Source organism: Nipponia nippon, unplaced genomic scaffold, assembly GCF_047370975.1.
Source record: "Nipponia nippon isolate SJK-2023a ecotype South Korea unplaced genomic scaffold, ASM4737097v1 scaffold_9, whole genome shotgun sequence".
NCBI classification, from domain to species: domain Eukaryota; kingdom Metazoa; phylum Chordata; class Aves; order Pelecaniformes; family Threskiornithidae; genus Nipponia; species Nipponia nippon.
Genome location: NW_028262413.1, coordinates 8,117,191 through 8,189,279, shown reverse-complemented (window position 1 = coordinate 8,189,279; position 72,089 = coordinate 8,117,191). Strand labels below are relative to the sequence as shown.

Here is a 72,089-nt window from a genome sequence, read left to right as displayed (position 1 = left end):
TTCTTGAGAGTCTCAGCTATATGAAAAAAAAAGAAATGATTTGGTCCAAGAATACCCCTCCACATGTCCTTAGCTATTAAATTAGTTATTAAATGTCCTTAGTTATTAAATGTCCTCCATTTCAGGGGTTCTGTGTTAGAGCATTTGGGAATTAAATTAGTAGGTCAGGTTGGTGTGCCACTAGTGCCCCTTCTCACACCGCAGTATTATTTTTAGTCAAACTGTTAAATAATAATGCTTTTAAAAGAAACAAAAACCACTTCAGGAGAACATTGAGTCCTGAAGTACCCCAAACAATAACGCTGCTCCAAATTCCTGCTCTGTGTGGGGTGAGGAGACCAGGACAAGCATAGGACTTTCTATTATGAGACCTGAGCCACCGCCACTGATGAGAAATGGAGTAAGAAGGGTGGAAGGGAGTCTATAACAACACAGAGGCAATGCTGTTGTCTAAAACTGGTCCTTTATATAATCTGGGATGTCAGCAATACTTTTGCTGGGGTTTATTTTAATGGCTCTTAGTGGTTACAGCTGATTGGTGACAGCAGGGCTCGCACCCTGCCTTGGAGGGGTAGCCCAGAGCGGGCAGTGGCATTGTGAACCTCCACACTCTGCCACCAGCGCGCCCCGACCCTGAGGGGACCATAGCCCAGCCCTGGCACCTTGTTCACCCGTGCCCTTTTGCTCTTTGCTATCCCTGCTGAGCCTGGCGAAAAGACCTCCAATTACTTCTAATTGCGGTGATGGTTTTGCGTGAGGTTAGGCACCTGTCTGCTGTGATGGGGAGTGAGCCGACCGCCTCATTAGGCCACCAAGCAATGGTGGCTGCTCTCCTTCATGGCTAACCTGGCTCACTTCTGCATAGCTATGGCCACAAGCTGCTGTCTTCCCAAGAGGAGGTCAGAAACCTCCACAAGGCTTTGAATGGCTCCACTGGCACCTGTGTGCTTCTCAATTCTCATGTGTATCTTTGGTTTACAGCGAGCAGTGTTGCATAAAATTGAGTGGTCCAAGGACAGATCCAGTCCTTGGGCAGGTCTAAACCAGGTGAAATTGTAACCTCTGACATGAATGCAGCATAGAGAAGCAATCTCTTTTTGATTTTCATATTGTACCTGCACAAAAGCCTTGTGGACACTATAGTACAGCTTGTGTTTGTTCAAGTTAGAAGACATTTGAAGGCTGGTGGATTGGACGAGGGCTGGATACATATGCAAGCAAACAAGTCTGCAGGGATGTGGAAAGGTGGGAAGTTGGAAGGGTAGGAGTAAAATTACGTTGCGTGGAGGAGAGCTGGAGTGACCTCCCATCCCCAAGAGAAAGAGCAGCTCTCCAGTGCCTACAACTACTCTAACCAAAATCATGGCCAGATAGGTCTTGGAGGAGCTGGGAACAGGAGTCAGAAAAGTCTAAATTGCCACAGCTTCAGAAATCTCCAGTTCTAGAGAGATTAACATGTCCTTCAGAGAATGGCAGTACTCAAACCAGCTCTCTCTTCCCTTTGTGCAGCATATCTACACAGCTATGATTTCGGTGCTGTAGGATTATGTGGTACTCACTGAAATCTGACACCTCCAAAAGTCAATAAGATTTATGCAGCTGATTTCAGAAAGGGCAGGATTTTGCCCTACCTAAGAGCAGACTGTTCACTTCATAAATGGTTACCCAGGGAGAGTATGATTGCACACCCTGTACTTGCAGGAGAAGCTTTTACTTGCATGTCTGTGCCAATTAGAAGTTGCAGAGTGCAAATGCAGCATTGCGGTACCTGGCTATGAGTTCTGTGTGTCACAGCATGGAGATGTTATTCCCATTTGTGATGGCCTCCAAGCAACCGTGTGTCTGCTTGCAACAACTTCCTAAGAGGTAGTCACAGAGACATTTCAGAAGGAGTTGTCCCTATTCTTCTAAGGCATCGGATAGCGCGAATGGCTCTTACAGTGATCTTGCTCTAAATACCCTTGAGCTCACTGGTTTGCAATTCAAAAGCAGGCAGTAATAAAACACCCCTAGAATGTAGTAGCTTTTTTTCCTCCCTGCCAACAAACTCTTGAATTATTTTACACATTGCATTTAATTAGATTTTCTTTTATTGTAACAAAAAAAGTTCAGATGTTGTGCTCATTGAAGCAAGATGTTGGTGTCACCTTTTTTTCGTACTCTGTTGTGCTGCATCCATCCATATTCTCCAGGAATGAGCTTCTCGATGCAGTTTGTGTTGTGTTGTTGGCTGGTTGTTTTTTATGACCTTCCTTCTATTCCAGCAGTTTGGTGCCTGGGGGCAGCAGAAGGCTTCCTGCGGAGATGGGTCTGTGTGAAGTTCTGTCTGTTCCCTTCTTCCTTCTGTCATTGCCTTCTGCCATTGCCTTCTGCTCCCAATTCTGTTTCTTCTTCCTTTGTAATGGCTGTTCAAGGACGATGGGGGAATTGTTGGTTAGGACACACTGGACCTTCAGTCCAGATTGTTGCAGTTCATTTTCTAGATTTGCTGTGTACTGTTGAAAGAATGTGAGCAATATTTATGTTATTGTGTATTACAATAGCAGCTGGAGGCCCAAAGCAAACACAAGGACCTTTGTACTTGCCATCATGCGGCAGAAGTCCTACCCCATGAAACATCAAAATGCACAAGACAGGCATTGAGTTAGGGAATGTCCAGCCAATGGGGGTTTCTCACTTCTTAGGCAGTTGTATTTTGGGACTGGATTTCTCTCTGTAGAGCTGGAATAATAATTTCCTCTGTCAATGTTGTGTTTAAATCTGTCATACATGAAAAGTTTGACTGTTTTGGTGCCGAGCAATGATCGAGAACCTTTCATTTTGCTTTTTCCTTTTACATCCCCTTCTCTCTGAGGCTGTGTGTTTCCATGCATTCGCTTTCTTCTCACGTCCCTCGTTTTTTGTTTAAGCACAGGCTCACAGCAAGCCCATCAATCCCAAACCAGCCATTAAACTTTTTTTTCCTCTTCAGGGATCATTTACGTGTGTAGCAATGTCACCAAGCTTATTAAAGACTGCTTGTTTAAAATCTGTGTGATTGCTCACATTTAGATAACCAGATGGAAAACTGTCTGAAATGCCTTTCAAAACATGGTCAGAAACCTGTGCTTTACCTCCCTATTTTGTTTAGAGGAACCAAACTTAGAGCAGTGTGCCCTCTTCATTTGGAAAGGCTTTGCTCATTATGCTAATCTAGGCTGCGGGGCGCTTCTCTTGAGCATGGGTTAATGCACTGCAGGTCTCAGGGCAGCCTGAAGCTCCAGGGGTCTGGAAAAGCTGACCAAAGAATGGTTTAGACTCATGAATCCTCTACAAAAAGCTGCTTAATGCTCAGCAGACTCAAATAAGAAGTATTTTATACTGCAGAACTTTAGTCCATACAAGCAGAGAGTGAAACACAGTAACTTAAAGGTAGACCAGTCTTTGAGAGGCTGTCCTAAGCAGGCTAAGACAGGATATCATAGAAATTAAAGGACAGCTCTAACTGGGTGCTAGTCAGCCTCTACTGTACACTCTGCATCTTCCGTTGCCAAAAACTCAGGAAGCTGATCATGTTCCCATCCTGAGGAACTGAATTGTAATGTAAAAAAACCCACTATCCTTAACACAGAAATTTCGCAAAGCTTATGTTAATCATTTTCTGTGTCATAATTTAAGGCCTTTACATCGCAAAGCTGTACTGGGGTGACTGTAATGAAATAGTAGTTGTGACTGAAAACTTTATAGTTCATTTGGTAGTTTGGAGACATGTTGTCAGCTTAGCAAAAACTGATAAAGCATAAAAGGTAAGGTATCATCTTCCATTCCTGAAGATATCAGTTTCGTGGTTAAAAAGAAAAAAAGAGTCTTGGGATTAAGATACTTTATCCAAATTTTTTATATATTGAAATTTATATATCAAATACTATGCTATAGAAACATCAATGAATGACAGACTTAATGTTGTCTGATCTTTAGTTACAAGGGCAAGGAAAACAGAGCAGAAAGCTTTCCCCCCATTTTCATTGTCACTAGCTGTGAAGCATTGGTAGTGGCAACAGGTGGCTACAGGCACTGTAGCACTTTCAGGTATCAGCAGAGGTGTCCTGTGCTGTTCTGTGTGAGAGAGGGACCCTCTTGCTCTGAGAGTTGGGCAAAGCCTACAAATAATGTATATTTGACCTGTATCTTTCTGGAGACCAGTGATTACAAGGAATAGTCAGAGTTCCTGTTCCAAGCACAACCTCCTTCAGGACTCCATGGATGAACATGAGCCATAATTGGTGATTTCACCTGTAAAACAGCTCAGCTGAAGAGCAGATTCTTGGCTTAGTTTCTCCTAGCCTGCAGGGTACAGTTCATGTGAGGTAAAGAACATTAGTCATTGTTCTCTGCCAGTGGAGCACTGCTCCTGGGAAAATAGGGTACACCTGGTTACCAGAAGAGCTTTGATGGATCCTTTCCATCAATTAGAGACTACATGAAGAGCTTCATTTTTGAAATCTAGTGCAGAAGGTGTATGGAAAACATTTGAAAAAGGCTATCTGGCAGTTAATGCTGGTAAACTTTATTTTAAAGCCCTTGATAAGGGCTCCAATTTTGCATTAGTTACAGATGTCATGAGGAAAAAGCCAAATGTCAACAGGCTCTTAGAATAATGCAGTAAAGCCTTAGGTATGTTCTGTTACAATAAGATGGATTTTTGTCTTCGTGGCAGTCTTGCACAAACTGGAAAGTCAACGTTTGAATATGATCTGATGCTTCCATTAAAAAAAAAAAAAAGAAAGAAAAAACAGCATCTACAGCAGACCCAACCAAACCAATTAAATTTCTATGTTATCAGAGACATTTCAATCAAATGTGTGTAATTTCAAATGTGGTGTGTGTTCCTCTTCCATGCTTTGAGTAATTTTTTGTTACCTCACAAACATCTCACTTTTACTATGAGAACCAGTATTATGCATATCTCATACACACAAGGAGCTTTGTTGCAAGAGGTGTCAACTCTTGGAGATAGTTCTTCGCTCTGACTGAATCCAGTCACTTGGGTTTTCAGTGGTCAAGTTCAGCCTTTTGTGTGCACACCTCTACTGATGTCAATAGCAATTGCACAAGAATATTTAAGAGTGCAATTAGTCCTGATAAGTAATTTGCCCTTTACATATATTGCTAATATATAGGGGAAGTGAAATGTTTTTGTCTTCTCTGCATTATTGTTGCTGAAACTGTGTGTTTGTTTCTTTTGACAAAACATAGCAAGAGAATGTTTGGCCCAAAACTAAGATGTACCCTTGTACCCAAAACATATATGGTGGGCTCCAAGAAGTTGTAGATGTACTTGCCTGGGAGTAGAGTTGCAGGGTACGCCCCATGTTAAGCAAGTAACCTACTTTGCACCAAGACAGGATTTAGAAATTGAACTTTTCAAGGTCTTTCTGAATTTATAAATCTCTTTTTGTCTCTGAGAGGTATGATGATACGGAATGTGCTTTTGGAGATCTTGCAAGGTGTAACAACATGTACTTTTTGTTAGGGTTTTGTAGAAAAATATTATATTGGTGCCTGACAGTTGGTATGAGAACACTTATTCCTTATGTAGTAACGTTATAAAAAATGACACTTTCAGGAGGTTATGAAAATTACTTCCTACCATGTTGTTCCATGGCTGCTGTTTCATTTCAGATTGGACATAGGAAGAACTGGCAACCATGGTTACCTAATGGTGCCAGAAAAGCACCATCCTCTTTCACCTTTCACTGCATTGTTAATGGTAAAGTATGAATCATAGTTATCGCTTGGTACATTTTCATAATGATGTATGGTGGTTCGGATATGCGTATCTGTAATTAAAGAGAGGGAGTTGCATGGCTAATTCCCTGTGCACTGCTGACATCCTGTCTGCAGCTTTGTCCCTGATCTTTTACTTACGTGTCTCAAACAGCCGGTTATTGCATTACATCCTTGTATTATATAAATAAAGCCTTGACCTTTGTCCTTTGCAATATTGGTTCGGAGCAGTTTTAATTCAATTTAGAGAAGAAGCCTGAGTGTTAAAAACATTTGAATCTCCTTACATACCGTAAACGTTGATGGGACTATTTCTGCTCAAGAGAAAGCACTAAGGCTAGCATTTGTCATTGACAAATGAGTGTGTGTTTCTTCAGATTGAAACTATGCAGGAAGTCCTTTCTGGGCAGGGAGTACGCGTACTCCTCTGCATTGCAAGGCATCACGGGTCTACAGAAATTATTAGCAGTGCAGTATTTTGTTTATTATTTCATCAAACAATTCTGAAACAATAACCCTCCTCAGGCAAGTTCCTTCCCCTGCTGCAGGCAAATCTCCAGTAGTCTTTTTATTTTTCCCCATTACCATGTTTTATAGCTTACTTAAGGCTTGTGTGTGTGAATCCTCCCTGATAAAGCCAGGCTGCCCCTAGAAACATTGCAGTTCATTAAGAGAGAGACTGGCTCATGGGTATATTGGTGTCAGAAGCTCAGGCCCTCTGAAGAGTCTGAAGTCTTTTCTCTGTCACCATCCATGTGGTTGTGTTGCTTTTTTCCCAATGTGTGTGTTAGAAGTGGAGGTAAGCAGGCTGCTTAATGTATCTGAGCATATAAACCGTGTTACTGCTGAGCTTCAGTTCCCCACTGATAGAAAATGGGGATAAAGGCGCTTAATTATCTTCTGTGGATATTGTGAGATAAATTCATTAAAGATTTGGAATATTAGAGCTAGACACAATCTGTTCTTTATTAAAATTGCAGTGATGGTAATGCCATTAGTACCTCTGTGCAAATCCTAGCAAAAGTAATTTTTTTTATAATGATGGAGATACAGATCGTCTAATTATCCAGGACAACACAAATTAGCACCACAAATAACTGTTAAAGTCGAGACTGCAGGATGTGAAACATAATTGATTTTGAATATGTTAGGGCACAACTGCTGTTAAGTGATGTACAATGTTATTTTCTCCTGTTGGACGTTTAACAATGATTTGAAGAGAGAGAGATGTGATTTATACCATTGTTAGAGATTTCTGGGAGCAGAAGCCTGAGAGAAACAAGGAAAGTAAAACTCACAACTTGCTTGAATTTTTCACCCATTGCCACTTCCACCTTGTCTTGTTTAATTACAAGTGGCTTTATATCAATTTTATATTATTTGCAGATTTTAAACTGGATGCAGTTAGAAAATCAGAATGAAGAAATTTTTTTTATTTATTTATTTTTTTCATTTTGAGTTTTGTCCCATTAGTAGAGAAAGAAGGATTCCTAGCAAACCTCCATAGGTTTCCTTTGGGAGAAGTAAAATAAACCTTTATCACTGATAAGCTGACTTACTCCATTTAGATTCCCCCCCCATTACTTTTCGTACAATTATAAGTAAGCAGTGATTGCATGAAGCTGCCTGGATTCCATGTAAATGATACGCCTTTGGCATACAGGAGTTTTTGTAAATCATCTAAAGCAAGGCATTCTTCCATGCTTGGCAGAAGAAGGATACAGAGAGCTTTTGTACCTCAGTTGCATCAAATTGAATATTTCTTTAATCACCCTGGAGAAGAATGCACTTGATTGCATTCTGTGAGTTCTGCTGTTATTGTTCTTGGGTAGACCTGGTGGGTAACGGATGACCTGACTCCACACCACCGCTACCCTGGCCACCCCCTCGAATCCACCAGCTCTTCTCCCTTGGGCAAGACCTGTTCCACTGGAGTAGTAATTGTGCAATAGTCAAAAGAAAAGAATGTAAGGAAATAGCCATTAATAACAAAGTTGGCAACCCCCTGCGCGGAGAGCTATTTTCACATGAAAATCTTCTCCAAAGAAGTGATGAAGCCTTGCTTCATTTGACATCTTATCCGGTAATTGCACAGAAGGTGATTTCTAGGTAAGGATTTTTTTCCGTGAATGTATGGTGAATACCAACTACTTAAAAATGGACAAAAAGCCCTGCACGCTGCCCCAACTGTCAAAGAATTATCACCCAGGGAAGAAGTCTGTTGGTTTGTTGTTTTGGTTTTTTTTTTTTTTTTCCTAATAAGGTGGTGCTAAAAAGACAATAACTCCTATATGAGAGATTATTAATCCTCCAGAAGAGAAGAGAGAAACTGATGAAAGCTTAGGACTGTTTGTGCATATGGCTGCATGGTGATACATTTAGTTTTGAAGAATATTAAACAAATCTGAACCTTTCCCTCCCTTTTTGCATTTACAGAAAATAGTAAATGTAAGGCCATAACTAAAAAAGAAAGGTGGTGCTGTCATCAGTTTAGGCATTTTCCTGGGAAATATTATGAAAAATATTAAGGGGAAAAAACATATTTCTCTATTTTAGTATGCTTAGTTTTCACTTATAAGCTCCAAGTTTAAAGTAGTCGCTTAAATTAATCTAGTCTCAATCCTCACCCAGAAAGAGTGAAAAGGAGTCCTATTCTGCTGGTGTCTTAAATTGGCATTGTCAGGCTGAGTACCAGAAAGCTAAGAGGAATTGCAGTTGTTTGCCTCAGATTATGAGCTAATTACTGATTTGACAAATGTGATTTTTTCGGTGGCGGACTCATTCTGAAACTGTGTTTTCTGGGAGAGGTAAAAACGAGTTAAACTGCTGCTGATGCCTGCCCTCTGAAGAAGGAGTAATGGTGCATCTGGGGTGAGGCTTTCCCCGGTGCTTTGGTGCACGGTGCTCAGCACAGAAGGGATAAGCCTCTCCCAGCAGGCAGAGGAGGTAATGCTATTAGGCAGGAGCAAGAAGTGCTCATCCCATGTTTGGACCAGCTACTAGAAAGCAATGCATGACATCCTGAACCGACAGGATGAACACATCTCATTCCTACTGAGCTCTGCAAGCATGTGGGGGCAGACTTTTGCCCATCCTATTTTTCATTGAATCCGTGTTAGAGGCTTTAGTTTTGACATGGTCAGCAAAATCTCTGAATATATGTCTGCATGAACAGGTGCAAACATTTGCTTTATCATCTCCATCCGGATGTGAGGCAGTCCAGGCAGGGAGCTGTGCAGCCGTGTTTTATACGCCGAGGCAGCTTAACTCAGGCTCAGTGACACAAATAAAAGGGGACTTCCCAGCTGCAAGCACCTTGCATCTGGTGGGACCCAAGTGAGCGCGTGGCTGCCTGTGCCCATACGTGTAGACATATCAAATGTAAACATGAATCCAGTTAATTTTCACACGTTTGTTAGAGCTTCCCCTGCCTCCATGGAGGCCTCCCACAGCCCTCCTCCTTCTTGATCTTGCTGGGAAAGCCTGGATTTATGAAAACGTAGACTGTTCTTTGGCCTCATACCGGGGTGCCAGAAGTGAGGCAGTAGCTTCATCGCAGTATCAAGCAGAGAGGCAAGCCAGCCTGGGAGGAGATTCAGTCTTATCAACCCATGTTATCGTCTTAATTTATCAGCCACTGGGAGCAGGGAGCAAGACAGATGGAAGGGGGAAGGCTCTTTTAAAAAAACACCCAGAAGGTCGTAAAATGTCTCTTAAATTGGGAGGAGGGGCTTACATGTAAATCAGTGCTTTTCTGCTCACAGTGTCCCCTGGCATGGTGTTCTAGATGAGCACATCCCCAAATAAAGTAGCCGGGACGGGAAGTGATTTGTGTTCCCGGTTTGATGCTTGCTCTTTTAACCAGAACCAAGGAAGAGGAAAATATCAATGATTTCTCATACGTGTACTAAGTACACATGTTATGATTATTTATATTTTGTTTCCTGTGAGTATTTGGGGTCCATTTAAAGCAGCAGCACAGCGCTTTGCTAGGGTAGCATGCAGAAGGTCAAACTTCAGGAGAGGAAAGCAAGGTGGGGAAAAGCTACTTTGCTTTGTACTTGCATTTGTAAGTCCTGCCAAGGTTTCGGGTGCCCTGCTCCGTGCTAGGGTGCAGTGGTGTGCCGGGGCGGTGGCTGCCGGGGCGGCTGGGACCAGGCTCTCCTTCCTGTGCGTGGGTGGACCGTGACAATGGCCTCAACCTGGCCAGTGAATCACTGCTTGGACTCGCGCTGCAATCAGCTGCGCGGCGCTCGGGAAACAAGTCACCTGCCCTGCTTCCTCTCATTTAACCGATTTATTTTTAAGTGGAAAAGGCTATGAGCTTTGTTCCTTTTTCTCAGGGACTTCATGTCCTTTAGACATCCCTGAAGGCTGCAGTGCAGTATGAGCAGCCCCAGGGACCCTCCTCTGGGGACCACATCCCATCTTCACTCAGCGCCAGGTGCTAAAGCAGAGGCTATTCGCAAGATACACGTGGACCAAACTACTGAGCAGCGTGGCAGAAACTCCTGATGTTATCTGAGCCGCCTTCTACCATTTTCCCAAGGAGAGCAGTGGAAGTTGTTACTGAACAAAAAAACAGGTCCTGGCTCTGCTGAGCCTGTGTTGTCCACACCTGCATCTAGTGACTGTTGCTTGTGCAGTCCTATTGAGCAGTGAGGCTCTCGGGCTGGGAGGCAGCACAATTGCAGTTAGTTTGATCTGGACTTTTGCTGATATCTACAGTGTTATATACTGTAAGCCTCTTTCACTGCCCATTTGTGACCACGCACTCTGACGTTTCTTCTACTGTACATTTTGTGTAAGAAAAATGTGATTCTAAGGTTCGTCTATGGTCCAGTGGCACTTCCTCCATCGCATTACTCCTCTCATGAGTAGGATTTGAGATGCTCCCAGACTGTGAACCAGTACAAAATAGTCCATCCCAAATACTGCAAATCTGATTTCCAGAAGTCTTCCTTTGTAAATCCGCTCTGGAAACATCAAGGCGGCTTAATGTAATAGATGTTTCTTTTTCTATATTTTGAAGAAATGTGTTGTGCTTGCACTCTTCCATTCAGCTATTACTATGTCTCCATCCCATACCTTGTTGCTCTCTCTGAAGACAGCTGATCTAAGTCCTGGATGGGTGCTGTGGGTCTGAGTCCAGTGCTGTACCCAAATGAGATGTTCCTATGAGGTGATGCTGTTTCTGGGACCTGAACTGATTTGTCTTGTGGCACAGCATCACACTGTGTAGACGTGATAGTTTCCTCATATGTCTGGTTTGGGGATCTCCAGCACACCTCTGATTTACATGGTGTAGGCATGCCTGTATTTTCAAAACACCAGAGGCAATTAATGATTAAGTAGGAAACAAAGAAATGCATGCAAGATCCTTTCTTAGAGCAATTCAAGGTCTATCTATGTTTACAAACCCCTCCTTTTATTCTACTCCTCTCCCTATTTATACTAATTCACTTTAGCACCAATCAATCCATATGTTTCAACCTGCTCACCCATCCTCTTTTTTTTGGGTTAGAATAGCTTCTGGGAGGTGGTTCTTTATCTCTCACTGAACTTTTGCCAGACCAGTGGTTCTCTCAGAGAGGAATGTCGAGTGCTTGACAAAAATTAGTTTTAGTCAGAGACAATAAATAGCACACCACCATGTGTATCAGAACAAAACCTGCCTTTGTGGCATTAGGGTGGATGTTAACCATAGCTCCAGTTAAAGGAAGTGTACACTATACCTCTTTCTGTGGGGAAGGAGGGGGAAAGGGGACTCTCCCAGAGCCACATTTCCCATTGGGTTCTGCTGGAAAAGGTGCACACCATTTCACCTCCGCAAAGGTGTGCGCATAGGTAATTGGAGAGAATGGTCTTACATGTACGTCCCTTGTTTTTGCATGGTTACCACTGTTTGCAAAGCAAAGTTCTGCAGATGCAGAAGTAAAGACAGACTGGACTGAATCTAAAATCCAAAGTCTTACCACTTCTGTGATACTTCATACAGATTTACCCAGCTGCTGTGACTAAAATCTTGGTGGGTTTTTGACATTTAATTCCTTCCACAAGGTCTGAAGTTTTAGCTGATGAACAAGCCAGAGGTCTGTAGACACCCACCTAAACTCAACAGAACTTATTCTGTACTTCTGATCTTTCCTCTCTCAACCTCCTCACACTATTTTTAAATATCCTCCTGAATCCTTTGTTCAGGAAGTAACTAACAATATTAATACAAACCGTGTAAACAAGGCACCGTTACACAAGGCCAGTGTATGACACTATTCACTGATATTTCTAGCTATGATAGTTTCGTTCTCCTTTTTTTTAATACATTTTTTGGACTATACCCTTTCTTTCCTTTCTAACGTTTGTCTTTTCCCAGTTGACAAATGTAGGGTTTTATTCTATTTCTTACAGAATTTGAACCAGCCTGGCTTTTCTCATTAACTTCCTTATTATCATAAGCACCACCACCTGTAACATTCATCATGTTAGCAGCATGGTGCTGGAAGCTGTGTAAATTAGCTAACCCACATTCCCTCTTTGAGCTAGATGGCAGGATGGAAAAATATTGCAAGTTCATGCTTTCAGGGCAAGGGTTTTTTTTTTTCCTCAACTATGTTACAGGAGTGCAATAAAAAATAACTAAAAAAACATCTCTTAAGTGAAACTCTTAAGTGGCTGAAATCCGGAGAAGACTGAACTCTGGCTCATCTTGCACAGGGAAGCAAAGCAGCCGTGCAACCGTGCAGGACTGGAACCATTTTCTTCTTGTTGGTAAGACCAAAGTCATGCAATTTATTACTCCATTGCAGGTTCTTTAGAAGAATACAATACATTGCAGTAATGGCACCCAGAAAAATACCTTGAGATTTTAAAACAGGATGCATGGTTCATGTTGGTTACTGAGCGATGAATGATACAAACTGCACTGAAAAACTATACAAACACATTATTTCAGCTAGCACAGCAAAACAGTTTCGCTATAAATTAAAAATAGCTGCAGTCTTGTGGTCCTGGACAGTTATTTACAAGTGTCTTGAAATATTTCCTTATCTGCCTTTCTCATAAGAAATTTGGCAGTTACGATAAATAAGTCTGAAGCTGGAGAACATCAAATAGTGAATCCTTATGGCATTATTACATGGGAAGTGGTAATGAGGGGAAGGCCAAAAGAAAGCTCAAAGGTTTTTCAGCTTCAGGAAATCTATTTTAAATGAAATTGAAATAAAAGCCTTAAATAAGTTTAACGTAATTCTGTGGAAAAGGCAGTTGCACAATGAAGAGGTATTTGCAGACTGAAATTCAACTTCATGCTATTCAGGATATTTCTAAACAGGAAAGAAATAATTACCACGTCATTGAATTAGTGACAAAACTTTGTACAGGGGAATCTTTCATTAGAGAGAAAGAGAAATGTAGTCTGGAAGTCCACTGATGTAGAAGTTTCTGAAAGATGGGGAAAAGAGGAAATGTTTCATTTAGATATTGTTTGGTAGCATCAATGTACATGCATTCCTTATTAATTTTTGCTTTAATTGCGTAGTATATATATGCTCAATATTTTGTTTATGTGTCTATAATATAGCATGAAAATATACTGCTCTGTAACAACTGCATCACAAGAAAATATTTTGGGACCAGCATAGCTGGGTTTTGGAAGTGTGGAGTTTTGTGAGTTGTGGGGTTTTTTGGTGTTTTTTTTTTTTTTTTCCATTTCTGATATTGACTTGATTTTTTTTTTTTCTTCTGAATCAGCACAAGAGCACATTTCAAGATGCTTAATTCTTTTTTTTTCAGGGTGAAAATTCAGGCTTTGTTAAAAAAGCATTACATTCCTTGCAAATGCAATCAGACATTCAAAATGTGTTCAGCTCCCCTGAACATCAAAAGGAGTGATCATCAAGTCTCGGGCTTGGTCCTGATTTGACAACTTTAAGGTAACGTTTTTTCACATTGCCTATACAAACCTGGTAAGGTCTGCAGAGCATTGCTCCAAAGGGATAGACATCGAGCAGATGCAGATAAAATGAGCCACTGGTCTTCAGGAAAGGAGTTGTTGATGTCCTATTCTGCTTGTGCTCTATAAAAGATGAAATCAGGAAACTGATGCCTGCACTTGCCAAAAATTGCAATCTGATCATGACAGCCAGGACTGATGGCTTTGATTGCTGAACGCTTCACACAGTCCTCTCCTCTGGCTGCACTGCTATTAATCAGAGCAATGGGCCATCATACCTGGGAAATTTTCTGTCATTTAAAAAAAAAAAATTAAAAAATTGTCCAGCCTGCTTTTTAGTTCAAGTATTTCTTCTTTTTAATAAATTGTGTCAAAGCAGGGCAAACTGGGTGGAAAATACACTATTTGAACTGCCTCAGATTTGCTCAAACCTAGTGACTCTTTTAAGGACACTTCTGTTATCATGTGCTTAGTATTGGTAAGTCCTAAGAATGTGATTGTCTTTGAGCACGTATCTGAGTACCAACCTGAGGAATGACCCTTGGCAACCTAAAATCTCTTCCAGACTTTAAATGTGCTGTAAGGCAATGAATGACTAATTTTTCATTTTGTGAAGGATGAGAATACTCTAAGGTAGTCATCGTAGTTCAAGAGATGTCATTCTTGATTTGGGTAAAGACAGGGATGAGAACTCAAAATTTTGGGTAAATGGAGTACCAGGTCACCAGGTCTACATGAAATACAGCTGAAAAATGTATAGGTAATAATAATAGCTGGCAATGGAAGATGACATGCCATTGTTCACAAAAGGACAAGCTATAGTAATTTGAGTCATGAAAAGGCAAACCTTGGTGTTATTATTAAAATCCATTTCAGAATATTCAGCTTGGGTTCAGAGCAAAACATGTAACTTCCAATAAGAAAGTGAACATTTTAACATCAATATTTGAAGTACTCTTTGTATGGAGCCACACTACTTAAAAAAATGTCGAGGAACCTCTCATCATCATATTGAGAGGCAAAGGCAATAGAGATGCTGAGCAAGAGGACCAGTAGTTCGTTTCCCAGGTTAGAAACATCAAACAGCTTCTCAGAGTAGTGGTAGTAATCTCCTTTGTTGTGTTGTGCCTAACTTCGAATCCTTTTCTCTCTATAGATGCATTGGTTTCACTGTGTCTGTTGTATGGAAAGGTCTAAGTCATGAATTTGAGTGGACAATATTAATTTGTACGTTTTTAAGGGCCCAGGAGAGAATGAGGATCCATTATGCAAGGTGCTGTCTAAACATGTAGTCAGTACTTACAGCCTGAGTAAAAAAAACAGGAACAGAAGAGTTCAGTGGCACGCAATGACCCCATGAGAAGAAGCGGCAATCTGGAGTCAGCCCAGCTGCTCTGACTTCTAGTCCATTGCCTTTTCCACTGGATATTGCTATACTGACATCTTTGGTCGTGCAAAAAGTATTGGATGATATATACCAAATGGGACACTTATCACAGTTATCTCTACAAAGTCTGGCACCAGAAGGAATTAAAAAACAGACATCAAATTATAGACGCATAGCTGTATCCTGAACGTATCTGTTTAACGCAGTAATGTATAACTGCTTGGTTATTGACAATGAAATCGTTATGCTGCTACTCATCTCCACCTGTCTCAAAATACATTGAGATCAGTCCCTAGATTTATTTCTTGCTCTCGGTCTCAGGTGTAGCAATTAAAGAAATGTTCTGTATTGCTGAGAGCACCAGATGTGTGCAGTGGAGCATCCTATACTGACAAACATTTTGCTTTTAATAGTTCCTTTGGGTACACATTGGCGTCTGGTTTTATTTTTCTGTTTATACTTTATTTTTCTCTTTTATGGAGCTGTTTCCTTGATGGGGTTTTTCAGTTTCTTGCCTCGGAGGATGGTTTGGGGTAGCATGGATTATGGCACAGCAGCATTAAGAGCTGTCTCCTGTTTCTGTTTTCGGTTTTTAAGGTCGTTCTAAGTTCTTCATTTGAATCCTCCCATATGAAATAAGAGTAATGCAAAATGCTGACTGATTCTGAAACCTGCATTGTGGATCACGCTGATGTCTTCCTGAGTGGACCTTCCTGATGTCTTTTTGACATCTCTCTTGTCTTCCTGGACCTGGAACCAGACTTAACAAACATATGACAGGGTTCCTTCAGGAGCAAGGTCAAGGAGCAAGGTTTTTCAGTCACAGCAGTTAAAAACCTTCTTTCACCCACACCCTGGAGGTGGTGGGCACCTAGAAGGTGGCAGGTGATTTTCTCTCAAGGTCTACGTTTGCAGATTTTCTCCTCCAATCTAACTTTCAGCTGGTTCTTTATTGCCAAGTGGAGCAAGATGCTGTGTTGCGAATCTCGGTGTGAGTCAAATGACAAAAGGCTGGAGTGCAGCAGCAGGCATATTCTAATGATTTAGAGAAATCTAATGTATTTTTCTCTGGGATATTTTGTACCAAATTGAGAGTGCCAGGATGAATATGACTAGCTGAGAAGAGAGAAGAGCCACAAACTATGTTTATTGCTGTAAGTAGAGTAGAAAGTCTTTCCTGCCCCCTGCAAGTGACTATTTTACTGCCTAAAGGGTGGAATTTGACTACTTTGACTATAGTATGATAGATACTTTTAGATGTTGTGGTGGATGCTATTTCTTCAAAATAATACAGGAAGTGAAAAAACAGATCTTCACACGCTTATTATTTATAAGGAGTGTCAGGTGTATCATGATACCATGACCAATAGAATTCTAATATGGGAACTCCTTATCTTGCAAAAACCTCATTTATTCATTTTTTCCAAGAACGGTTCAAGTAAAACCACAATGAGCAAAGATCAAAGCTCTGTCAGATAAAAAGCAATGCTGTACTATTTCAGCTATCCTAGTTTTCAAAAGAGAATGAAATATGCAATAATTCACACAGACAACATAAATATTGAATAACCATTGCAACGGATTGTATTAATAGATATACAAGATGAATAAAAACACATTTGATTTAGTTCTCTGCTGATAGTGCCAGTGGATTACAAGGACTAACCTGTCTACTGCAATGTTACCCATCAAATAGCTATAATTCAAATCTTTCCTTTTTTTTTTTTCTGCTCCCAGAAAAACAAAGTAGTCGTGATAAACTACTGCCCTTACATCGTTTCGTTTCTGTGGAGGCTGATCGTGATCTCACCTATCTAATTTCATGCACATGAATATTCACATTGATTAAGGTAAGAAAGTTTTTTCACATCCATAAATCATTTTGGGATTTGAAGCCATGATGTGTCAAATTAATCCCTGACCTCACTCAACTACCTGTGCATCTACTTGGCCTGATACCACATGACACAACTTGGGCATAAATTTGGTATGAGAACTCTTGAAGCACAAATAGGAGCCAGGCTCCCACTGACTGTCAGTTGACATCAGGTCCCATGCTGCCCTCTCTCCTTCTGTCTTGTAGGGATGAGCATTTTGAGGGCGGACGTTAACAGGCATTCCTATCTATGCATGGCATCCTACTCCTTTATTCTGATGTGAATGGACTGTTTCCTAGGAGATAGCTCTAAATAAAATGAATTATTTGAGAGAGATTCATGTTAAAAAATTCCACGGAGTTTATCTTTACAGAAGACTCCTATTACCAGTTAGCTGGCTAGGGATCAGGGCTCCAAGATGTCGCAGATATGATTCATTTCCCTCTTCACTGTGTGGCAAAAGCTGTGTGTGATTAGACCACCAAACCCCTTTTTCCTGTATTCCGCTGCCAGTTAACTAAGGAGTGCTGCAAAGAGCCCCTGCATCCCTGGCCCTGGCCCTTGGTGGCCCATGGCTCCTCCTTGCTGCTGACCTGACCCCTTACTCCAACAGGCTGAGGACAAGTGGGAGTGATGTTAGTAGGAGGTTTCCTCCTTCTGTCACCATGGATCCAGGGTGGTGCAGTGTGCTTCAGGGCCCAAAACTTGAGGCTACAATTTGATATCCCCCTGTGCATTTGGGAAGTGATAAATCATACCTTCTGTTTTGCTTAGCTTTCCTCCACCTCTAGTGGCTTTTCAGATCACATCTAGTGAAAGAATTGCCCATGAGTTCACAGTAGAGGTGTGCCTCTAGGAAATATATTACCTGAATTAAAATGTGCTAATTCAGAAATACCTTTCCCACCTTTGTGATGCCCTTGTTATGGAAAAATGCTCCACTTTCAACTCCAGCTAACTGATTACCTGCCAATGCTGAAGCTGTGCTCTGAATTAATCTGCTCCAAAAGCCAACAGAGAGGACTTATGTTTGGGCACCTCACAGGAAAGCAGGGAGATGAAAAGCCTTAGGAAAACTTTGACAAACAACTTGGAGTGTTTGACCAACTATGCACAGCTGCTGCGGAATGAAGAATGCAAGTAACGTGCCAAACAGAGACAAGAGGTGATCAACAGGGAAGGCAGCTTTTGTATCTGTGCTGAGCATTTTATTTTCAAGAAAGGAGATGAAGTATGCTGAATTACCTGTAGGAGGTGTCCCTGCTTTTGCTAACAGATGTACCCTGTTTCTGCATTAATTCCTAACCAGTCACATCCTGCACCGATGTACACTGGAATCCCTCTGAGGTCAGTGGAGATACACCCATGCACAGCACCTTAATTGGACTGATTTCATCCCATTTAAACATGCCTTACAGACTTGTTTGCACAGCCAAACCGAAATATCTCTGCTCCTCCCCCAATTCCGGATTTTGGGTGATGATGTCTCCTCGTAAATCCTGGATACGATAGCACCAGCATGACCCATCACTTCATTACATCAATGTGCAGAGCTGTGTATTGTACTGAGGAGGAGTTTATCTGGTCGGAATGGATATGGTCCAGGAACAAATAAAGGAGTTAGGAATCTGATTATTTCTGGGCCAATTCCATATGAATTACAGCTTCTCAATTTTCCTGATGTCAGCTAGTTTTACTTCACTTTGTTTTCCCTCCCCATGCAGGAGGTGAAATATCTAGCTAGCACAGGCATCTTGATTAGCTCCACCATCTAACTGATTTCTTAACGATGCAGTTGTCAGGACAGCCGACCTCAATTTCAGATCAGGTTGGGATGGAACGTACTGTATTCAGTGTCATTTGAGCATTGGCTGTTTCAGTGTATGCCAAGCTTGTTCCAAAATCAGGGATCTGCCTCACTGTCGGGAGCAGGGGGAGTGCAGTGGTTCCTCGGGCACCCCCCGTCTGACTCATCCAGAGCTGTCTGAGAAGGGCAGCCTAATTTCCTTAGCTTTGTACAAATGAGCAATCCTCGTACAGAGAGGCATTTCCTGATGACCAGATATAGCGGGCTTTTGTATAGCATTTTTCACTGTCAGCATGAAGGGATTAAAGAAAGATATGTTAGGCTCTAAGCTGCTCTCCACTGGTTCAAAGTCCATGAGTGGTAGGGAGAAAGAACCATTTCTTCTATTATTTAATTGTTCAAAGTTTTCTTTATGAATGTTTTCCAATGCTTTCAAAGATAGTGCAAGATCAAGAAAGAACAGCTAGCTTGTTTAGTCTGATGTGGTATATATCACTTGTTTATTTCTTCTAGGGCATTACATTTTCCATGTATTTACTTAATGGTTTATATTTGACTAATGCACATCTTTCAGAAAGACATTCAAACTTGATTCAATGATTGCTGGAATTTCCTATGTTTTCCAAAACATTAAAAATTACATCAGTGTGTCAAAAGCCTCTCCTTGCAAAATTCTTCTATGATTCTCCTATGCAAGTTTTGCAGAGCTGATGGCTTTAGCAGACATAACTGTTGTAGGTACTCACTAAGGTTTTAAAGTATTTAATTGGTCTTGAATGTATAGTGCAGCTCTCCAAATACAGGACTGAGATATTTACTGATCCCTTTTGTCTATTCTGCACATTTAAGTTGTCGTTTCCAGGTAGGCTGACACTTGTATAGAGGAATGGTAAACTATAGTGGTTTTCAGCAGAAGAGGAGATGTTGCTAAGGGGAACTTGTGGGCGTACGTCCTTAGCTGCAGCATGGTGACAGCTCTTCAGTTACTCCTTTTGGCACCTCTCTTTAGTCTATGCCTGTTCTGAAGGTTAGAATAAGCAAAAAATTCATTCCACACAAACGTTTTTACTCTTTTGTAAAACGTTTTTTTACTTATCAAGTTCTCATTTTAATTTTTTTCATTCAAGTTTTCATTTGATTGGGAATTACTTCTGCAGGGCCTTAGGGAAATGTTAGCTGGATGTTTTGTCCTGCTCCCTCCCAGGTGCGTGCCTGCCTGGTCCCAGCGCTCCCGGACCTTTTTGATGTGCATATTCCTGTGCTGCAAACTCAGAACTGGTGAAAAGCTAACTTGCTTGCTTGTTTAATTTAGTTTAGAATTCTTACCCTACTGGGGAATCAATCCTTTTCCAGGACCTAAGGACCAATATACAATTTTTACTGCTATCAGTTAGTACTGGTATCTAAGTACCAGGTGGCACCTGCAATGTCATCTTCAGCACTTCAATGCAGACATTAAAACAAATGTCTCTTATTACAGAAAACTCTTTGAAAATGAGCATAAAGCTACAAGCTCTGGGGGCTGACCAAAACATGAAGGACAACTAGTGTGAACCCTCAGTGAAGACTGCAGTCTGGAGCAACCTTGCCTGACCTCTGTTACGGCATAGATTTTTGGCCCGCGGAACAGGATCTCCTAGTGTCAAATATTGAGAATAGCATGGGGGAAAATTAATACCCGTCTCCAAAGCCCATTTTGAGGTGTTATGGTGCCATTGCCCAGAGGTGGAGGTGTGTACACCCCAGTCCTGCCCTCCAGCCAGCCTCCCTGAGCAATCAGGGTCGATGCCCTGGTCCTGCTGCTGCTGGCAGGGATGGGAACAACCAAAACCAGTCATTGTGGTAAGAACACTCTAGACTTGCACCAAGTAATTGAGTGGGAAAGCTCTCTTACTTACCCAGCAGTCATATTCACTTACCTAACTAATTTCTAATCAGGTAGAGGCTTAAAAAGAATTTTGAATAAGTATGTGGATTAATAAAGAACACACTGATTTTAGAGCTGTGCCTTTTCTGTCATGTTATCTGAGAATGACGGTGTGTGGAGAAGAGAGTCCATTGCCAGGCTGGTATAAATAGCCACAAGGGAAAGATCTCTATCAGGTGCAACTGGTACAGATCATACCTTATCATGCAACAAATACATGAGCTTCTCTAATTCTCCTTTATTGGCAAGACAATGGTGTCCTGCGCATAGCCTCTCCTGCAAAATTCAGGCTGTGGTAGAAGGTATCACGTACACCAGCAAAGTGTTTCTGTGATGGAGATGATGTCTCAGACTGGGACAGGCTCAGTTCTCAGCTGAGGGCAGGAGGAAAATCCTCTGGGCAAACAAAACCTAGAGTGTTTTTGTTGTGTTTCCTTTTAAAATAGATGTGAATTTAATCCATTCAGGTCCTTGTCCTTTTTTCAGTTGTCCCTTAGTGATGAGAACCCTGTGTGTATTTTTACAACACACATCCATGCATCTTTTAATTTTTAAATTAATAATTTTCTCTTCTTAAAATTAAACTTGAAGACATGCATTCTGGAATGATGACAGCTTAAATTTGTTATGAATGCCTAAAATAAAATTATATTTTCTTATTAATAAACCCTTACATAAAAATAACAGTTGAGTATATATTCATTGCCAAAATTCTGAAGAATGTCAGATCACTAAATGGGAGAAATTACTAGCTAGACACCTGGAATTGGAGTTTCTTGAGTAATAAACTAGCTTTGACAGCTGTAGCCTTTTTTGCAGGTGCAAAAAGAACATTTTCTTCTTTTTAATTTATCTGCTTTACATCACTTAATGACTAGAATATTCCAAGTTAGGAAAACCACTCGGAGTTGAAAGAACAGGAAAATTTGTTTATCCTCTCCCATCTTACGAGTAAAAGGTGTGGCCCGGAGTCTGAGATCGACTAATTCTGATCTTGGAGAACATGGAAGCAAGGAAAAAATAGCTCAGCTGGTTAGTTGCTGATAATATTTGCACTGTTAGGTACACCAGCTACCTTGAAATGCAATGAATATTTTGATAATATTTCCTAAAATATGCAGGATACAATGTAGTTCTATTTAAACAATTATGTTCTTCTGGATATTTTTGTTCAGAAGCAGCATGACACAAAGCACACATTAAAAAGTTAATCAGGTGACTAAAAATGCCATGTCCTGTTTTCTCACAAATCAAATGTAAAAATCAAAACCCAAAATAAATGCTGAGGTATATAGTGATGTAAGTATGGTTTTAATATTTTCTCTTAGTTAACAAAAACAAATACAACCTCAAAGCTACCTTTCTTTGCTATTAAACATTTCTATTAGTTGTCAGACTCTGAGAATAACTTTCTTATGAATATCTGTTAACAGGCACAACAGCAACACAAATTGAGTTACTTAAATTGTGATTTCCTGGTTCTGATTTAAACCACAATTAACAAACCGATTTAAATCAAAGTGATATAAATTAATCTGTCCTGCTTTAAAACTAATTAAGGAGGTGCCTTGAAAGCATGCTTGTATCAGCGCTCTGACTCAGTGGGTTCTCAGTAACACTCAAGTCTTAATAAATCACAGCAAGAGATGGATTTTTTATTTAGTTCAACAGTCTCGATCTCTGAATTTAGGGGCACTGAAGAATAGATTAACATTTATAATTGCTAGGTTGATCAGTAACGCAAATTAAAAATGGGGATTTCAAAACAAATTAACCTTTGCAGCACATCATGTGGAGATAGACAGACAGTGAAATCATTGAAAAGGTTCCCCTTGTCCTTGAAGCGATTTTTCACAAATCACCATATCCTCCGTGGTGCTTTACTGCTTTGCAGCAAGCAGCCTCTGGAGTCTTAATGTCCAAAAAATAAACTGTGATAATTGAAAGAACATGGACAGTTTGAGGCTGGCAAGTCGCTGCATGGGCTATCGTTGCTTTGCATCATTCCAGGCAGAGTTGTATATTTTGGGACTAAGAGTGGGATGTTTAGGCTAGGGCCAAATGGGTTTATAATTGGATATGTGCAGGCTCTGACCTATTAATTGAGGCTCATGCTTCCCTACATCTACCCTCCACATTTAACGAGACTGTGGTTTAAAGCAGTCAATGGAGAAAGGATCTTCTGTACCCAGATGCTTTTCTGCTTCAAATCTGCCCGTCCCACACTTTCCTGGGGACCTTTCACTGCTCAGTTGAGAGGCAGCTCAGGCTTTTCCCAAAAGCCAAAAAAGCTCTTTGGGATACTACATGGATAGAACAGGTCAGTGTGTCAATATGGTCTGTGTTGTATTTATTTATAAAATTAAGAGCTAGATGCCACCTGCAGAAAACAACCATGTGTGATCGGCACTCATGTATGTGCTATGCTTCTCCTCAGGCAGAAAAGTGGTCTTAACTGGAGAAGATGGAGTTGATTTTGATGGCACCCTATAAAATCCAAGGAGATCCAATCCAAGACTGCTCCTTCCATGCTCAGACATCTACAGAGATGGAAGATGCTGTCAAATGCACGAAAAAGATGCAGACCCCTGTGGAGGGATGTATGGAGAAAGAGTGGGGCAGTCTAAGGCTGGACAGCCATGGAGGGAATGGAAAGAGCAACAGTATCACCTGCCAGAGCAAACAGCTTTGGTCTCTTCTCTCGCAGGTACGTTAACTCCTGGAGAGTTCTTGTCAATCGATGCAGCCGATGAGGACTCCAGGCTCACTGTGTGGTGTCATCCCAAGGAACAAAAGCAAGGTAACTGCACTTTCAGCATAGGTACGTATGATGTGTGTTGCTGCCGTGGTCTATAGGCTCCCAGAAAATCGCTGTTTTCACATATACAGTGCTTTGCCCAAAATTTCATTTCCTATGGGCAACCTTTAGTACCTTCAAAGTGCAGCCTTGATCACTGAAGTTGAATGTGGAAGAAATATTCCCCATTTCTCATAATTTAACTGTGTGCCTCCACAGTTCTTACCCGAACTGAGTAGTTAGAAACCAATGTGGAGTACATGACCCAACAGCCTGACCCTGTGGAAAGCATTAGACTATGCAGATGTTTTATGCACATCCTTTGTGTAGCAGTAGAACTATTGTATAACTTGTCTTTTTTTCTACGAGTGGACTGACACAGTGGTGGAACTGGTAGTACTATCTTCTGATCCCAGGGCTCCAGGAGGATATAAATAGGCAACCAACAGTGGTATTAAAAGCTTCCTCTGAACAGAATGCTTTTTTTTTCCTGCTAAGTTTCTAAACAGAACTAAAACTAAACGAAGCTAAACTAAACAGACCGGAATAAACACAGAACTGTGGCAGGTATTGTCATCGCCGCTCACGGTGAGTGAATGGTATTTTGCTAATGCGAAAGCAAAGCTAGGGAGGATCCTTAAAGCTGTCCAAACTTGAGCAGTGGAAATACAAAATGTTGTTCAACATGTAGAGCACAGATGAATCACCCAGCTCCTGATACAGCAGCACACAGTGCCAATGGCACTAGTTGAGGTTTGGCGTTCGGCCATGCGGTGCACGCACAGGCACGGCATTGGGCGTGGGAGGTGGGGATAGACCTCTCTTTTCTGCCAGGGCCACGCCAGCCACTTCCAGCTGAGATGCTTTTGGCTTCTGTCATCCGAAGGATGGCAAAAAGTGGGTGGTAGGTGAAGAAAAGCTGGTGCAGTGGGTATTGATAAGGCTACTGAATAGTCAGCCAAATATTTGGAATATTTTTCAGAAGTTTTGGCAGACAATACAGGATTGCAGTCTGGAAGAAAAAGGTACTTGTCTGTCTTGTTCAGTAGATGCTTCCAGCTGCTGGTAATGGTATTGGCAATAGGAGCTAGTTAATAGATGGAAAATTATTGCTTTTTAATGCATGCAAAGTCTGCACAACTTCCATAGACATTCAGTTAAATATGCCCTGCTTTGCATGCCCCATTTTTTTCATCTAAATAAGCCGCAGTTTGTTCAAGAATCTATTCCTTTCCCTATGCTATATTATTTGCTGAATAATTTTTTCTTCTTCCCCCCCCCCTGGGGATGAAGTATTGTACATGGACTTTTTCCAAAATCAAAGCTCTTTAGTATGGTTAGCTTTTCTGGTCTATCTTATTACTGATATTTATACAGATGTACTGACAAAAACAAATTTATTGCAATATTTATTGGACTGAATTTGAGGTTATTTATAATGTGGTTAGATGGCTATTTATTAGACACGTCACAGTAGCTATTTAACGCTTCTGTAGCTGTCTAGCTGGGATTATGACATTAAACAGTATTTATTGTACATAATCCAGAAATGTTACAGGAAGAGTAAATTCGAAAGAGAAAGACACAACCACCAACTATCGGGGTAATAGAAGGAGAAAGAACAAAAATCTACTTTTAAACAGCAATTCTCAGCTGGGCTGAGGGAGAGGAATATTTAGGATGTGACTAAGTCCAGGTGCAGATTTTAAGTTCTCTAAAGTGCACCAGCACTCTGCCTAACAGCTGACCTTTCCCTCATGAAATGGACATTTTTCATTTAGAAAAGGAAATGAGAATCTTCTTTGATTTTTTGCACTGATTAAGTAGAGCTGAAAAGTTCTATGGGACCATTTTCTGTAGGAAACTTTCATAAAAATCAAGCATTTCACAGGCAGGTGTTACTTTGACATTTCTAATGCTTTGTGTTAAGTTGTCATTGACTATTTCTTTTTTTTGGTGATGAATTCAAGTGATAACGTTTTTTCCATGTCGATGTATTTATAATTTTATATTTAGGTGTATGTTTCACTGTTGTGTCATCATGATGCTTTTTTGCACCATTGGGACAAAAAGCTTTAGCGTCTCTTAACATCTATGAGTTTTAGCTCTTTTTTTTATTTAAATCAGAAAATAAATGCACATGTTGCATTTCCTATGAATAAATCTAGATAAAGGCTTTCCTGCAAGGAAGAAGAGACTGTAAGGGCAAAAATGTCCCAAAAGAATTATGAATTTCCTTTAAAAAATAGTTTTCTGTAATATTCAGAAAATGCAGATTCCTTAGGAAAACAAATCTCCCATTTTCATATACAGACACAGGTCATCTTAAAATATTTTGTCAAAAACAGTCAGTCTTGTTACTTCTGTTTAACAGATAGACCCATTTCTGTGGGAGAATGTGGAGGAGAGAGAAAATGAGGCCACTGGAAGGTCTCGCAGGTGTGAGGGTGAAGCTGGGCGGCCATCGGTTTCCATTTCTCATGAAGGTGCAGCAGGGGAAGGAGGGAGCATGGGGTGAAAGGAATCGTCCTCCTTTTTCTCATGCCTCCTTTTTGCATTTTCTTGTGGAAAAAGAGTGTGTTTGCAGACAGTGCCACCGCTGTGCAGAAGCAGCAGACCCCATCCCAGCTTTTCTCTTTCCCAAACTAGTTCAAGTTGTCCAACCCAAGTCCCGTGGGACTACCTTCCCTGCATGTGTGTGGTTAGCTCATCATGGGATATGAGTTTTCAGTACAGACTGTTTTGGACCAATAAATACATATTTATCCTTTGTTTTTTGCAGATGGAAGAGCTGAAATACTCCAGTCTTCAGATACTAGAGCCTTGAATGGCATAGGATGAGATGTTGAGTAACATGGAGGCAGGAAGGCATGGGAGAAAACTCTTTGTCCACATCACATACAGACTGGGAAGAGCCTTAATGATGATTTTTTAGAAGACCGTAGCTGCCAACTAAATTCAAGCTAATGCTGGTGAGAAATTACAGTAGGAAATTCAAGGCGACTATACATTTTTTTAAATTCATTAGCTGCCCATAGAGGGTTAAAGAGAACATAATTAAAAGTAATTACATAGGAATTATGGAGTTCAAACAGAATGTGTTATTCTGCTCACACAAAACTTCAAGGGAGACAAATCAGAGAGGATTATTAGCATATTCCACTTTTTCAACAAATCTTATAAAGAAGGAAAAACATAATAATGTAAAGGAACTGAAGATTCATGTTTCTATAATAGCTGTATCTGCACTATCCTACCTGTGAAAGTTATTCTCTGTGGGTGGTGATGCTATTGAATATTTTTCATTTCTTAGCCGTCCTATTTTTCCCCTGTAAGCAGCTCTTTTGAGTATGGATATTAACTTGCAATCATCTCTTAGCTAAAACTTTCTTTGGCTGCATTACACCTGGGCAAGGGCTCTTATAGGGAGCAAAGAGTGGCATGCAAAAGTGATCAGAAATACACTCACAAAAATTCATTTTTATTTGAGCTCGTTCATTCTAATTGTTCTCTTGAGGCTTGATCTGGAGCACAGAGAAATCCAAAGGGGGCTCACTGGGCTGTGGGTCAGGTTTTCGGGTCACCTGTACGTGGCAAGCGGTGAATAATGAGCATCACACCGCATGGTACTGGCTCCTTGGGCCTTACCCTGATGATGGAGGTAAGAATTTGGCCACTGATTTCACTAAGTGCAGTCCCAGGGCTGGAGGAGAGCATTGCCACTCACTCCTGCAGCAAAAGGCAATCACAGACTTAATGATCAGCAGGCTGGTGTGTCCCACTAATGCAGTTGACCATGCCCTGATTAACTGGTGCAAACTGTGCCCCAGAATGTTTTCTCTATAGAGTTAGCTCTTTTATGGATGGCAATAGTCCAAGGAGTTGTTAGAGTCATTGCTGGGACTTGATATGATTACAAATATATTTCCATGTGTAATTATGAGTACTGTGATGGCTGATTTGTCCCTCCCACTGATATAAACAGGCTGGAATTAATACATGTATTTTGTAAACAGAACTACATATATTGAAAACTGTTTAGGGTGGACTTTATTTCTTCTCCTTTTTTTTTCCCTTAACAGAATCCTTTAAGCCAGTTCGAAAAGTTTGCTCTTGCAGACAGAAATGTCCTTCCCGTTAGTTTAGATGGGAAATGGATTGGGAGATCCTGGCCTGCCTTTTTGTGCAAGCATGTGTGAACCACTTTGTGCTGTGGCCCTTTGTTGTCCTACTAAGCTTTGCCCTGCTTTGCTAGTTTTAAAACTTGTGGGAGGTGGTTGTCATCTTTTGTCTTTTTAGACACCAGCATGGTATGATCCAAGAGCAGGGGTTCTGGACATCACCGCAGTAATCATGATAAGGGTTTGGGAGCCTCTTGGTCAATCCCAAAACTCCCACCTGTATCCACAGTGGCAGAAACAGGTCTTCGATGAACTGCCAGCTTTTAGCACTTAGCATCTCTGTCTCCATGGGTATCCCTTCCTGGTGTCCCATTGCTTTCCATACTTTGAGTTCTACTGATGTTACAAGGATCTGGAAACACGTGTAATTACTAGCATAAGTCAGATTACTCCATGGCAGAAAAAGAAATGTTCAGGCCTGGAAACAAAAGAGTTAATATAAAAGTAATTTCTCTTACCTGCTTTCCAAAGACACCAACCTTCTTATATAAATTCCCCTGTCATTAATCTAATAAAGCTCTACTTTGTTCATAATTTACTGCACCCTTCAATAAGCATTGTAATATTTGTGCAGGGCAAGTATATAAATCATTGTTGCCCTTCTCTACTTTTTTACTTATCTGGTTCTTTCAAGGTCACTAATCTACCTTATAGCTTTCATCTGGTTTAAATATTCTGCTATTACCTTTTACACCTCGCTTCCTAGTTCATGCCCATTTAGATATCTGCAGCTGCATCTTTTCAAGTAGCTATTGATCCATGTCTCCTTGCTAAAGGTTACTAACTTCATCAGCAGTAATGATACAAATTACATCTGTTAGGGTTCACTCGCACCTTTTTGCTGGTGAGAAAGGGGGACTGTTTTCTGATTTGGTTGTTATTGAACATCTTTTCTGCCTAGGATATCTAAAACACAGAGAGAAAAATTATCTTCAGTAAAATATCCTCATTTTGACACATGTAGGCTTTCATCGCCCAGGTCATGGAGAGAAGCTAATCAATCCCTACTGACCTCCAAGAGCCTGAAATGTAGCTGGGTAAGGCCCCAGTCCAGCAAAGCACTTAAGGATATCCTTATGTAAACATATGATCAGTCCCATTTTCAGTGTGATTCGGTGAGAAGTGCATTTCAGAGTAGAGCATCACAGGGGACGCTGCTTCTTGCAAGGGCTGTGCAAGGCCAGGCTGTATCAGTCACACATGCAAGCTCAGTCCAAGGTGTCTGGTATTCTTGCACTGGGCAAAGTAACTCTCTTCTAGTGTATTGCTTGTGGGGACATCCCCATGCTTTGGGGGAGGCTGTTGAGGTGCCTCTGCTTTAGAGTCATAATGTGCATTTGTGAGTGTGAGCCCTTGACTTCTGCAGAGGCCGTGAGCTCTTAGGATGCTTGAGTTTCTTTTGCTGACTGTTTAAGAGACAATGAAATGATTTAGGAGTGGGCAGAGTAATCATCTGGGTCCTGCAGAACCTGATAGCTGTGCTTGCTGTGTGATGACTGGAGAGATCATCCTGTCTTCTGGCTTCACCAGTTCCTTGAGCCATGTGTGTTGCTGTCACGGGATTGCCATCCTATACTGAAAAACACAGGTGAAGTGGAGTTCTGCCATGGCTGTCCTCCAAGGAGCGAGACTGGGACGGTTATCACCATGGTATAGAAGAAAATAGGTCTGGAAGGGACCTGCAGAGGTCATCTCATCCACCCCCATGCAAACTGCTCCTGACACGTTTTTCTAATGTGTTTCTTTAACCCCGCCAGCAGCAGAGTTCCCTCAGGCTCCCCGGGCGATCTCCTCCAGTCCTAATGACCCTTGAGCAGGGAAGTTATTCTGGTGCTGAACTTAGCTCTCCCTTGCTGCATTTAAACCCATTACTTTTTGTACTCTCCCTGTGGATGTGGATAACAATTTATTGCCTTCCTCTTTGCATAAGCTTTTTACATAATTGAAGACTGTTATCATGTCTCCTCTCCGTCTTCCCTGCTCTAGACTAAATAGCCCAGATAGAAGGATGAAAGCTGGAATGGGGAGTTACAGGAGGAAATCACAGAGGGATTAATCCTGCTTCCTGTCCCTACACAAATGGACTTTTCCTTCTGAAGGATGGGGGCTGTGGGAGGGGGAGATGTGTTCCTCAGTGCTGGTGATTCACTAATGCAGCTCCGTGGACTGTGTATCTGATTGATGGGTTGCTGCCTCGCAGCCTAAGGAAGAGAGGGTCTTGGGGTGACCCTTTGCTGAGCTGCGACACTCCCATCCAGCCTGTGTGCTTGGGAAATAAGGCTTTAATTTCTTATATTGGTGAGGACCATATGCAATTCACAGGTCAGCTGCTCTGGGGTGTATCTGGTTGAGCTTCTGTGTACCATGAAATCTGTTTCTAGGTGCTGTGTGTGTTATGGTCAGATAAAATGACAGCATAACACTGTCACCGTGCAGCAGCATCCAGACAGCCCACCATGAGCCCTGCCAGGAGCAGGAGCCCTCTCCTCTGATGGCAAAACAGGGTTTCTCTTGGGAGTGGTGCCTTCACCACGGCTCTGTGCTTCCTACCCATGCATGGGATGGAAAGCCACCCGCCACACACTGCCTACATGTATTTCACAACTTGATTGCTGTTCATAAAACCAACACGTGGAACAGGCAAACACCATCTGATCCAAAATGCCCTGGGGCGTATTATGTCAATGTCACATACATTAAGAAAGTACAGCGAGCACTCAGAGTGACTTCTTGTGTTCATAGCCCTTTTCCATTATTCACGACTGCTGTCAGAGCTGTAGCACATACGCAGCCGTTGCATTGTGGCTTTCAAAACCTGGAGGAAACAAAAATAGCTCCCAGCCTGGAGACTTCCAAAAGCACAAGGTAGGGCATAACATAGGGAAAAAATGGTTCTTTATTACTTAATGGTCCCAAACAGCTTTCAGTGACACCTTTTGCCTTGCTTAAGCACTCCAAGAAGAACATGTAAGGTGGAGCTGTTTTCCCTAGACTCCTGGCAACACGGGATCACAGCTTTATTTACATCAGAGAAGGGCTGGTCTTGAAGAAAACAAAATATCAGAGGCTGTTTGGGATAGCAGGGAAGTCCTTTGCATTGCAAGCACATTGTAGACTAGCTCCAGCACCTCCAGCCCCTCTCCAGCTCCCCAACTTGCTCATCACTTGCATGTTAAGACTTTCCAGCTCAATTTCACAGTAAAAAAAATCTTGATAAATTGCAATCCAATTTATTTTTATTTTAACTCTCTTTTCCTTTCCTTCCTCCCCAGCGTGACTTTGAAGATGACATTTGTATTTCTGAATTAAAACCATATTTGCCCAGTGCTGCGAAGGGAGGAGGCAGGGGCAGAAGAGAGAGAAACCCTTTTGTTCTCCTCCTCGTGGTTCCCCCTCACCTGCCAGGGCCAAGCTCCAAAATAATTCCTAACAGCTGAGGTTAGCTGGGGACATCTAATCCCAGAAAGCTGGCTCTGAATTTCAGCACCAGCACGCATGGCGTTTGAGTTTCATCAACAGCCATTTACATCTAATTCCCCCAAACCTCTGAAGAAGTGTGAGTATGTGTACAGGTATGTGCTTATTTAATTGAAAAGGAAAAAAAATATTTTTTTTTTTTCATAAATCTAAGCCCAAATAGCATTGACAGCAGTGGTAACATTCATGCTTTTTAAAGCTAAGAAAGCTCAGGAACTGTTTTGAGGATGTACTGGAGGCTTTTGAGTGTACCCTAAACAGCCATGTTTATGGGATGTCCAAGAATTGTGATTCTCAACCAACAGGAGGGCTGAGTCTTCTTTCCCTGATTTCCTGTAATAGAAAAAGATTGCTCTGTGCAGATAGAGCTTGAAGTATCTTGCCGAGTTTGCCGAAACCTGTTTTGTTTGTTTACAGAAGGGGCATAAGGAGCATCCTGACAACACAACAGAGAGAAATCTCTCGAGGTTCAGCTAGACTGAGATGGGAGGATGTGGCAGCAACGGGCTCAGTCTGAGGGAAATGTGCCTTCCCAGGCACGAACAGGGACCAAACGGCACTTGTCGGGTAAAATTGCAGTTGTTTTTCTTCTTTGGACTCAGTCAGCAGGGACAACATGCTATTTTTCTCAGGGGAGTTTTAATTTTTTCAAAAAGAGTTCCTGGTTGGCCCTAAGTATCTGTGACCCAAAGATAAAAAGCCCCATCAGTTCTGTTGCACCCCTTCCCAGAAAGAAAATTTCCAGCATCTTTACTTTTGGTGGTGTTTGCTTTAAGACCATACACTTTTTATCAAGAAAAAGCTTTGGGTTTGCTGTTTAGCCAATTGAAATGACTAATGAAAATGTTATTTGTAGGGGACAAAGGAAATATTTTCTTTTAAATTATCTCATCTTACTAATTGATTACAACAGGACTGCTTGGATGTGTGCAGTGTACAGCATCCGGTCCCTCTGCTCAGAGCAGGGCTTCAGCCAAGCTGGTATAAACCATCCCACGGGAGAAAACAAGAGTAAAAGCTGTCAGGTATTTAGGGCTGCCTGTCCCATGGAGCCAGCTTAGCCTCCGCAAGGAAATAATTAGGGTGTCTGAAAAGAACATGTTCTAAAATATTAGAAGTTTCTGTGGAAGATGAAACACTAGAGAATATTGATAATTAAAAACATAGTCTAGAAATAAAAAATTAAAAAATTATCTAGAGAAAACTCCTTCAAGGAATAGGTATTTTCTGTTGTTCTGTGTAGACATCACTGATAGCCTGCTAGCATGGAAAGTACTTGCTATCGATGAAAAGTAATAATATAAATTCACAGTATGTCTGAATTTAAATCAGAAAGGGAAACAATTAATATAAAGGATTACAGTATTACAGTACAATTCCCTCGAGATGCAAAAAATCTCATATTTGAAAGTGATTTGAATATAATAATCTTCAAATATTCATGGCTGAAAATGTTTCTGAAATGCTGTTTCCAAAATAGATGTCGCAAGACAGCAACTGTGTCCTGAGCTGATTTCAAAACCACGGCAAATAATGTTGTTTCACATAAACACAGGAGAAAATGTGACATCAACAGAAGTGAAAGGGGGACAAAATCATCCAGGTCTGTGTGTCAAGGATAGAGAAAAAGAGAGAGAAAAGGCTTAAACAGGAAAGCTGGAAAAGCCAGCTTGGAGCATCAACGTCATTCCCAGCTCACCAACCCATCCGTGCGGTTCGCATGGTTATGATCTATTTCCCCTTGGCTCCTGCAGCCACTCTCACTCCTGTCTACTGCCAAGAAGTAGGTCAGAAACCTATTTTTGTCTCTATTCTTCTGTGGCTACATCACGGTCCCTACCCTCATGCAGAGATGGGAAGGCCTCTGAATGGAGGCTGTGAGACCAGACCCATCCTGCACAGTCCTGGGCTGAGCAGGGTGACCTGTCTCCAGCTCCCACGATCGTCAGTGGCAAGAGAGAAAAATGATGTCTCCATCAGCAGGGATTGCCCATGAGGGTGCCCATTTCTCTCTGTTTGCTGGAGAGGGATTTTAAGGGAATTATGGGCTTAGTCTGTGGTTAAATACCTAAACTTAACAGGACGAATCTGAGCCAAAGCACGTGTAATGTGCCAGCCCCATCCAGTAAGCCTGCATCCAAGCAGCACAGAAGGTTTTGGTGTTAACTCAGCTCTCAGTGGTCTGGATTAGACAGTGGCCTTGCAAACACTCGTGCTGGTGTGGCTGAGGTGGGGATGAACAGGAACATAAGGCAGAAGTGGGGAGCTGGGCATGAAGCAAAAGGAATTGTGCTGTGACTGCATGTCTAGTGCTCTGGGGCTGAGAGCTGCCTGTCTCTCCTGCTGTCCCCCAGGGCTAGTGATTTTATCGCCTCTGCTTGCTAACATCCTTCTTTCCTCTCCAGGTACTAGCTACCCTTAATGTTTTTTTTTTCCCCTTCTCAAATTGTCCAATTGATTAACATAATTCAGTTAAATTCAGTAATTGTTTTCAACTTGTACTTACCTTTGAAGTCAGCTAGAAGACATGCCAGGAAGCTGCTCTGATTTTCCCGCTATATCATCTAGAAATTAAAAAAAAAAAGAATAAATTAACTCGAAGATACTATCTCTCCTTATGGAGTTGCTTTATTTGTATCTTGGTGTCATGAGTGCCAAAATCCTCTTCTTGCTGCCTCACCTCTCTCCTGTCATTGCAAAGCAAAGGCTGGTGGGGACAGTGGTTTTGCCATCCCAGAGCCCTGCGACCTTTGGAGGACAAGTGATCCATCTCCCTGTGGGAGATTTTGTGTTTTGCCACTGGTCAACAACATACTGTCCCCAAGTGAATAGTTTGACAAGTGGTAAACCCGGCCAATGCTTCTGCCTCAGGGAACGGCACTGTCCTAAAACTCAGCTTTGCCATTTGTCACCATTGAGGTGAGTTGCAGGAGATGCCAAGCAAGAACATTAATCGTGATGTGGACCTCTAATTAAATTTCTCTAAAATATCTGCAGGGTTCACTCAAATGCTGAGCTCCTTTATCTGAGGGAATTGCAATCTCTGTGACATGAAAACAAACGGCAAAGTGGTTGCCTCATCATTCTGCTTCTAGCAGATCTTGAGTCCAGCTTTTCAGACCAATTTTTCCCTTTTCACAGTGCATCTGTCAAGATTCCCGCTCTGGAAAAGAAGATCAGAGCAAATGGGGACTGAGGAGAACAAAAGCTGACCCAAACCTTTGACCTAAACTTAACATAAAGCCAAATGAAACCTTAGGGGTTTGTAAATGTTCATGAAACATTTCCACCTCCTGCTTCCTTCTCCTTTATTTTTGTTTCTTTATACTTCTACACTTACTGTTGCTAATTGAAAGTCTAATGTAAAGCCCCACTAAATTAATGGAAAGACTCTTACTGGTTTTAGCGGCTTTTGATTCAGCCTCCCACAAAGAAAGGAAATAATTTCTTTAATGAAAGTGTCTTTAAACTTAAGAGAAAACAAAACCTGAAAAGAGATAAGGAAAATCAGAGGTCAAATACAGTTTTCCAGCTAGCAGCACATGTTCTTGATCTGAAACACACCCATAAAATTGATGTGGATATTGTTAACCCAGGAAAATAAAAATCACTGTACAGAAACAGAGAATTGCTGAGCTAACAGTGAACTGGTTTAATAAGCTAGAATGTCTGTTTGCAACAACTAGAAATTTTTCTATTCTTTACTGTCAGTTTGTGCTGTAGAAGAATACCACTGGTAATCAGGCGGCATTTATGATCTGAAGTTTCCATTTGTATGTGTGAGATTGAGTCTTTCCCTTTGTACCAAAATTGTAACAAAAATGTCGATCACATGAAAACTTTATTAGGGAAATAACTCTCTGCTGCTGATACAGTTTTTAACTTTCTAGGTGACTTCTGTCAGAAGGGAGTAGAAATGTGATAGTTTATAGGGCTTAATAACACCTGAGCTTCCCTGAACAATGCAGTAGATGGTCAGAATAAGGGTGTTCTTGTCCGAGTTATATTCTGGATTCATGGATGAGGGACTTGAGGACGGTTGATGAAACCAGCTCAAGCAGAAATGAAGATGTGGCTTTTCTTGGGTGGCTGTTTTTATGTTGTCATTTGGCATTGATAGTTCCGATGGATCGGTGTTGCCAGTTCAGAGCTTGGTCTCCTCTGAAGTAGGCCTGCTGTGAGCTCCTATTTTGCACATACAAATTGGGTGTTTTGTGTGCGCAGACTGTTATGGCTGCATATTTTACTTCTGAATACATGCACAGCTTATCTAGAGAATTATTTCCCAATATTTGTGTAACAGACAGTTTAGATTTTCACAGTTACTGGGTAGATGCACACAGAACAGTGTGTGCTCCAGAGGCTGTTACTCAGTATTAATGGAAAACACAGATGTAGGAAGATGCTGCTAATAAGCAGCTACTGCTCATTCATAATGTTTCTGTAAATGGAGCATTATTTTATTATCATTATATGCAAATTTTATACAGCATAGTTTTTTTGTCATTCTCTCTTTTCTATCATTTTCTCTTAGTCTCTTCTTTGTCTTTTTTCCTCTCTCCTACTAGGTTTTCTGTTTCTGAACTCCTCCAAAGCCCTCTCCAGTGTCAAGTCTGGAATGTCTGGTCCCTGCCAGCAATACGCTCACTGTCTCTCTCGGAGCGCCTGACAGCAACAATGGCACCGCCTTGCTGGGAGACCTTGCGGTCGGCATGCTGAAAGGCTTGCTGCTTTCCGAGCATCTGCTGGGTGACTTTGTCTTTGGAGATTTGGTGAGTTCTGTCCATGCACTAAACATTGTTCATCTCCTAAAGGAAATACGGACCTTGACCCGAAGGTGCTGGCTGAGGTCTGTGGACCGTCCAGTACAGGGTAGCAGTGGTGGAGGGAATCCTCTGGACAGAGAGATCAGGCACAGAAGAAATGATCCTATTTGCTTTTTTCAGCCCAAGTTAGAAGGGGAAAATTCTATGTGTTGGCCCAGTGGCAATCTATTTTGACTGGCAAAACTTAGGAATCTTGTCTTTTTCCCCCCACTCATCTTGGATCCACTTTTTCATTGGTTGCAATGGCTCCACTGGTGTGCTTTTTATAAATGATTTATCTATCTGTTTCTAGAAATCATACAGGGCATGATTACTGGAAATGAAGCAAAATGTACCAGACACAAACTCAGCGCATTCTCTGTGGCTTCTATTCTCTGAAGACTCATTTGTCCCTTTCCTCCTTTTAAATATTTCCTCTCTTCTTTCTGGCCTGATCTTGTTCTTTGTTTCATCGGCCATTTGTTATCCAACTCTTGGCAAAATATCAGGGAAATCTTCCTGACAGCAAACTGGGAAGAGCTTTCTTAAGGGAACAACAACATCTTCTTTATTTGGGAGAACTGAAAATGAGACAAGCCCAAATATTGTCTTTGCTGAGACAAAGTTTGGGAGGACTGCAGTGTGCGGTGTTGGACTCAGTTGTGTAACTGATGAAGCTTGTCCAGTTGGGCTTTTCTTTGGTCTTTAAAGGGTTTGAGGTGTCATTTCTCCCTGTAAAACTTGCTTCACTGCTGTGACAGTGGTCAAGTAGGCAGTGAAGGAGGGATGGACTGAGCTGCTGTCTGGTGGGAGCTGAGCTCCACGTTGTGTGGCTCCATGGAGGTGGTGCGTCTTCTCAGCCAGGGTTGGAGATGCCTTTCTGGCTATGGGTAGCCCAGACGGTCATTAAAACGAGCAAACTGTGTGCTTTCATGTCCTCTGAGTCCATAGCTTCCTCAGCCCAGATGAGATGGGCTTAGACCCAGTCTGGGCCTCAATAAACTTCTCACTTTTGCAGTTTCACCAAAGGTTTGACTTTGCTCTGGGATTATCCTGACATTCAGCTGCTTTGGGGTTTTTGGGTTCCTCTCTGTCTCCTCTCCAGCTGAAAGTTTATACTGAGCTGCGCAAACGCGTCCTAACTTCAGAGCAAACTCAAGAAAAGGCAGCTCCAGCTGCAGCTCACTGCCTGCCAGAGAGACTCCCCTGGCAGGTCTCCGACAAGCCTGTTACTACAAGTTCGCTCCAACCGGCAATTCTGGCAAACGCAAAAATTTGCATGAAGTTCATATTAGTTCAACATTAGCTCGTGTTGCCAGCAATTCAGTAGTTCTTCTAACTGCTTGAATCTCAGCTGAAACATTTAAGCACACTTGCCATGCAGCCTCTCTGAGAAAGTCGTAAAGGTGGGCAAGCATTTAGTTTTCATAAATATCATGGTGCAAGTGAGTTTTATAATGTCTTCTGAAAGGATTGAATATTTTAAGTCATAATACATAGTTGTCATCTCTGCAAGATGTAATAGCACCTATATTAACTTCCAAAACAGCACAGGACATAGAAAAAGTAGGTTTATATAATAATTTTCATTTCCACACACTGATTCAGTGAGGTTTTACACCAATTGCATAAACCAAAATATTTATAAAGCCTTTCTTTTAAAACAGTTTCTACTGCTTTGACTGTATGTATTAAACCACAGCCTGTTCAAAAGCCCTTTCTCCCCCCCTAAAGCACTCTCTGCATTATAACCTCTGTAATACCTTCAGCTGCTACAGAGACCTTGCAGAGCTGAGGATGTTCGTGCTAAATAGGCTTTGTATTTTGTTCCTTAAGTTTGTCAAAAGAGCCTTTTTGCTCAGAAAAAAAAAAATCAATGTTGGTCAAATTTTGCAGAAGGGTTTGCTGAAAAATCTCTAATTTGATTTCTTTTTTAATCTGGAAATTAAGTCAGATTTCAGTGGGTATTTAATGAGTGGTATTATGCAAATATTGGCAACATAGCTGACATTTTCCCTTCTCTCCTGACTTATTATAGGAAACAAGGATTAATTATTGTCTCACCCCCTGTGTTGGGTGAATCCTGCATACTCTGGGCTGAGGCTAATGAGCCAACCTCAATCCTTGACTAGATCTGGAACAAGGCAGTGTCTTACACAGCTCCCCACAAATTTCTGCATTGCAAAAGGTAGCACCGTATCCAATGACCTGGTCTGGTACCCGTTCGCACGTTGCCTAGAGATGTACCCACAGCTATTGGAGCCAGGACCACTTCCATCCTGCTGGAAAGGGCTTTCCAAAGAGGAAGCAAAACTCGTCCCGGTGCTGCACAGAACAGACAGTAGCTTTGTGGGGACGTCTGTGGGAAGGGACATCCATGGGAAGGGGTAGGTCCTGCCTGGCCCTGGGAATGGGAAGCATGTCTGCAGTGGGAGGCGGCACTCATGGGGTTCCCAGCTCTCACCATTGAGCATTGTTCAGAACAAATGTAGATGCTGTATATGAATGTAAAGCCTAATTTGTGGTTTTTACGCCCACCACATTTCTTGGAGTTGACATTTTCTGGAACTTTAGGGCTTTTTATCTCCAGGCTGTTGTTTGTCTTTTTTTTCTTGTTCATTTTATAGAAAGCTAACAACCCATGTTTTTTCACCTACATAGTAAAATAGCATGCAATCAAATTGATCCATGTTTTAGTCAAAGCAGCTGTATAATGCTGTCCTCTATTCAAAGGTGTGCAAACCTGGAGGGCGGTGGTGACACATGTTCAGTTGGTATAACACAGTACAGCTGCACCATGACATTGCTTGGCTGGATGCTGAGAAATCTGGAGGAATTCCCTGGGGAAATGTAGAGTTGGGAAAAAAAAAAATACTTGCTTCACCCACTGTTCTACTTTGTGCCCAACGGTGAGAACAAAGTGACTTATTTTTCAGAAATGCCTTGGACCAGCTGTGACTGAATAGCACACGGGCTGTCCCTTGTTCCTGGTAGTGTCTAAAATGGCAGGGCGTTTTCCAGGTGGAAGAAAGTTAGAGCTAAAGAGACACACACTAGAGAGAGGGAAGGGATTCAATGCAGCAGGTATTTAGTGTAAGTGCAATCTCATTCATTCTAAAACTTCAGCCCTTTGTGATGACTTCATAGTTTAAAAGAAAGAATAGATTTGTACAGGGCTTTGATAGGAAGCATGTAGTGGCAACCTCAGAAAATCAGATTAATATTTTTTTCTGAGGATAGAAAAAAGATGGGACAGTCATCCTTTTTCTGGGACTTTCCAGCCAAACAGAATAGTTATGTATTTTAATTAATTGGCAAACAGGTTGCAATGCACATCATTGAGTCCCCCTGTCAGGTACAGGATGGTGGGTGTGTGGACATGGCAGGATTGTTGTCACCTCCTGCTTTGCCATTATCAGGTGTGCAGCTTTGGCAGAGACACCGTGAGTCAAAACCTGAAGGGCCTCTTCAATGCCACTGCACCCTGACCTACCACAATCCTTTTCTCGAAGCTGTCCTTTCATCCTTGACCAGCAAGAATGGTGGATTTTGGCACATGAAGCAACAAAATCAGACAGAGCCAACTGGAAAAAACTGGTAGCACTCCCAGACAGGCACTGATGGACATTCCCCATTGGTTGAAAGTTTATAGTCTAGTTTCAAGGACACTTTTCAAATCCCTTTTCCATTGGATATGCACGTGTGAAGTCAGGTAGCAGAGATAAAGGCTGGCACAAGAATGTATGCCTAGCTGCCTGATTTCTATTGTATACCATAATTATAGTAGCGTACACTTTGGACTGGCAGCATTTTTCAGCAACAGAGTACTTTAAAAATATTAATCTCACATCAGCTATTTGTGTTGAATGTTGCCTTATTCAGCAAGTGAAATGAGCCAATGTTATCCTACTTTTCTAGACACCAAAACAGGCAGAGGAAGAGAGATTAAGTGACTCACCTGAGGTCAAGCAATATGTCCAAGAGAAAACCTGTTTAAGCTTGGGGATTACTGCCTCCCAGTGATCAAGAACTGTGCGCAATATTTCTGAGAAACTGATGTATGTGCACCTACAATAAATTAGAAATTATACTAGCTTAGGAGGTTACCCATTCATTAGTGCGAGGAACATTTTCATTGCATGGAATAGCAAAAACCAGCAGGACACAGTGCTTACACACAGCAATGGCCAGATCCTGCAAAATGTTGCCATGTTCCTACTTATGCAAGTCCTATGGACTTCAGTTTCTTAAAGGAGAGCTGGATCTTCAGCAGGTGATTAATACAAGTCTAGAGTTGTCATGAGCTTGTGATTTGGCAAAAACGGCCAAGGTTTTAATTTTTTTGACCTCTTCTCCTCACTATTGGCCATTTGCCATTCCATTAGCTGAAAGGGATTAATACTGACGGGACTATTTCCTAAGTATGGGAATAGGGTATATGATGAGAGGAACAGAAGCTGTATATCCATGCAACTTGTTCAACAAGTTTCAAGGTAACAGCATCTCCGAAATTGAACACTGATGGTACAGTAATTTTAGGAAACTAATTATCCCTTAGACAGTTGAGTAAATTTCAGAACAAAAAATGTTTACATTGAAAAATTGGCTAATAATAGGGCTAATGTATTTGTACATGGGGGAAAGGAGAAGCCAGGCCTTTTGGTCCTGGACTTTCTTTCTCTTACATTGCATTATGAATGCCATTGAAGGAAGCAACCTCTGTAGAATAGATCTAATTGCTAACTAATTATGTTACAACAAAAACGAGCAGGGTCCCAGATTTTACTTGGCTTGGATGTTTAAAGGCAAATAATACGTTACGGAATAAATCAACAGAATCATTAAACATTGATTTACATGTTTATTTTGCTATAAGAAATGAAATTTTTATTGGAACAGAATTAAACAGAGGTTTATGTGCTTGTATTCCCCATAGCCTTTTATACTCTAGTAATATAGCAATATTCATAAATCATACCAGAGTTTTCAGATTTCCTCAGGAGTGACCTAGGCAAGAAACCCTTAACAACTTGCTGAGAGACTTTGAAATTAAATTCAGCTGTAATATCATCATGACTAATTTATGGCTAGTTTGCTTGCTGCAAAGATACATTTAAAGAAACTGGAGTACATGGTGAGGATAAGATAAAACATGGATTTAGTATCATGTAGTTATTCCACTAGAAAGATTTATTCTATGTTTCATTACTTTATTGAACATGGCAAACGAGTCTGTTCCTTGAGAGAGAGGAAACCTTAATTATATAATGAAACATGCCTTCAACCAAGCAAAACAGGGAAAACGCTAGATATGAAATTAAATCTTTATATAGCTATTGAAGGACTCTGTTCCTTTTGCCATCAGAAACATTTGTGCATGTGTATGAACATGCATGCAGCATCATGCACACACACGTACTCTACATACATGCACTTGTATAAATATATACGTGCTCATGCACACATACGGTTTCCACTTTAGAACAGGCTTAATAGTAAAAGGTCATTAAGGCTGAGACACAATTTGAGCTATGTTTCTGCAATGACCAGCATCCCTGAAGCCCATTTCCATCCCACTGCAGCTTTTGAACTTCCTGCAAAGCTCATTATGCCAAATTGAGATTGATGACAAAGTGCAACATTTTGAAATTATTAAAGGTATTTGTTTTTCCTTTAGTTTCTTTTACCACAGAATGAAAAGGATGAAAAATCATTCTTTTTTTCACAGTGATTATATGTCCAACTTCTCAAATTTTATGCAGGCGGAAAACTCCCTCTGAACTCTGTGTGTGTTGGGACCCAGCTCATAAGCATCTTGCTTTATCCCACTCCAGCATCATCATCAGCTCTTGTTTGAGATGTGGATTTTCAGTCTGTCCTTACTGGTTAAGACCAGTGATTCATTTCAGGGAGGAGTTAAGCTAAAATATTTCTTGGTGTTGGTCTTTTCATGCTACCTGTCTGGTAAGTGGCTTCCTATTGCTGTTGAACCTTCTAGGATATCAAGTTTCTGTAGGTGACCTTCCCCAGCACTTCTTGTCCTTACTGATCTCTTTTCCATCTACACCCAAGGGGCTGACCCACGAGCAAAGCAACCAGCTGCCAAGCCTCCCAAGATCATCATCTTCCCAGTCATTCTCTGTGGTGACATCTTGGCATCATATATGGAGAAGCAGTTTACAAGAGCCCCTATGACTGCCCAGAGATCTCCACCATGTCCCAGTCACTCTGCTGTCACATTGCTGCCTATGACCCACCTGACTGATGGCTGGCTCAATGCTGCACTGCTGATTCAGCAGGTGCCCTCCCAATACTGCCCATACAGCAACTACGGCAAATGCATAATGCCCACAGCAAGTGTTCAGCCAGCAGCGATGCGAACCGATGCGCTTGCTATTTAATATGCAAGGGAAACGAGTCACGGCTAAACCCATTGCACACATCCATTACGTGAGAGAAGCGTCAATATTTCTGTAAATCCACCAGGGAATTCATCTCAGCCTCCAGCAGCAGTAAATTACCCTGGTGACGGGTGCAATTCGGAAGCATATACAGACATAATGAGAAAGTACCGTGGTTTCCTTTCAAGTAATATGGGGGTTATTGCTGATAGTTACTGCCTTTGTGAAGTATTAACGTGTGGTTATAGTGCAGTCATGTAGCAAAATTATAGAGGCCTGTAGAATGTTACTTAGCAACACTTGCTAATGTTGAGGTGGTAATGAAGAAATGGAGTAAAAGAAATATAGAGTATATTGGAGTCATAAAATAAACTGTGGTGTGACTCGAGAAAGTTGTTCTGAAGATAAAGATGTCTATTTCTCTTTTTGCCATGTGAATATGGTAGAAGAACTTAAGAGCTGATTTGAAGCAACATTTGAAATCTCTAAGTAACAGAAACAAGCATTACATTTTTTTTTTTTTTATCAGTGCTGCTGCCTGGGAAAAGCATCAGAATTGCTGGGCTTTTGAAGATCCTCTCCCTGTTATTTCACACCCATCCTGAAGCACTAGCTGGCCAATTAAAATAATCTCTCCTTTGGAAAGCTAGCATTTGTCAGAGTTAAGAATGAAGGCTTCTTCCTACTACATCTATTTTCCCCATTCATTCATTTACATAACTCCCTCCACCATTAATCAAGCGCCTGTAGGCATATCTCAAGAAAAGGGTAAGGCCATAGAAATAAAGTCAGACATTTCTAGTTATAGATGAACCTTCTGCATGTTGCAGATCTATCTCAGACACTTATCTTGGTTTATCTCCACCTGTTTAAATTGGAAAACTCACAAAAATCCATCTCCTGTGAGATTTCCAAGGTTTCTTGATTTCATTTGGGTCAGAACTGCCACAAGAGATGCATTTCTCGGAGCGCTTCTGAGCTGCTGCCAGGAACAGGGAGTGCTGGACTGTGCCACTTAAAAAAAAAAAAAAAAAAAGTTTTCTTTGAAAAGTCACCAAATTTTATAAGCTTTAAAAAAAAAATGGCCAAGTTCAGTCTCGAGTATGTCTAAAAGAGCTGCCCTGATTTATTGGTGTCAAACAAAGTATGTTTGGGTAGAACATTATTTTGTAATGGAAAAAGTGTCAGTGGAAGCACTGCCTATCAGCACTGCTTGGACTGGATGAGGACTCAGCCTTAAGAGTCTTTAATACTGGAGAAAAGGAAGACTGCTAAAAATCTTGTAACTAGAAGGCTATCTCTTAGTATCCCAGATAAATGTAGCTGTGAAGTCAACCTCAACAATATCTGGGGTTCTGCTGATTAAATAATAGATTATATTTGCCTGCTTTGCACCTCACCCTGGACCTGCAAAGCAATCAGGAAGAAGTTTCTTATTCCTATCCCACCAGGAGTTGTGAGCCATGACTATGGAGTGATGGTTTGGGGAATGCTTCACAGGAGAAACTTTCTGTATATGTGAATTTAATAAAAAAGTAATATTCTCCAGTTGGTAATATAGTTGCTTCCTACTGTCCTTTAATTTTGCACTTTTTATTTTGTCCTTGTAAATGACCAAGTCATTTTATTCTGGCTAAGTTCTCTCTACCGAGAGACAAATGGAAAATCAAATGTAAGTGACCGGTGATGCAGGGGAGCCAAGCCTGCTCTTAATAAACCAGTCTGTTTCAGCATGTACTTGTCCCACCAAAACAAAAAAAATCATCATCCTTTTGAAGTATTTTTAATAGGAGGACCCCTGTGCAAAAGGAGACCTTACTAAGACAGCTACTCATGCCCTTCCTGAAACCACCATTGTTCATTTTTCCCCAAAAGATGCAACCGAGGCGACTTTTGGCTTTAAAGCTGCTTTATGACCCTTTGAGATACCATTGAGACTACAGCTGAGGCCCTTAGCACGACAAAATTAGTAGCAAATATAAATTTAATTTGGTGAACTTAGGATAAAAATTATATAGAAAAAGCAACACTGACAGGAAAACTCTAACATGAAAAATTACACTGGAATGAGCAGAGTCCTCTGCACTTATACACATTTCTTCTAGCAGATGTTCTGTCTGTCCCACTTTCAGGCAACTACCCTTGGTCAAAATGCTCCAGACGTTATAAAAAAAAAAAAGGTGGTCCTCATTTTGTAACTTTTAACAGTGTTTATTTTGGGTGAACAAAATTGTCTTCTGTCTTAAGATGTTTAATGATTATTTGAAAGCAGCTTGATGAATAGAAGAGCGTGTACTCCCACTTGGGGCAAATGTATTTTTGGAGTGATTCATAATAATTAATCTTTGTCTAAGTGGAATGCATTAATTTCTCCTACTGGTGGTGACTGTACTTCTGTTTCTTTTCCTAAGTGAGATGGTTCTGCTCCAGGGGCATATTTGCTGATTAAATTGGACCACGACCGGGTACTCAGGTTATGTCACTATTATCCAAACGATCTTTTAAAGAACACAGAGTACTTGTTTTTGCAGATATCGTGCACTCCACGTTTAATCACGGACCTTTGTAGCTTGTTATTTCTAGAATGCAGATTACTGCAATTTAAAAGCCTCTCTGTCCTTGCCAGTGCTCACTGACATAAAATAAACCCGCATATTAAGAAAAAAAACACAAAACTTGTCAAGTTGCACTGAGGGACGGAAAGAAAAAGAAAGCATGCTTTACGGCTATCTGGTAACACCGTCTGCAGCACAGCTATAAAGGGAAATGTTATAATTTGCTAATACTTTCCATGCAGCTAGAACTTTATTTTTGAGAGTGCTATTACCCACGGCAGTACCCACACGGCGGGGGATCCCCGGTGAGCGCAGGGTCCCGCGGTGTGGGTGGGTTGCAGACGCAAAGCAGGAGCTGGTTCACACCCCGAAGAACGTATGGTGTCAATAGGCAGCGAGAAGGGGAACGGAGCAAAGCGGAGGAAGTGATTTCCCACAGTTGCCTGCTGCTACTCAGTGGGACCAGCCACCAAACCCTGGGTTTAGCCTCGTGTTTTCTTCTCCCAACCCTGCTGTGGGCTGCCTGACATCCCCAGGGTCGCTTGCGGCTGGCCCTGAACCCACCGGGGGCTGCCGATCCGCTATCGCGGAGCAGGGTGCCCATTGCCATTTTCCTCCTGCTTCCTCCTCCTCCTCCCTGGGCACTGGGGACTGTGGTGGGCATGCAGACAGAACTGCACGGCCTCTGCAGCCCTCGACGGACTGAAGTGCTCCAAGTTCCTTTTTTAGTAAAATTGCTTTCTCTCAAAAGTGCTGCGGAGCAAAGCCTGCTCCCCCCCGCTGCCCCCCTCCTTGCACTCAGTGCGGTGGAGGTGCCAGGGCGATGTGCCAGAAATGTTCCTTGTCCCCAGAGATGGAGCATCCTGGGGCCCTGCAGCGCGTACCCCAGCCTGAGCCCCAGCCCAGCATCGGGTTTACCCAGAAAGAGCAGCCTGTCCTCCCTGCCCTGTCAGGTCCCTCTCTGGTGAGGGCTGGTGGCAGCATTGCTCCTTCATTCATTTTAAATGTGGCATCTAAGGAATGGACAGAAACCATCAACTCTTTTTTTTTTTTGGCCTGGGATAACAAATAACTTGCATGCGGCTGTAAAACACTGCACTTAGGGCAGGATTTCACTGGCTGCAGGATGAAAAACTCTGTACAGTGTCATTAGTTTCTCCCGTACCAGGTTTTGCCTTTTCTGTACTGGTCCTGAGCAGCCCACGCTGCTGCCGTTGGGGCATGGCCAGGGTGCTGGGAAGGAAAATGACACTAAGTGGTGGTGGGGGCAAGGACCACTATCTGTTGCTGAGTTTGGTTGTACTCCATTCCCAGTTCTGATCTCTTCCAATTTCCAAAAAGGTTTTGGCCCTAAGTCTTTGCCAGTATTCCACTACATAAACAAATAATTTACTTGCCCAGATACCTCCTCCAGGTCAGATGACAGCTTGAGGTGGGGATGACAGGCATCAAGTTGCCCTCAGTGGAGATGCACAAGCAAGGCAGTAGGCAGAATGAGGATTGGGTAGGCAGGCAGTGGTATTGGAGTCAGGGAGATGCTGGGAGCTAATGAGCTGCTAATGAGGCTGATAAGGAATGTGTGGAGATGAATGAAGAGAGCCTTAAGCAGAAGAGATGATTAGAGGCAAGGTAAGGAGACTCATAAGGACATGAATAGTGAATATGAGGCAGGGGATGGAATTAGAGCGAAGAAGACAAGGTTGGATAAGATGTGGGGTTGGGGAGAGAGCAGGACGTTTGGTGTTGCAGGTAAGAAGGGGCAGACTTGCATTCACAAGTTTAATGAACTGACTTGTTGCCTACCAGGATGTTGTTTTCTCCAGTGCCTGGCTGGAGCTCAGCGCTCCTTGTTCAGCTCTGAGCTCCAGCAAAGGGTCCCTGTCTCTCCCTAACCTTTCCAGGGACCATGTGCATCTCTGCCAGCACATGGGACAGATGCCTGTACACGCACTGTCTGAATGGCTGCAGGTATGATGCTAAGTGTGAAAGAGTGTCTCTGGTTTGGGGAAATTATGTGCTGTACAATGATACAATCCTTGGTGACATGACAGGGTACTGCTGGGTATTGAGGCAGGCTTTGTCTTTTTATTTATTTTTTTTTGTTTGTTTATTTCTATAGTCTCCTGCCACCCTGGGTGGCTCTGCTCTAGTGCCAGATCCTGGAAGAAGGGTGTTATCTGTCAGATTCCTCTTCCTACATGATGGGAGGTGACTCTGGGACTTCAGGGCAAGGCAGGATGGTCCCGTGGTTAAGGTTTCATGCATTTGAATGCTGTCCTGATGAACTGGATTCAGATTCCTCAGTTACCCAAACTAAACTCTTTCAAGATGACTACTTCTGTGGTTTTGGCCAAGGACTGGTTTTTGCAGACATTGCATATTCCTAGTTGCAATAGATAATAGTGATAGTTGAGTTTTGCATGCACAGTGTAAAGGCCTCTGAGAAACAAGGTTTCTGGACAGTTTGGACACCCCAAAATTAGTAAGACTTTTTGACTTGATTATTTCTCACCCCTCCCTATTCTCACAACATGTCATTTGGCTGCAGGAATACTTATGTTGCTTTTGGATGACCCGATAATGAGAAGTACAGAAAACCCATGAGGCTATGAACAATTTTGTCTTATGTGCTCAAGTAACAGGCAGCAAGTAAGGCATGGTGCAATGCAGTAAACACCAAGTAGAAAACCAAACATAAAATCATTAAAATGTACCCTCCACTCTGTGCAAATGAGGGGCAGAAAATTCTTAGGAAAATCTTTGGGAATTTAGCTGCTGTTGCTGAACTCCAGCTAGTGTGAAGACGGTGTTCATGTAAGTCCTTGTACTTTTGTGTAGATAAGGTCCCATTTCAGCCACTTGTCTGACACCGGATCATATTTATTCTGACACTAGGTGTTACGTTACACTGTGAATAAACCAGTCACTTACTGACAGAGTAACTTCTACTTGCCTTGAGGGATGGTGACATTACTGGTCCCTGTATTAGAGGCTGAAGATGGCTGATCAGTTACTGCATCTCCAGACCCTGCTGGGAACATGAACTGTTAACCTGAATGCTCATTTTTTATGTGTTTTCCACTGAAACAGTTTAAAAGCATCTCTGTTACTGTGAATTCTTGTGTATTTGTCATAAAGGGGGAAAAACACCAAACAGGAATTAACAAGAGGATTTTCTTCGTGACTTCAGTCCCTCATTAGGAGGTTTATGATCAGGCTTTGGGAAAGCTTTCCTTGAATTATTTTAAGGTTCTAATGATAAAAGCCTTGGGGAGGTCATGCACATGGAGGATTTAATACCCATTCAGAACCATCTGGCATTAGATTACATACAGGGAAAGAACAAAATCTGGCAGTAATATTTATCTCCATTAACCCAGAATACAGGCTGATATGATTATAGCAGAGAAAATACTCTCACTCTTTCACCAGGAAAAGCTCTTACTAGACCTGGGCTAAATTGGTTTATAAAACTAAAGACTGCTTGAAGTGTAGATCTGCCCTCTCATTGAGTGCATTTGCTTTTGCTGTTAATATGTATTTCGTATCTTTTTAACCTTGACAACTAATATGCTAAGGTATAAAATATTGCTAGGGTGAAAGATTGTGTTTGCAGCTCCTAACTTACTCTGTGTGCAGTCTTAGTAGTGTAAGCATAATGCTGGAGTAGAGCCCATTCATGCTTTGCTTCTACCTCTTCTCAAAAGCATCACTGAGATCATGGTCCTAGTGACATCCTCAGCAAAACTCCCACTGATGTCAGTCGTGACTACATAACCTCCACTTAAACCATTCCTCCAAGACCCCGAACCGGCTACGTGCTTAAGCATGTGCTTGGCCTGAAGCACACTGACTAGTGAGGTTGTTTGGTGCAAACCCAGTTAAGAGAGCAAAGAATGCCGGGAAGATGATCACTTCTTAGCCAGATTAACTGTCTTTCACCCTAACTGCTGGGCAGGCTCTCTTCAGCCTTCTGTGCTGCTCGTCATTTCTTGCATCATTTTCATCGTCGTTCCCCATCAGCACAATGACTTCTCCAGAGATGGTCTCTCTGCCCTCCAAGTTTTCCTCTCCTCTTCCCTCCTCTCCCAGCTCGGCGCAGTGAGCGCAGTCGGACAGCTCCTCTCCTTCAGCCAATGTTATGATTCACTTACTATATGGAAAGGAAAACCATATGGAAGACAAGAAAAGGCCATTTATCTCAAAGTCTATTGAAATGTGAACATCTCACATTAAGGCTCCAGTTCAGCCAGGCTTTCTTGCACATATTGCTGTCATCTTTTTCCACCAGAACAGAGGTGGACTCCGTGTCAGCCAAAATGATCCTCTTAGCTTGTCATCTGGTTTGTACTTAGCATGGCTCTGCATACAAAACATTCGAAGGAAAAAAGACAAAAATAATCTTATGTCTTTTCCTTTGTTCTGAGAAGCCACCTGTGCCAGCTTTCCCTTTGGAGACTGCTATCTGGCGAAGGAAATTGTTATCATCCCAAGATAGGGTTGTAGTTCAGTAAATGCAATGTTCATCAAGCCTGGCAAAGAAAAGTTTGATCTATATTCACTAAGTTTCTCCCTGAGTGGCTGAGAGGGGATGATATTACTCAGTTAACTGCTTTAAGGATGGGAGACCAGAGAATGGATTCCCAGTAATGCTGACTGTGTGGCTGTTTGAGGGGCAGCAAGCACAGCATGTGGTCCGGGACACTGCTCTGAGGTGCCCCGCTGCTTCCTTGGCTGAGGAAGACCTCAAGCATGTAACCAGATACTTAATGCTCCTTATCTGATATTGGCTCCCTGCTTCCTTTCTGCAGTCCCCACCAGAAAAATGAAATGACAGCTTATTTAATTCAGGGTGAAAGCCTCCATCTTTCACACTTCTGGAGAACTGAGAGATAGGGACTCCTCTGAGACGCGGCTCTGGTGGATGTCCTGCAGTGTCTGCCCATATGTTTCTGCTTTCTTCTCTGGGGTTGTAACATATTCACTGATGGATTTATGCTGCAGTTGGAAACCAGAACCCAGGACAGCCTGTTCTCAGGCTTCGTGCTATAAACATAAATACACTCACATAGCCCTTTGTATCTGGTTCTTTCTATCTGCACGAGGATTTTATTATCTCTCTAAAACAGTCCTGAAGGGGAGCAAGAGACTGGCAACAAAAGGAAGTGCTCAAACAGGAATGAGAACAAAAAGGAGCAAAGGGCAGAAAGCTGCTGTAAGACCGCGCAAGTGAGAGCAGGCAATTAACGGTAGGTATCAAAGTGGCTGTTGGAAACTGCATGTTTTCCTACAAGGGCTCATCTTTTGAGTCGGAGCCGCTATTGGATCATACCAGAGTCAGTCTGGTCTGAAGTGCCTTTTTAAGATGGAGAAAACTTCTTCCCATCTCCAATTTTGAACTTTGCAGAATGAGTTGCTAAGTTAATGACAGGCCTTTAAATTAACTCGTGTTGTGGAGCAGCGAAGCGAGTAATGTGGAAAAAAAATGCAAGCAATTATGGTTTAAATAAACCTCACCCACCGTGTTATTAGAAACTACCTGAGATGAGATTTCAGCAGTGTTAAATTCATTTTCCAAACAAGTTAGCCCAGCTCTCCTGTGTGAGAAACTGGGAACCAGAGGGTATGCAAAGTGTGGGAAACACCGAGTGATTCCAGGCAGGCAGTACTGAACTCTCAGCTGCTTTCCCCGAGTCCTCACCAAGCCCTCGTATTCAGGTCCTGGTTTTGTTGTTACTTTGCCCCTAATATACTGAGGGTCTCTGACTATGAAAGACCCTGGATGCTGAACAAGACAAAGCAAATGCGGGGTGGGCAAGAGGGGGAACAAAAAATGATTGAAAGGTGCTTATCTGATAAAGTGATGTTTGCGATGACTAGAAAAAGTCCATACTAATCCCCTGCTATCTACTGATTTTAGACTCGGCTGAGAGTAAATATCTTTCAGCTCCCATTGGCCACAGCCATCCCGAAGAAGCCAGGGTGCTTTGCTGGCTTTGATTGCGTAGGCAAAACTATTGCCATCTTTCAATCACTGCTCTTGGAGAACTGCTCAAACTATGATATTTCGAATTATTCCAGCTGTTCTCCACTCCCTCAGAGATATCATCAGAAAGTAGTCGCTTACACTGAGATTACTTTAATGATATCAAAGGGTGTGGGAGAAGGCTGCTAATTAGTAAACCCTCAAGGTACAAAGATATAAATAGCCCTGGAGCAGTAAGAGCAGATCCAAATCTGCAGTCTAACATTATCTTGGGATGAAAGCATTATGTGTAGACTGATTCCACTAGAGAAGAGTGATTGAACTTTCCTGTTGAGCTGAACAGCAGGGCTTGTTTTGATTGATAAAGCTCCTTGTCAGATTGTGCAGCATATTATCAATTTATCGAGCCACCTGCCAAGCCTGAGCCAGGAGCAACAGTAACAAGAACTTAGTCTGGGATAAGCAATCATTTTGGAGGGAAATTACTGTACTCTTACTTCTTAAAATAAAATAGCACCTATCCCAATTTCCTTTTCCAAAAGCTAAAATGCTTTTGGGGTCCAGCCAAAAGGCAAAAATTGTGATAAGCAGCTGAAATTCATCAACTGAGCATTTGCTACAAAACTAAGCCTATCCTACCCAATACAGTCATGGCAGAGGGGAAATGTCAGGGCTGGGAGAGATGGAAATTGCAGCATTGCCCATTCTCAGGCTCTTTGCATACTCAGGAGCCACATCCCTCCTCTCACAGCTCTGGTGACAGTTCATTCTCCATCCTCCAGCACAGCTGCAACTGGCAAACCAGTCAGCTGCTCTTAAATGGGCATCCTGTGTTTTGATGCAACTTACTGTACTCTTCCACACTTTGTTGTCTGCAGGGATTACTTAAGGGTTTTTTTTTAGTCCTATGCTGTGCCTCTTCAAGACAACACAAACCAGCCGCTTGCAGTGGCTTGACAGCACTATCACCCTGTGATAAACTTAGTGAACTTGGTTTTAAAGTGAAGGCTGTCTTAAGGGAAGAGGGGAGAAAAACACAAAAACTAAACCAAGCTTCCCTTCAAAATACCAGCCCAGCCATAAGTGTGGACTTGGACAGCTGTTCCCAAAGGCAGGATCGGAGCACCGCACGTAAGGAGCGCTTCTGCAGGACCACACAAGTTTACTGCTATTCTTAAATCCTAGACTCACAACTGGGAAACTCCTGCCAAGTTGTTTGAGACAGTGGCACCTGGGAAATATTATATGAGCCTGTATTGCATCATGAGAACCCTATTTGCACTTAATTACACATCTCCCTCCTCCCGATATAACTAGCGAGACAGATGCTGCATCTACAAAGTGAGAAAGAAACACAATTTTTAAGTGGAATCTGACAACCAGACACCCAAGAGCAGGCTTCAGGCAAGATCCCAGCAATGAAGATCCTCACAGTATTGAACTGTTCAGACCGGTGAATTTTGGTGCTGTCTGTAGCAGTGATCCCATGTATCCTAATGCAGCTGGGATTCAAACAGGTTGTCTTGCACTCCTGCTTCCTTGTGCTGAAATGTGGGTGGAGAGGTCTTGACCTCCCTTCTCTCCCTTGGTCCCTCTCTGTGAGTCCATCTCTCAGCCAAAAGTCTGGATGTTATCTTTACGGACCTCCTGCCAGGTGTTTTGTATGGTGCGGATCATAACAGCCTTACCCAAGTATGTTAAGATTCCTTGCAAGGATTACCCTGCCTCTGTATTTGGGGCAGTAGGTTAATAGGCACCAATTGGGCTAACATCCTCTAATGCAGACTGCTCTTCCAGGGATGGGTGATGGGGAGGCAGGAAAGCCTCACACCAGCTTTGCTGGCCCATGGCATGTAACAGCAGCATCGCCGCACTGTGTTTAACAGGAGCAGATCCCCTGTAAACAGACACAGCTGGTAGGTGGGCGCTGATCCATCACCGGCTAACACCCGACTGAAGCCCAGTGTGTTTATTCTCTGGAATGGTTGGAAGACAAGATATTTCTCTTTCATAGGGCAATCCCAGGGTGTACTTACAACAGATGTGCAAATCAGACTTTTTAAAGCAATTCAGTGGAAGTGTGGGTCTCCAGGAACATTTCTAACTTGGGCTCATTACTCATGCACTTGCTGTTGTGTGTACTTAGGGGCTTTACCCTTTTATCCTCCCCTCATTTACAAGTCAAATCCCCCGTACCCTGCCATGTAATCCAAGACAGGAAATATCTTTTCTGTTTACATCAGGCCATGGTAATGCAGTCACTAATCTGGCACAAGCCTGGGCTGCTGTAAGGGGGTGATCCTCTTCCCACTGTCCTTTTCCCACCAGCTCCCTCATGCTGGCTCTGCAATTCGTGGGTCTGGGCTGTAATTCTGTAGGTTCTTTAAAGAAGTCCCAGAAGGTATGATGGAAAAGTATGTTTATAAGATGTGATATAGTTGAGTGAATAAAGTGAATGGTCCGTGATGTGTAGAAAATGCAAATTTAGCAAGGAAAGTTTCAATTTCCCAGATTCAACAATTGTGTAGATAGTGATAATTCTCTTGGCTGAGAAGTGGAGTTCCTCCATATTTTATATTGACTGTTCATCTGCATGGAGCCCACTTGACACAAAGTTTAAGTTACTACAGGTCACAAGCTACCTCTGCACAGCTCCTCTGTATGATGGCTTTCAGTACAAAATGGAGGATCTTTTGTGGTTTGACTTTAAAGCTTGTCTAATCAAATCTGTTGCTTATTTAGGCACATTCTGGATTTAAAAACAGGAGAAGGAAAATATATGTGAACAAAGTCACACTTTGACAGTCTTCAAAATTTCCAGCATTTTTTCAGATGGTTGGTAAGTTCATTCTATAGATGAATCATTAACACTTTTTCATATACTTTCATTTTAATATGTATTAAGGCTCCAAGCAGACATTGGGATGCTTAAAAAAAAATAAATAAAAAAAAAAAAGAACACACCCCCCTTCCCCCCCCCCCCCCAACCAATAGTTCAGCTTTCCTGTTTACTTTGAGGTGTGGTTTAAGCACGTTCTTCTAAATACACCAAGGCTAGCTGGTGTCTTGCTTATTTGGCACATTCAGAAAACATACATGTCTAGCTTTGCAGCTGAAATGTGAGTCATTATTGCAATTAAATGGTTTATATGCTGAGAAACACAGTGTCTTTATATAACACAAAGCACTGTTTATAATGCAATGCATATTGGATACTATTAAGTGAAAAAGTATTTCTTTTACTGCAATTGTAATTGATTTCTTCTCTGTAAGGTTCTAGCAAGTTATCCCACACTCTCAGTTTTAAATGTGTTTCCATTTTAATGAAGTGTCTGGTTTAATGATGTGTCTGTTTTAACAATGTGTGAATCCCAGTCAGAAAAAGCTACTTTATACGGAGATGAGAAGAGGGTGTTTTTCCTCCCAAATCTTCAGGAGCTGTGTCCTGTGACCAAGTTCCCCTGTGAGGCAATCGCTCAGGTTTCCTTCTCTACTGGAAAAAGCACCATGAAGATGATCTCATGGATATCCCTGCTTTTCAGCTTTCTCCAGAATATGGTAAACTGGACAGTAGGTGGAAGTTTCCATGATTAAATTCCTTTCAGAATTGGGAAACTGATATTCATTCACATTCAAGGCTTTTTAATCTGATTGTGTGTCATCTGGCTATTTAATTATTCAATAAGCTGTGCTGGCCAAGGAACGTAAAGTGGAATTGCTGTAAAATAGCTGTGGTATGAGACAGTCCCTATAATTGATGTTGCTTTTGCTCAAACTTTCTCACAACTTTTTGGCATTGAATTAATTCTGTTTTTCACGTTAATAACGGGGTAGTATTCAGCAGTGCAAGATCTCTCACCTGGTACTATGGATATTTCTCCCCGTGAGGGACAGGACCTGCTATACTTCAAAGAGAGTTTAATTCAGCTGCTACATGGACAGGCACTTGTCAGAATGAAAGCTATTTTAGTGGCTTGAACAAAAAAAAATAATTGAAACTTCATGGAAAGCTGTTTGGATCCTGCTGGAGCTGGAAGTGTCTGTCTCTGCAGGACTCTGTTGGACGTCACTTCTGGTTAAACATGTGCCTAAATATTTTGTGGAGCCAGGCCCTCAAAGCATGCAGAAACACCCACGCACTTCCAGAGACTATCCAGGGACACAAACACTTTCCATTCTTCTCCCAGAGAAACTTGCCTTGTCCTCGCCTCGCCAAGAAGCATAACCTCAGCGGCAAAGACAACTTTGCCTGGATGACATGGTAGACATGGTAGAGCTTACCCAGCTCTGCTGGTGTGGGAGGAACAGACCGATGTGTGCCTGCCGGGGAGCATCTGAAGGCAGTGGGTTTTCTTTTGGCTGTAGGACGTGTTTTCCGAGGCAGTGGGAGGATTCCTGGTCTCTTGTTTTATTGCTGTTATTCCAGCCAGAGTCTGCAGGCATCTCGTCCCAAATCAGCTGCATATAGTTGGAGCAATGCAAGGAGCTTTTTTAGAGGGTATACTCATCTCTTAAGCAATATTAAAATGTTAGCCTCCTCTGATCTAGGAGAAATATCTATGAGATGTGCATGACCATGTGTGTTGCTCTAAGAACAGGCAAGAAAATTAACTGTGACTCTTACTCATGCTACAGGTATGAGGGAGGATGGACAGCAGCTGACTCCTGCCTGGATACTCTGATTGAACAACAAAACAGGTTAGGTCAGGGTTTTCCTCACTTGTGCTCTTTCCAGGTCACTCAGTAAGAGCTGGCCTGCATCCCTGCTCTCTCCACTGCAGCATGGAGGCTGGAGGTGGAGGTTTTGCTGCTCTGTGCAGCTCAGCAAGCTGGGAACAGTCTGCCTGGCCAGCAAGAAAGGAAAAGTCCCATGGTGTAGGGCTGTTTGCTGAAAACCTCATCACAAAGCAAACCCTGAGTCCTGCTTAGAAAGATACGATTCATCTGCTTGCTTGAAAATGTTCTTTCTGTTGCATGTAGGAGATGCCTGGAAGGAAGGATGCGCCTCGACTGCCCAAAGCCCTGGTTTGCTCCATGTTTGATGCTCACTTCTGCATGGCACTCAGTTGACACAGCACTTCCAGCTTGGCCTGAAACCTCCAGTTGCTGGGGGGGGTTGAGTGTGGTTTTGCTGGAGCAGATTATATAGGGTGAAGCCGCCCTGTGTGCCAAGCCAGCAGTGCTGCTCCACAGCAGCAGTGCAGGTGGTGGTGCCGGCAGTGGGAGGCATCGCGTTGTGCCCAGCCTCAGCATCGGCCCCGCTTCGCCAGGAGCCAGGAGAGCCTGGACTGGCCAAAAAAACACTTGGCCTTGAGCGTTTCCAGGGAGGACTCTGCATACCCACTCAATTTCTGCCTGCTTGTTGGCCAGTGTAATCTGTAAGCTGATGACTCCAGCCTACAGTGAAGAGGGTTTTGTCTAAAGTTTATGTCAATTTTTTGAGAATACCTGGGTGAAGTTTCCTTTTTTCATTTGAAAGAAAAGAAAAACATGTGTGTTGAAAGATGCAAAAGACATTCAAGAAATGCACAGATCGTCATTTCAGGCAGGCTGAGCAGTGGGACTGAGTTAAATCATTGATAGCATCTGTTTTGATTTTTGAGTGGTTTCAAATTGTATAGTTACACTAAACAATTTTGAGTAAAGAAATCTTTCCTAGGTAGCTTACAACTTATTTCTTTGTTTTCTCAATCAGTATTGCTATGCTCTGCCAAACATCAATTGTATGACTACAACTAGACACTTTTAGCTAGATAAAGAAATGTTTTCTCATAATGCTGCAAAAAATATATATAAATAAATAGATTCAGAGACAATTTGTCCAACAAGAATCTATAGCACAGAGGGGATTCTGGAGTCATCTTCAAAGCGGATACTGATGTTTTTAAAATGGCCTATGAATGTCTCTCTAGTTTGTTAAGGGTCCAGAGGGATTTTCAATATGATAGATTTGGGTTATTAAATTACTGTTGGAAATGTGGAGCTGACCTCCAGTGGCAAATATTTCTGTGAAAACATTGGCAAACTTTTCATTTGGTGAACTTTCCTCTATTGTTTCTTTTCTAAAATCAAAATAAACAATAGAAATACATTGGATGAGGCAAGAACACAAAATAAGAATATTTTGTTGCATTTTTCTGATAACCAATGCAGTCTAACTCCTAACAAATGTTGGACACATCTACTTTTAGCAGATACTCAAAGTCCAAGATGCTTTTGAACTTGCATGTAAAATGGGATGAAATTACCATCCTCTTTCTGCTGATTTTGACTAGAGCTAGTGAGAAACATCCCCCCGTACCAGCTCTTGCTTGTGCAACACTGACCGATGGAAATGCACTGGGTTCAGTAACGCTGTGGTGGGAAGAGGTTCCTGGGGACGGACTTTTGGTTCAGAGAGGCAGAGGGAGTGGCACAGGGGTGATACGGGAGATGGGCGCCCAGAGCTGTGACACTTCCCCAAAATGCGCCTGGTTTGGAGACCTGCACGGGGGTTTCCATCTCCTGGCTGTCGCCATAATGACAAGATTATACTGGCAGGAGCTCTAATCTGGTGAATGCTTCACTGTTTATACAAATTAAGCAGTTCCAGCAGGAGGGAGCAAAAAAAAAAAGCCTGTAATGAGCAGAAAAAGGACTTGAACCTGAGTCTCTTGCACTGAGATGAGTACTTGCATGCATATTTTTAAATGAAAAAGGCAGTTTTGATTTTGACCATTAGTAAGCCCAGCCCATAGAGTTCAGATAATGGATTTCTCAGTACTTTCAGGCTCTTTATGGAGAATTTTGATTCAGCCCTTTAGTAATGGCCTCAAAATTTAAGGCATTTTCCTCATGACCTCTTAAATTTCCAGACTCGGGGCACTAGAATAAAATCTTTACAGACTCTCTTGCCCTAGTGCACATTACATTTGTTTGACATTAATACCCTGTGACCAGATCCCCATCTGAAAAGCTGGCTGTCTCCAGCAGTGCTTAGCCTCTCTAGCACCCTGTGCTGGAGAAACCCAGTCTGATTATTGTTCCTGTTATCATCTCTGGATCCCCTGGGTATCCTTTAAGGCAAAATCTTGTATCTGGCATTTTTGCCTGGACAGAAGAGCCCCAAGGTTCAGTTCCTTAAACCCAAAACTTCAGGCTAGTGTAGTTACATGCCTCCAGTCATTTTGTGAGAACTCATTAACCCGAAAAAAGAAAAAAATGTGATAAAAAACCAAGGGACATCGGAATAGCAGAGATATGTTTTAGGCACAGGGAATGTTATTTTTAAACAGCTTGAGAGGGTTAAATCAACAAAATCCTAAACTCCTCCCTGCAGACCCCGTTCCCATCTCCTTGGAAGCACGAGGTTTGGACAGCGATCTCAGGCCAGATTGCACATCGTGCTTTCTGATCTGTGAATCCTCGAACGTGCCCGTGGAGTGGCTGTTAGTGGACCGGCCCCTTTTCACACTTGGTTTCTGGTGTTATGGCTCAGTCGAAGTCATCCAGCAGTAGTCTTTCCACTAGGTATCAAGCTCTGCAAAAAAACCTCTTTGATATTTCACATTAGCACGGTGCAAGAAAATTGGGAGGACAGAACATGAAATGCAGATTGTAATGCAAAATAATAATTATAATGCAAAATAACAATTACAATGTAAAATAAAGCTTGTGGGGGAAAACATCAAGGTCTACAAAACAAAGCGAAGATCACTGTTATTTGTACTGTATTTCCTAGTATTAGGAAATGCTGAGATAATTATAAAAACAAAATAATAAAGCATGACCCAGGTCAGACCCCTGAATCCTGATGTTCCTGATGTGTGGGAAGCAGAACTGTACCTCTGTCACGCACCCAAAGTCCATTTCTTTGCAGCAAGGTAATCAGCAGTTTTGTGGTCATGAATTAAAGCCGAAACAAAGTACTACCCTTCTGCAGATGCAAGCAGAATTTACTGACAAGTATGGGGCACTATGTTTTACAGTCACTTAACTGGTTTCTGCTCACTGCAGGAAAACACGCAATTTGCTCATTGTTTTGCCATGTGCTCCATAGCATTAAGAGGAGTGATCTTTGATAAAATGGTAATAACTAGGGAAGAGTGCAGCTCCGCTTTCTCGCTTCAGCTTGCCAAGATTTGGGGAGCTGACTAAGCACTGTCCAGGCTAGGAGTGGACAGAGAGCAGATCTGGTTATCTTATATATTGAGTGGAAATACCCCAAGGGGAGCTGCAATCTGAAACTAGCTCAAGTGGTTTGGCACATAATGTGATATAACCTTCACATCAATAGCATCACCCGTGAGATGCAAAACAAAGGCCATGCTATTGTATAACATCTTTCTTCCCTCTGGGCAGAAATGGATCTTGCTTCCTCACTGCTTGCCAGCTACCCAAGTTGTTTAGTAATTGTTTAACTTCATGCTGATGAATGAATGGTAAAACTGAACCAGAGCTACAGAACACAGTTCAAACAGCAAGATAAAAAGGGTGGATAATGCATGGATAGCACTGTCCAGAAGTGAAATGTGAAAACGCTGATAAATGAGAGCTAAGTTTCTAAATGGCAAGAAAGCAACACATGGAATGGATAAAAGTTGAAGTGAAATATAGAGAGGTAGCACTATGGGGCCTTGCTTGCCACGTGTTCCTGATTTTCTGGACATTTGAGGGAAAATTTTTGGGTTTGCCATTCTGCAACACTGATGGAAGTATTACCCTTTCTGCTCCAGAGCCAACCTAGAGGTCTGACTTTTTGGGCACACTGCCAGCCTAACTGGAGATTCAGCCCTTCGGAGCACGCATGGGTTGGGCTTTATAAAGTTGGTGGGACTTTTAGGATTTTTCCTAGTCTCTTCTATTATTCTTCTACGGAAGTTTAAATTTTGCTTGAAATTACTGTACGTTCTTACCAGTTTTGATCTGAATGAATTTTTTTCTTAGTAGGGAGAGCTAAAAGGAGTTAGCAACCAGGTAGGAGGGAGGGCTATCTGCAGGGAGCACAGGTGTCTGATGGGTTCAGGACATACTCTATAGGGGGTGGGGGAAAGAAACTTTTCTCTTCAATGATGTGTTTAAAACACTGAAAAGCGTATTAATATTCCGCTCTGTGTATTTCTGAGCCTCGTAGCAGTGGAAGGTGAGGACCTGTTGGCTCATAGTTGTGATGAGCAATGTGATGCATTAGCTCTTTTTGTCCTGCTGAGAAGCAAATTGGGCCATTTTATGATCATTTATGCCCAGATGGAGCCGTGGTTGTCCACGTGGCACAGCAGCTTCATCTGCAGGCAGTGCTGTGGATGTCAGTGGGACTGCCTGATGGGCATGGGACGATTCAAAATTACCTGTAACAGGCAGTAATTCAGAGACCTGGAGACATTTCTGTGTTGTATCATGTTTCATTGAGTCACACATTCAGAGTTTAAAGACTAGAGGGGACTGTTAGATCATCCATACTAGCTCCTTTGTACCTCAGGCTGTTTAACCTCACCCATCCATCCCTGTGTGAAGCAGGAAACCTGTATTTGGCTTGCACATGTCTTCCAGGAAGGCATCCAGTCTGGATTTAAAGATACCAGGAGACAGATGATCCATCACTTCATTGGGTAGTTCATTTCAAAGGTTAATCCTCCTCACTCTGAAAATGCAATGCCTTATTTCTCATCTGAATTTGTCTGGCTTCAGTCCCTACCCAGTCATTCTTGCTGTCTTCCCTCATTATTAAATAACCTTTACGTGCTTGGTATTTTCTCCCCAAAGTTTCTTCTTCCCTATAGTCCAAGCATTTCTAAATCTTCTTGATAAGAACAAGCTCTGTAAGTGCATGCCGAACAAGTGTTTCCCTAGCGCTCAGGTCACCATGCCCTCCTCTCTAGCAAAACAGCTCCTGCCTTTCTCCATCCTTCAGAAGTCGAACACCAGTGTTGTCCATGGCATTGCAGCCCTGTCGTCCCTGCTCTTACACACCCAGGGAAGGCTGTGCCCTCCTGGCAGTGCATCTTGGGACCAGGCAAGCCCCTTTTTACCATAGCATCCCTCTGGAGATACATGACATCCAGTCCCTGCTCCTAGCTGTCTGCGTTGGATTTGGCCATGGTAAAACTCATTTTATCTCACCAAAGCAAGCAATCCAGGTGACAGACTGCTCTCTCCATGTCTGTCATGCTGTGAATTCTCACTTTGCACCCAGATATTATCAGTGATATTTTTTACCTCTAATCAGAAGTTTCTAATCAGCTTCCTCATATTTTTTTTTTAATCAGGGGCTGCAGCAAAACAGTATGCTGTGTGTGTTTAGAAAATATTTTTTTAGTAACAGGAAAGAACTTGAAAACCTTGAGCCAAGGGAGTTCTTTGTATTTTTTCTTTTAGTTTTGTCTTTATTTTGACAGTTATGTCTCTATCTGCTCCATAGGCTGTTGCACGGAGAGCAGCTCCACCCCGATCTGGGGTTGGTTCTGAGGTTACAAAAATTTCCTCACCGATTCACTCTATGCACTGTAGCTTTTGTGAAATGGATTCATTTAGAAGTTTAATTACTGGAGATTAAATATATGACAGTAGAGGTAGACTGGAACATAATATTGATGCTCAGCCAACCTTGAAGCTGCATATTTGACTTGCTCAGCAAAACCCCATCAGATTTGTAGAACCACCAGATTTACCTACGTACATTTTCAGGTTGGTGTTTGTGGGAGCTGGCTTTTTCTTCTGTGATTTACGTGATGTTGGAGGATTATGTTAAAAGTACTTAAGTCTGCATCTCTTTTTCTCAGCCTTGAAAAAGTGCCCAGCTATGGATTAAAGAAAGCTAATACTATATACACAGTGGTTCTTTATACAATTTTTTTGCAAGATGCTTTTCCAGTTTTATTTTGCTAACAAAGGCATAACATACATGGGTCAAAGCCCACTTTCAGCTTTACTGTGCCACAAAAAATTATGACAGTTAATGGAGAAGAACAGAAATATGTAACTTAAAAAAAAAAAAAAAGAAAAAAGATGGAGCCAAAAAAGTCCCAGAAGGCAGAAATGAAAGCTGTAAAATGACAAAAAAGGTTTCAAACTATTTTAATTAAATTTTGTAATAAGCTCAAGAAATGACCCATACTGATTATGAGGAAGCAATCTGTGACAACCCAGGCACTCTTTATTTTCCCCAGGCTGATAGTGACTGTGGATGGATCTCACCCATCCATTTGCTTGGCTGCTTGTTTGCTCTCAGAGGAGCTCGTGTCCCAGCCACCAGCAGTTCCCACCTGGGAACATTTTACACACTTCCATACTTTTCCCCTGGGACGTGCACTTGGTTCATGAGTGGATTTGCAAACCAATATCCACCTGCATCTGCTGCAGAGGCTGGGAAGAGTGCACGTGGCTAACCTGCTCACCTGGGGAGCAGACGGGATGGGGCAGCTCCTTGCACCTGTGCATTTCTTGTGTCTGATGGGGCTGGAAGGGCTCCAAAGGCACATTTGGAAACACCTCCTCCTTGGCATCATAGAGTGACACTGAGATGTTACCTTGTTCATCCACTAGAAAAGACCAGCTGTGTCTAGACTGCTCCCTACAGACACCAATCCAAGCTGAACCCGATTACTGAGATGTTTCACCTGCCTAAATGATGTATTCCAGCACTTAATGAGCGTTACTGCAGGGGAGCAACCCACAGCTCACCCACCTGTGGTGGAGCATTAGGAGTATGAGCTGGCCACATGAAGCTCCTTAAAAGCACTGATGCTTCAGTTTGCTGTCTCCTGGTTGAGGAGGCTCCTTGGAGCAATATGGGCTGCAGAGATCCTGTCTTCTAGTCTTTGCTTTTTAGGTGTTCTGCAGGGAGTACAGCAGGTAGGTGGGGACCCTCTGTGCACCAGCATGGTCACTCGTGAGGAGGAAGAGGAAGGAGGCAGATTATGAGCGAATTGTACTGATTGTTTCCCCACAGTCAGCATGGGTATGTGCTGGCCCTCCTTGGTGTGGATGGTTTGTTCTCACCCTCTCAGTCCAAGGGTGGCTGTACTTGCTGCTCCTGGACACATGTTACTGTGCCTTTCTACTGACACTGCTCATGGGCAAACAGTAAGCAGGTAGGAGGTTTGCGGAGTGCATTTAACTGCTCCTCTGTTTCCTAATACAATTTTAGCTGGCTATCTCTGTGCTATTCTTCTTTTCCTGCTTCATCTGAAAATATAGGGGTAGCAGTTGGTGCAGGCACATGTTGTACCCCCACTGATTTGACTAGCCTACACTGATTTAAATCAATACAGGATTTTCTTTCTTAAAAAAAAAAAAAAAAAAAAAGCCAGAATGGATTTAGCATGCTATGCAAGGCGGTGTGCTCTGACACAGGCCAGTGCTGGCGTTAGGTTGGATCAGAAGTGGAAAGGACTGACAGGTTGTTCTTAAAGCTGCCTCTTGTGCCACTGCCGTGGTGTCACAGATGTTCCTTGTGCTCTGCATGTGTGTGTTATGTGTCCCCTGAATACTAATGCATGATTTTCTGGGTCTGTAATTAGAAAATCCTGAGTTTTTCCAACATTTTCCAGCAGTCAAGCTAGCAGTTAATTTTGAGAAATGTGGAATTAACTGCTGTATCTCTGGATCCTGGAGCACATTTCTCCAAGAGACGCATTCCTGGAGACAGCAATATACCACAGCCATAATTTTGCAAGGAAAAACAATAGCAACAATCCCATACATCAGGGAGAGCCCTTTCATGTGGTGAGGTCGGCACCAACCTCACTGCTCGATAGGATGTTATGCATCAGTTACAAAGTGCCAAATGTGTGAAAATAAATGGGTGTTTTGCCCGGCCCAGCTCCCTGCACCCAGTGGGTCAGAGCTGGGCAGTCAGGAGAGGCTCCAGCTCCCTGGCTGGGGCAGGGGTGGTCCCAGCACCTCCTCAACAAGCTGAACCCTGACTGTAGACATGACTTTTAAGATTATTTTTAATGCATTTCAACTTCTTGCTGTAGGTTTTGGCACACACACCCCCTCAAGGCTCTTGTGTGCTGCTTGGTTCAGCACAGATTGCTGGATTGGGCTGTGTTGTGACCTTTATTTGCTGGGGTGGCCCCTGCTCACACACAGAGCCTGTGCAAAGGATGCAGGATCACACCTGCAATCTTCATGGCTAAGAAGAGCATGAACTTGAGGCATACTAAGGACAGCTGAAAATAATTACTTTCAAACTGATCTGGTGGACACTGGCCCTTAGAAGCCATTTGATTTCTGTGAATACGTTTCCTAGGAATTATACTCAAATGTTTATGTGATGAACCATAATACTTTGTTCTACAGTTCTGTGGCCTTTATGTTGTTATGTTTTGAGCCGATTTTTACAGTTCACATTGATATGCCAAGGAAAACTTCCTCAACAAACATAGTTCCTGCATCTGTGCAGTAGTTGGTTTTCAAAGTTAAACATCCCTGCTGTTTCACATTTTTTTAGATGCCAGCAGTGATTAGACATTACCATGGGCTAATTGCTTGTACAATTTTAGTTTTTACCTTGCAGCTGCCTTGAAATTTACAGCTGCAACAACAGGAACAAACCCCATGCTCTCAGCAAATACAAATTAGTCAAAAACAAAACAAAACTGGTTTTTCTTGTGTTTTGTTTGCAGCTGTTTATCCCGGAATTGGAGAGCTACTTACACCCCCTCTATCTGAACCTTATAAACAGACATTACCCTGGTCTGAGGCAGCCTACATGCAATGTCAGCTCAGAGCTCAGCAAAGGCACCTTCTCTGCTCAGAGAGAAATACTCACATTTATGATTAGTACTCTGGATCTCAAGGATTTTCTTTTAATGCAAGGGATGCTGAACCCTTTGGTTAAAGGATTTGTGTGATTTGTGATTTTTCATGTCTTTGATACTGTTGTTCAAACCAGATTTATGCAACAAGGACTCTACTCTTGCTGTAATTACTGCATGTACACCTAGGAATCAGACAGGATTGCAAACACCTCAAGGGGAGCTGCTGAATTTTAAAGCCCGTCATGCTGCAAGCACTACTGCTCAGCTCCTGACTAGGGCATGTAAACCACGGTTTGGAAATTTTATGTACAGTTTTTTCCATGAATAGCATGGCGGTGTTTAAAAAAAAAAAAAAAAAAAAAGCATGCAGACACACACCCAGAATGGTGCTTCTTTGGGGCAGCATTGCTCAAGGGTTAACGCCTTTCTCCCCAGAATGAATTTCTCTATCAACCAACCTGACTGTCCTTAGGACAGAGGCGCCCGGACAGCAGGGTGTGTAACCTCCCTTTAACAGAGCAGCTGTAGCTGATGCTATGTGTGTTTCCAGCCTGCCCTGGCTTCAAACAGCTCTCCTGGCCCAGGCGTTGCCACCCGAAAGAGCAAGTAATCACCTTGCTGCCTTTTGCAAATTTTGGTGTGCAGTTATTAGATTCAGATGCTGGAACATGTGTTAATGCTGGAGAGCCTACATCGTGCCTGTAGATGTTTGCTAATCCCAAATTTCAGAGCCTCCCTGGTCTTGCCAGAACATCAAAGCTTAGCGGAGCATTGCAGTGCAGATGAGGAAATTACAAAGGGGCAGTACGTGGCGGGTAATGGATTAGGGTCTTTCAGAGGAGTGAACGTTTGGATCAGGAAAATGATAGGTAATTATGAACAGTATGGGACTTGAGATGGTTCCAGGATTAATTTATATCTAGCTGCTTATTCTCTTGTCAGCATTTCCTCTGCCTCTTCCCCTGTATCCCCTATGGGCAGAAATGCGAGAGGCTGAGCGGCTGCCCTGGGGGAAGGAGGACCTGCTGCCCATCTTCTCCTTTTCCTCCCGTTACAGGTCTGCCTCCAGGTGCTGCAGGGCTCAGACCCAGCACTGACTCTGGAGGCTGTCTGCTGTGTCATTAGTAACTCTTCATCTTGCCTGTTACAAAAACATACAGAAAATCAGTCCTTCTGCCCTGTTTTATGGGGACAAATCCCCAAACAAATATCAGCAGGTGAGCTCAGACACACACGTGCTCCCACGAATGTTAGTGAATGCCAAAACAAAAGTAGGAATAAGTAACCAAATCTGAAGCCACCCTAGGAAACTCTGTTTTTAAAAAGCATTTATGTAAGTAAGTGTGAAAAGATGTTTAAATACCTGGACTAGTTTCAGTTCCTGATTCTAGGAATGGTCTTGAAACAAAATAGTAAGCTGCTGTTTGCTGGACATGGACCAAGTACGCGCAGCCTGGCTAAGCTGGGAAGTGGATGGTTAGACAGTGTAGGTTGGGAGGACTATAACTTGGTCTTTCTCTCTCCATGCATAACCAGAGCCAATAATGTGCCATGTAAAAAGCTGCTTGAAGTGTTCACGTGTTGGTGAAAGTGGGGTGGGTCTGTAGCAAGGGCTCGCCTTGCCTCCTGGCTCAGCAGATGTGCATGCCCACTGGCTCGGCCACTCGGAGGGGCAAAATTACTCACAAGCAGAAGGTCATACCTGTAGTGTATGAATCTGCAATGGCTAATGAGGCCATTGTTGTCTCCGTGCTGTTGGAGTTAATGCACAATGTGATATTTCTTGCTGCATTTTCCACCTAGCGTGACTTCTACCAAAACCTGAAGTAGCCCAACTCCTTTCTGCCCTCTTATCTCTGCTTGTCTAAAGCCACCTCTGTTCACACCTCGCCAAAACCCCTCACCTCTTGTTGACTCTTAAAAATCCACAGGGCCTCCAAAGCCGTGTCATTCCCGTACAAAAACCTTCATCACAGTTTCTCACCCCTGGTCCTGAGATGTTACACAAGTACTGTAAATGCTAAGGGGAAGGCTCCATCCTATTTCCCCATGGGAATTACTTGGCTGTATAAAGATTTAGAATTTGCTGTGTAGCCCAGGTGCCTTTTGATTTGAGTTGTGGCTATGTTAGTCACACAGGAGAGGAGGTAGCATATTTCACTGGAGCTGCTGGGAATAGACTGTGGCCAAGAAATAAGAAAATGTGGCTGTCCCTCACCTGCGTTTTCATTGCTTTCCTCCCTCCATGCTCCAGTCTCTCCTAACATGTCAGAAGGCACTCAGTGGCCCCAGGAAAGCATTTGTGTATGTGCTGTGCTCTCTCTGGAGACTGGGTAATACCTTGCTACTGTTAGTAGCAAATAAATTTATTTCCTTAGCAAAAAATAGCGAGGCTCGTACTGCAATACTGGTGGCTCTAAAGCTATGACCAGTAGGTCATTACATTGTCTGCACCCCACAGCACCAGCTAGTCTGTTTATTGCTTTTCTTCCTCCCTCTCTCTTTTTGTCCTGAGCAAGAAATAAGAAACTGTCCTTTCCCCTACTTACCTCATTAGGACTTTAATAACTGAAAGCACATTTTTGGCAATTAAAGTTGGCAGTCATCAGGGTTTCTTTTTTTTTTTTTTAAAAAAAACAAGTCTGAACCTTTGCAGCAGCCTTAACAAAAAAGGTTTTTTTTTTTCCCCTCTTTTTTTTGGAAGCTTGAAAAAAGAAAGTTTGTGCCACTGTTGCGTAAAGTTCACAAGTGTAACAACTAACTTTCTGTAAAGTTTAGCAAAATCAAGGAGTTTACAGTTTTTCCAGCTGTTTTCTGTGATGCAACATAAACAATAAGAGCGACAGGCTGCCTTGGAAATGCTCCGTGCAAGCCACACAATTGGATTCCAGCATGATAAGGTTAGGTTATGCTGTCTGCTGCTGCTTGTTGTTCTTCTCAAATTTCTGAGTCAGCAAAAGCAGTGAGAAAACATGCAGATATCTTACCATCACCCATTTTCATTCCTTCCCCATGCCAGGAGGAATGCAATAAAATTGATGTAGGGACACAGGGAGTTACTGAGGAAGTTTTTGTGGCTTCTAAAGGAGAAGCATTGGGCTTTGCATTGTGGAAAAAAAACACTTGTGGCATTTCCAGAAATAAAAACTTGCAGGATAAGGGAGCTTTCATGTCTGTGTGTAAGCTGAGCTGTGCAAAGCAGGGTCCTATCATCAGCACAGTGGTCACAAGTTGATTGGATTGGCCCTTGTTGTGAAACGCTCCATGGATGGATGTAGCCATGTGTGCTCTGCCCGTGGTTAAACATCAGGCAGCTCTGGTCTCAACTGAGGCTGTTTTTTATCTATCCACATAAATCATTCCTTGCAGAAGGCACAAAGCACGTAATTCCCTCCCCATCATGTGGAAGTGGGATGGACGGTGAGTTGGAAGCAGGCATGGGGTAAAAGGAGTGGAAGGAGGCTGTGTACCACTGGGGCTGCTGGTTTGATGCTGCTATCCTTCTGGCCTGAGAGCCTTGCTGGAGTAAATCTCAGTAGATCTAAGAGGTGGGGGTAGGAGTTGAGCTGGAGCAAGTACAGTGGCATGGAGCCAAAATATCATTCTGAAGTAGCACCCAAATGGCAACGAAGCACCAGATTTAGGTGGTAAGTACGTGGTTTGAGTATCTGAGCTAATACCTGCTCTGATACTGAGACAGTGCTCTCCATGTGGCAGTGAGCTAGTGGAAAGCTCTATCAATCATGTCTGCAAGTGCTGCAACTGCACATGCTAATGAAGCATGAATGTAGCCAAGGAGTTGAGCTGAAACATCCTCCAAAAATGGATAAACCCTTCTAGAGCTCAGAATCCACTTGAGAGCATCTTGCTGAGGGAAAAACAATCAACAAAGTGAGTCTATTTTTTGTGCTAGGGCCGAGATTTCTAAAACAACCATAGCCTTTTATTAAAGCCAAGGCAAAGCCATGGAGGCTCTGTACTGCTTCAGCTCCCATGGAAATCCACAAGCCTGAGATGCCTTTACAGGTCTAGATATCACATACCTGCAGACACTGCAGCTGGAAAGGTACATTTCCTGTGAACACTAATATTTTATTCTTGAACTTCAAGTGGAAAATCAAGTGAAAGATGGCAATGCTGCTAGCATCTGATTCCGCTTCTCGGTTACACTTTATCCTTCCATGATACTTTCAACTGCTGAGAAATGACAGGGTCTGATGTTGGTTTTGTGCCAAGGGAAATCGCCTGAATCTGAACATAGCCTTCCAAAGAGATTTTTAGTGAATTAAAAAGTTTTTTTTCCCTCTGTTGACATGCAACAAGCCCTCTCCTGCCTCCCCCACACCTGTCTCTTTCTATGGCTGCAACGTCTGGTCGTGCCCTGCTCCACGGAGAAGCAGCCAGGCATGTCTGAAATGTTTATAGCTGTCGTTGCCAAGATACAGAAGGAGGCTCATCGGGTCCATGTGCCAAGCTATTAGCTACTGAAAGCGTACCAAGTCAGGGGCTGCGAATGTGCAGACTGACGGGTCCCTTGCTAATGAGAGGACTCAAGGCAACAAGCAGCGTTTTCTTAGCAATTTTGAGTCATTCCTTTAGGCAGACTAAACTAGAAGACAAAACAATCTGATATTGATGGTGGGTAACTGTGCGGCTGAGAACAGAGCAATAGCCCCAGTGCTTTGATCCAGTTGGGATACTGGCATTGATCGATGTTCTGAAGTGAATTGCAAAGAGGAGGATTCGGCAATGATGTTCTTGGTGGTCTTTCCCTCTGAAATCTCCAATTCTTGTTGAATCAACGGCTTCAGGAAAAAGAAACCAATATGAAGAGCTGGGAGAGAACCAGGCTTCCCATGCCCAAAGATTTTCTAGATTTCAGGGATTTTTCTGTTCTGCATCAACACAAACTCAAGGCCTCCCAAAAGGTTCTACAGAAAAAAGATTGAAAGAGGCCTATTCAGGAATAATAGAGAGCCCGAGGGCAAGGCCAGTTGCGTGGGCTTTGGGAGGTGCAGCTTGCTCTGAGTCACAGTGCAGGCTCTTGAATTTGGTTCTCCCACGTTCCTGACGAGCTGCCCAAGAAGTAGGCAATTCCTTACTCTGCCGTGAGTCTCTCTTGGCTTTTGCTGAGGCATACTGGCCAGGAGCTGAGAAACCTTTCCTGATGAAAGTCTCATCAGAATCAATACATTCTCACAAAGTCTTTCGATGAGCTGACATCTTACAGTGTAGATGTTTCACTGGCAGAGTCCCAGCCTCTTTTAAATGCAATACTCTAACAGGCTTAGCAGCAGTATAAACACCAACTTTGATGAAAGATGTTCAAACAATATTCTAATATTGTCTCTCAGACTCTAATGGTGTTTTCATGGTATCATCCTGTAAAGCAATACAGCAGTTTCCTTCTAGACTGCTCAAGCTTTCCATCACCTATAGCTACCAACTGCAGTGCGTTGAGGTTTGTAGCTAATTGAGAGATGCATCAGGACAGAAGCCCTCTGATTGCTCCAATACCCTTATTCACCTCGGCCTCATATGCCTGTACCATGCACAGTGCATCAGACAAATTTATTTAGCCTTGTAACAGCTATACAGGGGAAACTCGCCTGTAGATAAGTTTCTTGGAGAAACTCCTGCAGCTCTTTCAGAAACACATAGCTATAGGTATTCTGTCATTGAACCTTTTCAAATAAGGTTGAAATAAACTCTATCATAAACTATTGATTCCTGCAGTGTTATCAGAACAGTGTTGTTAACATGCTACTTTATTGCTGTTCTGCCCATAACTTCAAGCTTCTTAAAGTGTTCATGCTTGCCTAAAACCCTTGGCTTCTCTTTTTCAATATACAATTTTTAATCTTCATGGTAGGATTCATCTTGGGTTTAAACATGACCTTCAAGGCTCTATATCCAGAAAGCTAAATAGAAAAATCCCTGATATATTTTGTTCATTCTTTTTTTTTTTTTTTTTTTCAGAAAATCAGTTGATCCTAAATGCCTGACTGTTGTGAAAGACTAATAGCGACCAAGATTGCATTGCTTTTATCACCTTTGTATCAAAAAGAAACGTGTACTACATTAAAAGCCATATTGTTTAAAATTAAACTTAATGTTATTACCATGGAAAATAGAAAGGGAAGCATTATTGCAAATAGAGTTCACCAAGAGAAATTCCAGATACTGGAAATCTCCCATCTAATTGCTGTCACAGGTTGATAATGGAATGATTAATACGGAGACAAAATAAAATGCAGAGCATTAGACGGGGGATGCAGAAAAAATCTTCAGGCTAAAAAGTAGCTAATAATTCTGATCGTATTCTTCAGGGACAATGTAAGAGAACCTAAGGATGGAAAACCTTGCTCAGTGATGCTTTGAATAGACGTGGGCAGAGGAAATACAAATTGCCAATGCTAGGATATTCTTAGGAGCCGTTAAGGTTACCACCATTGGTGTGTCTCACCCTGGGACCATGAGCAAGGGACCTGCCCAACTGGGGACAATGGCAGACCTCTCTGTGGGCGAGAGCAGAGTCATGCCCTGGCAGAGCAAGTTTTGCTCATTGAACTGTTCCTTTTTCCTTTCTAAATTATTGTTCGTTAGTATCTCCTTCCTGCAGAGGCCCCTGGACTTTGGCTCAGTTGGCAAAGGGTGGGTTTGTAAGTCAATTCATTTATTAAGCAGAACTTGGGACCTCTTTGCTGTCTCTGTCATGAAGTCATACACAAACTGGTACCAACTCTCCTGCTAACCAGAAGTCCGATATCTCCTTCCAGTGAGGAGTAGCTGAGCTTTGATTCCATTTGTTAGCTTTGGCAAATCAGTGATTTCTTTAATCTTCCAATAAGTCTTTTTCCTCCCTCCAAATTACTCTGGATCCTTTACTAGAAGGATGTTGTAAATCACTCCAGAAGCTGTGGGGAAGGAAGTTAAGACACTTGTCCAACTTCTCAGCATATATCTGAAATGCCTCTTTTGCTCCGACTGATGTCAAGGATGTTTTCACAGATTGCACTCCATGTTTTTAGGAAATGGACATGAATTGAATAGCTTCCTTAATACTGCTTTTTTACTCCCTCTAGCTGGTACGCGTTCCTCGGCTCTCTATACAGTGTGGGAGCATGGAGTCAACTGTAACTGCATGGACACCTGTAGAAACTTGGCCTTGAATGTACTCATGGCCTCTTGGCAGGCCTTCTCCAGTTTATCTGGGATTGAACCAACAGTAATTGACTTTCAGGAAAGGACTAGTAATTTCCCTTTCCAAGCCGAGTGCCAGATTCTGGCAGGACACAAATGCCTGTGCTGGAAGAAGAGCAAGGCTAAAACTTGTCTGTCAACGAGAGCTGCACTGTGAGGCAAACACACAGAGCAGGGTATTTTTGTTTCCCTAGTTCCTGGTAGGGGTTATATTTAAAATTTTGCAA

At 42.3% G+C, this 72,089-nt stretch overlaps 4 long non-coding RNA genes across 4 annotated transcripts; all 4 read left to right on the top strand.

Annotated features, from left to right (window-relative positions):
• Positions 1–12,416: 12,416 nt before the first annotated feature.
• Positions 12,417–16,954, top strand: LOC148050085 (uncharacterized). Its single transcript, XR_015701318.1, has 3 exons — positions 12,417–12,534; positions 13,558–13,697; positions 16,842–16,954. It is a non-coding gene; the product is annotated as an uncharacterized LOC148050085 (long non-coding RNA).
• A 14,018-nt stretch (positions 16,955–30,972) lies between these two features.
• On the top strand, positions 30,973–35,934 carry LOC148050084 (uncharacterized). Its single transcript, XR_015701462.1, has 3 exons — positions 30,973–31,265; positions 31,588–31,737; positions 35,739–35,934. It is a non-coding gene; the product is annotated as an uncharacterized LOC148050084 (long non-coding RNA).
• A 2,107-nt stretch (positions 35,935–38,041) lies between these two features.
• LOC148050083 (uncharacterized) lies at positions 38,042–43,802 on the top strand. The gene is made up of 3 exons (XR_015701463.1): positions 38,042–38,362; positions 41,738–41,939; positions 42,048–43,802. It is a non-coding gene; the product is annotated as an uncharacterized LOC148050083 (long non-coding RNA).
• Positions 43,803–50,099: 6,297 nt separating this feature from the next.
• Positions 50,100–56,472, top strand: LOC148050082 (uncharacterized). The gene is made up of 5 exons (XR_015701619.1): positions 50,100–50,180; positions 53,660–53,756; positions 54,353–54,487; positions 55,553–55,615; positions 55,898–56,472. It is a non-coding gene; the product is annotated as an uncharacterized LOC148050082 (long non-coding RNA).
• The last annotated feature ends 15,617 nt before the right edge of the window (positions 56,473–72,089 follow it).